At 38.0% G+C, this 72,089-nt stretch overlaps 1 protein-coding gene across 3 annotated transcripts; it reads right to left on the bottom strand.

Moving 5' to 3' along the window:
• Positions 1 to 23,761: 23,761 nt before the first annotated feature.
• On the bottom strand, positions 23,762 to 55,416 carry LOC114319475 (D-aminoacid aminotransferase-like PLP-dependent enzymes superfamily protein). Of its 3 annotated transcripts, XM_028266497.2 has the most exons (9): positions 55,130 to 55,416; positions 54,577 to 55,057; positions 52,903 to 53,020; positions 39,720 to 39,850; positions 31,750 to 31,835; positions 25,690 to 25,799; positions 25,568 to 25,600; positions 24,247 to 24,337; positions 23,762 to 23,981 (listed from the first exon to the last, which is right to left on the bottom strand). In XM_028266497.2, the coding sequence occupies exons 1-8, from the start codon at positions 55,356 to 55,358 to the stop codon at positions 24,290 to 24,292; spliced, it is 1,236 nt and encodes a 411-aa protein (XP_028122298.2). In that variant the 5' UTR covers positions 55,359 to 55,416; the 3' UTR covers positions 23,762 to 23,981; positions 24,247 to 24,289. The 3 variants fall into 3 exon arrangements, with proteins under 3 accessions (XP_028122298.2, XP_028122297.2, XP_028122301.2); XM_028266496.2 differs by having other exon boundaries at positions 23,762 to 24,337; XM_028266500.2 differs by lacking the exons at positions 23,762 to 23,981; positions 24,247 to 24,337; positions 25,568 to 25,600; positions 25,690 to 25,799 and adding an exon at positions 27,707 to 27,886.
• Between the last annotated feature and the right edge of the window lie 16,673 nt (positions 55,417 to 72,089).

Here is a 72,089-nt window from a genome sequence, read left to right as displayed (position 1 = left end):
AGTCATTTAATATGTGAATTCAAGAGGATTATGTAATTGAATACAAGAATTGAGTTAAGATTGTTGAAATCAAAGTCAATTCATACATGCATCCATAGTTTTGTTGAGTTTCATCATTTTTCAGCATGATTTTGACTTCCATGTTGAATTTAGAAGATGAGTTGTACATGCATGCATGAGTCACAAAGTTTTGAAGCTAAGCTGCATGTTTTGTAAACTTTGGAAAGGAATTTGAAGTTAAAGGTGACATGCATGATCAATTAAGTTTGAATTCATGAAGCTTTGAGCTTTAATTTTGCAAATTGGCTTTGTTTTCATGTTCTTGGAAGAGTTTTTAAGTGTTTTCAAGGTTTTGACCAAGCCATGCAAGCTTTTGATTTGAAAAACACATGTTTTGAAGTTCAACTCTATTCTGGAAATTACAGAATTCTGCCTCGCTGCTCGAGCAAACATTCTGTCGCTCGAGCATGCAATTCATGCATCTAGAAGTTTTGTAGAGAATTATAGTTGGCTCAAGCGATCAAGTCATCGCTCGAGCGACCGCCTTTTTGTTTTGCACCTTGGCCTGAGTGAACATTAAGCCTAGGTTCGGACCATCCAGTACTTTTGCAGATTAAGTGGTTCGTTCGAGCAACCAACTTTGCACTCAAGTGAAGTGCTATGTTTCTAGAAATTTGGGAAAAACATACTCTGTTAACGTATGCATCCTCGTTCCCTTCTGAGCATTCTTAGGCATGAATTGAACATCCTAAATGAATTAAAGAGTTAGGAAGAAGCCTAAGAGAATTGAATAAGTTAAAGAACAATCCGGTTAAGCAATGTGATTCAATGTGTGTATGTTTATGAATTGTGTAGGACCATCCGCGAGGACGTGTCAGTAACTGAATTACTGTGTGTAATATCTTAGTAAAGATATTTTCTTAGTTACTCTATTTTCTATATATCCTACTGTGGTATGCTTTCCGAACTTATGATTTTGCAAGTGTGAATGAGTTTTTATCTATCTGATCAACATGAGATTTGTAAATGTGATTGATGTGGCATGAATATGTATAATGGACCTAAGGTCATTCTGTATATCTGAAATGGACCTAAGGTCGTTCCATATATTTGACAAAATGGACCCAAGGTCGTTTCGATTATTTAATAAGTTTGAATATCTGTTATCTGTTGACCCAATGGCCATTATACAACTGTAATTGATTGGACCTGAGGTCATTTTGATAAGTAAGATCTATTTCTGTCCTGAATCTCGGTTTATATTAGACCCAAGGTTGTTTTGTCATGTATTGGACCCAAGGTCGTTCCGTTATGATACGAAATTTTTATGAGAATGATTTTATTCAAGTATGAGAACTTATTCATATAACCTCCTTACTCTGACGTTATTCATTAGGCTTTCGTTCACTCTGTTTATGTATACGTATGTAGGCCAACAGCAGGATGTCCAACCCCAGCCCTAGTGAACCTGTGAAGGAATACTAAGTTTTTGTGGAGTTAGCTAAGAATACCTCATACGCGAGGCTTTTGTCTTTTGATTTTCTGTTTTCTTTTGTTCGTCATGCTTGACCGCATCTGTATATGAGTTTGGTATTTGTATGTTAATGACATATATATGATCTTGGTCATGTGAGACTTCTTAGGAATGAATGAATGTGAGTTATTAATATCGATGAGATGTCATTGACATGCCATGTATGCACAACACATCGGACAAATTTTACATTCCTACTTCCGCTTCTGGCCTCATATAACTGAATATGAATTGACTTCTGTCTAAGGCCATAGGTAATCTCATGATTACTGGCTGATTATGATCCAAACCTCTAAGGGTGGGTTCGGGTCATGATAGAAGGGATCGCTCGAGCGGACTGGTCCTTTTCAGCTTCCACTTGATTTCCTTCTTTTCTTTGGATAGTTTTAGGTATGTTTTGACATCTAGGCCCAACGATAACATAAGTAGAAACCCATTTAAAGCATATTTAAATAGAAAAGAAAATTAAAGTTTAACAGCATGACTAATTGATATAGGAAGATAAGAATTATTCAAATGTTTCAATGTTTTGTTCTTGTTTTGTATAGGTCAAGGTTGAGGAGGTTAAACCCTTATTGAAAGAGCTCATTGTGAGTAGTAATTTAGTAAAACTATGTTTGACAATTTATGTTTTCAATGCCAAACTTAATTTTGTTTACATGCTTATAATATTTTTCTATGAATAAACATTCTATACTTTTGTATCATCTACCTAGATGGCATTCTTGGACCCTGACCCACAATTGGGGGCACATCTAATCATGTGTTATGGCCGAGTTCATCATGTTTTGTTTAGCCAGTACCTGGGCTGGTTAAACCCTTATTTTTCTTGAATGCTCATCACTATGTATTTTTTCTGCAAGTCAAGTTATGCTCTGTCTTATACAAGTATATATATATATATATATATTTGTATTATTTTGAAAGAATGTTTGAAAAGCTTGCAATGTTCATTCATTTATCGTCTTACTTTATTACTCTATTCACTGGGCAATAGCTCACCCCTCTCCCTTATATGTATCTAGGTAAAGATGTGGACCAAGGACACGAAGATGAGTCGCACTAGAATATTTTCCTTTATTTTGTCTTTCAGAGAGTTTGTAGCTTGGAACTAGAGTGTTGTCTTTATAATTTGGTCTTTGTAAGAATGGCTTTTGTAGTTGTATTTTTCTTTTTTGTAGTTTGGACATGTAAATATCAAGTAACTAAATAAAATGTATGCTTGTTTTATTCTCATCCTACTTATGCAGTTGCTCTGAATGGATATCAATTAATATAATGAACAAGTTATTTTGCCTAAGCCCTAAGATTATAGTCCAGTCTCGCCTTGTCTTGTCAGGCCTTTGGTAGTCAAACACTACTGGTCGGTCATAACTACTATCCTGTTTGGGGTGGAATGGGGTCATGACTAGAGTGGTATAAGAGCACAAGATTGCACACACACACACACACACACACACTTATCCTTTAGAGAATAGGATTCCCTAGAAAAGCTTTAGGAATGCATTCATGATGAGTGCTTGTGATGAGATGTGCATTTTACATATTAGTTAAAGCATCACATGCATATCTATAAAGGTTTAATTCATGTTCCATGTGCATAACATTATGGTTAGGAAAAGAGGAGAATCCTTTGCTAGCCGGCTAGACCGTCTAGAACAATTAATGAAGAGTGTTGCAGAGGATATGAGACAGAGAGATCAAAGAGAACAACAACAACAAGAAGGACGACAACAACAACAACAACAACAACAATAACAACCACAGCAGCAATCGTCGAAATCGTAACCACCACAATAGTAGCAACAACTACCGCGACAACAAACTCCATTGCAAATGGATTTTCCTGATCAAGGAACAATGGCCTTAATTCGAAACTATAAGAAAATGAAACCAACCCAATTTGAAGGAAACATAGATCCATTGAAGGCATAGGCTTGGTTATTAGACACTGAGAAATTTTTTGAAGTTTTTCCTTGTACTAAGATGCAAAAGGTAGCACTTGCTACATTGACTTTAGCAGAAGAGGCATACGAGTGGTTGCTGTTAGTGAAGGGTCAATATGAAGGTACTACTTGGAATCGTTTTCTGGCAGTTTTCTACAACAAGTATTTTCCTCAATCTGTCATGGATAGAAAAGCTATTGAGTTCCAAGCATTAAAGCAATGAAAAGGTACTATTTCGGATTATGATGCAAAGTTTACAGAATTGGCAAGGTTCACTCCACACATGGTGAATAAAGACTACAACAAAACCAAAAAGTTTGAGGAAAGATTGAGAGAACCAATCAGAGATAAGGTGAACCTATTTCAATTGCCAACATACGTAGAAGTTCTAGATAAAGCACTGATAGTTGAACAAAATGCCAAAGACAAACAACAATCGAAGGAATGGTTCCACAATAAATAAGGTTTTGGTGTTAAGAAAGGGCCAAGAAATCCACCAACTAAAAGGTCAAACACGAGAAGTACTAGCAATTCAAATAAGGATAATCAAACTATACCAACATGCCAAGAATACGGTAAGAATCATTCTGGGGTATGCCGTCGAGCTATGGGAGCTTGTTTTTATGTGGACAAATGTGACACCAAGTCAAAGACTGCCCTAAGGCCAAGCAAAAGGGTGCAAGCAGTTCATCTGGGTCAGTTAAGAAACCAAATACAAAGGCTACTACCGAAAAGGAACCAATGACACAAGGCAGAGTTTTTGTGCTTATCCCAGGTGAAGCTCGGAATACTGAAACAGTGGTGTCGGGTACACTCTCAATTTGTACTCGAGATGCTTATGCTCTGATAGATTCGGGTTCTACACATTCATTTATATCTAGGAAGTTTGTGAATAAACTGGATAAGAAGCTAGAACCTTTGGAATATTTGTTGTTAATGTCTACATCGTCAGGTGAATCCATGATTTGTGCATTTATTTACCAAGATTGTGATATAGTAGTTGGGAGTGCTAGTTTGACTATAGATTTACTACCAATTGATATGGAGCACTTCGATGTAATTTTGCGTATAGATTGACTATCAACAAATTATGCTACTATTGATTGCGTATCAAAGTGTGTCACGTTCCAACCACCAAATCAGGAAGAATTTTCTTTTCAAGGAAATGGAGTAGTACCCCCATCGTATCTTGTTTCATCCTTGAAGGCTAATCGGTTACTCAGGAAAGGGTGTTGAGGATATTTGTGTAGTGTTTTGATAGTTCAAGAATTCAATGTTGGTTTGGATAGCATCCCGGTGGTGCGAGAATTTTCAGATGTATTTCTTGAAGAATTGGCAGGCAATTTAATTGATAAAAAGATGAGTTCACTATTGATGTGATACTAGAAACGCAACCTATCTCCAAGGCTCCTTATAGAATGTTACCCACATAATTAAAGGAATTGGAAATTCAATTGCAAGACTTACTAGATAAAGGTTTTATCAGACCCAGCACGTCGCCATGGAGTGCACCAATGTTGTTTGTCAAAAAGAAGGATGGGACACTACGTCTATGTATTGATTACAGGGAGCTAAATAAAGTGACTATCAAGAATAAATACCCACTGCCCAGGATTGATAACTTATTTGATCAATTACAAGGGTCACAAGTCTTTTCCAAGATAGATCTTAGATTGGGCTACCATCAGCTCAAGGTCAAGGTAGAAGATATAGAGAAGACAACTTTCAGAATAAGGTATAGCTACTACAAATTCTTAGTTATGCCTTTCGGAGTTACCAATGCATCTGTGACATTTATGGATTTAATGAACAAGTTTTTAAGCCTTATTTGGATGCATTTGTTGTACTCTTTATTGATGATATTCTTATTTACTCTAAAAGTATAGAGGAACATGAACAACACTTGAGATTGACCCTTCAAATTCTTAGAGACAAAAGGTTGTATAGAAAGTTGAAGAAGTGTGAGTTTTGACTGCCTAGTGTAACATTTTTGGGACATGTGATTAATAAGGGGGGAATTTTAGTTGATCCACAAAAGATTGAAGCAATAATGAATTGGCCAAGACCGACAACTATAACAGAGGTTCGCAGTTTCCTTAGTTTGGCAGGTTACTATAGAAGGTTTGTTAAGGATTTTTCGAAGATAGCAGTGCCATTTACTCAATTAACATGAAAAGAGGTGCCATTTGAGTGGATAGAAGAAAGAGATTCAATATACCTAGAGCTCAAGACTAGATTGATTTCGGCACCAGGTCTTGTATTGCCAACCAGTACAAAAGGGTTTGTGATCTACAGTGATGTGTCACATAGAGAATTAGGTTGTGTTCTGATGCAGAACAATAGGGTCATTGCCTATGCTTCATGCCAGCTGAAGCCACATGAGAAGAATTACCCAATGCATGATCTAGAATTGGTAGCCGTTGTCTTTGCATTGAAAATATGGCGTCATTATTTGTACAGGGCTTCATATGAGATATTTACTGATCACAAAAGTTTGAAATATTTGTTTACACAAAAAGAACTCAATATGAGACATAGGAGGTGGCTTGAGTTGATGAAAGATTATGATTTACAAATTTAATATCATCATGGCAAAACAAACACTGTAGCAGATGCTCTTAGTTGGAAATCCATGGAGAATTTGACATGTCTACTTACCAAGCAAGAAGATATCTTACGCGACTTGTATAAGTTAGAGGTGGAGTTAGTAACCAAGTCTATGTTTGGGTCATTGTTGGCAGACTGACCAAGTCTACTCATTTCTTGTCTGTGAAATCTTTTTATAACACAGACAAACTTGCTACTTTGTACATAAACGAGATTATTAGACTTCATGGTGTGCCTGTTTCCATTATATCGGATAGATATTCCAAGTTTGTATCCAGATTTTGGCAAAGTTTGCAAAAAGCAATGGGAACAGAATTGAAAATTAGCATTGCTTTCCATCTACAAACAGATGGACAGTCGGAAAGAACTATACAAACTCTAAAGAATATGCTTTGTTTGTGTGTCTTGGATTTCAAGGGAAATTGGGAAATTCATTTGCCATTGGTGGAATTCGCCTACAACAACAGTTTTCAAGCAAGCATTGGCATGGCACCTTATGAGGCATTACATGGAAGGAAACGTACCCATTTGTTGGACAGAGGTAGGAGATCAAGCAATATTGGGGCCCGAGATTATTCAACTTACTACTAAAAAGATCAAGGTTATCCAACAATGAATTAAAACTGCCTAGAGTCACCAAAAGAGCTATGCAAATGCAAGAAGGAGAAATGTGGAATTCGAAGTTAGGTACCATGTATTTTTGAAAGTTACTCCAATAAAGGGCCAAACACGATTTGGAAAGAAATGAAAATTAGCTCCACATTATATTAGACCGTTTGAAATTTTGGAGAAAATCAGCTTAGTGGCTTACCGGATTGCATTACCACCAAAAAAAGAACAAGTGCACAATGTGTTTCATATTTCGATACTATGAGATTATACCCAGGATCCTACCCATGTGATTGATTACCAAAGACTGGTCATTGATGAAAATTTAGAGTATAAAGAACAACCCATTCAAATCATTGATCGTCAAGTAAAGCAACTTTGAAACAAAGTAATACCGATGGTAAAGGTCGAATGACAGGAACATTATGGGAGGGATACTACATGGAAAAAGAAGATGAAATGAGAATGAGATACCAATTTGTTTTCGAGCTCAAGTAAGACAAGTTTGGAGGACCAAACTTCCTAAGGGGGGAAGAGTGTGACACCCAAGACTTCATACATAGGCATATCATGACATTCATGCATGTTAATCTCATGTTTAGTGTTTATTTGCTTGAACTAGAAGTTAATGGAAGTATAAGAGAATGAGAAGTTAGTTTAGAGACCTAAACTTAGAAATATTGCTTGTTATATGCTTGAAGTTAGGGGATGGTTTAGATTGGCATTTGAGAATCATATGATATCCCTAGGCTAAAATAACATGAGATTAATTAGGATAAGATTGGATTATTTAGTTTTAAACTTGGTCAACTAGGCTAAAATAAGGAAACTAGCCAATTAAGAGAATCTATCACTTTTGCCCCATCTACACCATATAAAACCTCTTGCCTCTATCCAAATAAGTAAGATACTTACTGAATAATTCGGGAACAATTGAGAGAAAATGAGAGGAAGGAGAAGAAAAAAGAGAAAAAAGAGAAAAAAGAGAAAAGGGGAAGGAAATTCAAAAGAGCTAAAGATTCAAGTTTAGAAATTCCAAGAAAATCACTACAAGGTAAGAAGCTCAACTCTCTTCCATATTCTTATATCAAAACATAACCAAAAATTGATTAGGAATATGTTTTGGAAGATTGAAATAGGAAGAAATTAGGAAAATTTGGAAACTAGGAAAGAGTTTGAGGAAATCAAAGGAAACCGATGTTTTGAACTAGTTTCATGTAAGATTTGAGTAAGACAGGTATTATGATATGAACCTACACCTTGCATTCATGATTTAGAAGTTTTAGAACTTAGTTTTGAAGGATTGAAGTTGTTGAATAAAAGAAAAGAATTTAAAAGGTGGAGAAACTTGAACTAAATTATCTATTACTTGTTAAATCCTTAAATTCATGTATAATAATAAGTTCTTATTATTCTTTCATCATATATATGATTATTACAATGTTATAGATCAAGATTTGGGATTTGAAAGCCTGAAAAGTGGGTTTGGAAGTCCTAGAACAACTTGGAACATAATAGGTTGCGAACTGCAGAGTCTACTCTGCAGCTCACCGCTCGAGTGGACTGCCTTGAAACTTGGCTAAGTCAGTTAACCGCTTAAGCGGTTGAAGGGTGGCTCAAGCGCAATTTTACAGACCTGAAATGCTGTGAAGGTTCATTCACTGCTCAAGCGGTGAAGGGACCGCTCGAGCAATTGGTCCTTTTCAGCATGGTTTTTGCATCTTGTTCCACTTGATTTCCTTCTTTTCTTTGGACACTTTTAGGTATGTTTTGACATCTAAGCCCAATGATAACCTAAGTAGAAATCCACTTAGGGCATATTTAAATAGAAAAGAAAATTAAAGTTTAACAGCATGACCAATTGATATAGAAAGATAAGGATTCTTCAAATGTTTCAATGTTTTGTTCTTGTTTTGTATAGGTCAAGCTTAAGGAGGTTAAACCCTTATTCACGGAGCTCATTCTGAGTAGTAATTTAGTAACGCTATGTTTGACAAATTATATTTTCAATGACAAACTTAATTATGTTTACAAGCTTATTATATTTTTCTATGAATGAACATTCTATACTTTTGTATCATCTACCTAGATGGCATTCTTGGACCCTGACCCACAATTGGAGGTGTATCCAATCATGTGTTATTGAGCTCATTATGTGTTTATTTAGACAATACCCGGGCCGGTTAAACCCCTATTTTTCTTGAATGCTCATCACTATTTATTTTGTCTACAAGTCAAGCTATGCTTTGTCTCGTACAAGTATATATATATATATATATTGTTTTGAAAGAATGTTAATCTTGCAGTGTTCATTCATTTACCGCCTTACTTTATTACTATTCATTGAGCAATAGCTCACCCCTCTCCTTTATGTGTATGTAGGTGAAGATGTGGACCAAGGACATGAAGATGAGTCGCACTAGAATCTTTTCCTTTATTTTGTCTTTTGGAGAGTTTGTAGCTTGGAACTAGAGTGTTGTCTTTATGGTGTGGTCTTTGTAAGAATGACTTTTGTAGTTGTATCTTTTCCTTTTTGTAGTGTGGACATGTAAATATCAAGTAATTAAATAAAATGTATGCTTGTTTTATTCTCATCCTACTTATGCACCTATTCTAAGTGGATATCAATTAATATAATGAACATGTTATTCTGCATAAGCCCCAAGATTATAGTCTCGTCTTATCAAGTCTTTGGTAGTCGAACACTACTGGCCGGTCATGACTACTATCCTGTTTAGGGCAGGATGAGGTCGTGACACATTAGTACCACTTCCCGCCTTCACTAGCCAATGTCACCCTTTCCCTACCCTTCTTAGTTGCCATTAGTATTGTTCCCTTCTTTTCCAGCCCCTCTCTTGTTCTTCTTTTAAACCATATTTTCCCAACCTAGTCCTATTTTCTACCACCCTACAACCTTCTTCCTTCTCTACTCTCTGTTACTCACCATTAATTCCCTCTCCCATTATACCACCACAATACCTAGTCACCATCGTGACACACAACTATCATTATTGTCGTGAGCAAATTGCTACACCCTAACCAGTAAGGGAGGCACAAAGTAGGAGTGTGGTTGCAAAACGTGGCAAAGGCGTAGCCGAAGGTTGGGAGGGTGAATGGAGAGCATAATTAGAGAATGTAGGAGGGGAGTTAGAGACGAGGAAAGGATGAGAAAGGGAGATTGACGACTAGGAAGTGTAGTGAAAGGGTGATCTTGACGATTAGGAAGTGTGGTGAAAGGGTGATCTTGAGGAAATAGATAAGGGATCATTGGTTAAAGAAGGAGAAATGAGTTGCAATAGGTGGAAAATGTGAAAATTGAGGGGAGGGGTGGCTGAGAAGTGTGAGAAAGGGGTGGCTGATAGTTGGGAATGGTTGCAGAAGGGTGACTATAGAAGGTGGATGAGGTAAAAGGAATAAATAAGCGATAGAGAGATAAAAGAAGAGTAAAAATATAAGTTTACACCTCTTGAGATTTGCTTAAAACACAAATTACCCTTGATAATTCGAAAAATTACAAATACCCCATTGTCTTCATTTTTTATTTAACATAATTAATTGAAAAAAATAAAATTCATAATGTAATAGCCCGACCCTCGTGCATGACCCTGGTATCTTTTCAGCCCTCTATTCTATGTTTTTGGATGCATATTATGAAATTCTATGTGAAAGTACATTGAATTACATGAAACTTAGCCATATGGATTCCTATCTATTGAATAAGGAAATTATCTGTCACTATAGACTATTTGAATTTGAAATTGGGTGCCTTAGAGGCTTAATTTTCAGAAATTGATTTGATATTTGGAATCTGCATAATTTTTAAACTCTAATGGGATTTTCTGTGAAATTTCAATTTAGGATGCTTAAACGATTAATTTTTGTCTTATTATAAACATAAATATCTATATCAAGCTTTAAGATGTCTTTGACTTGAAAATACCTCCTGTGTGCAACCTAGAAGAGGGAATTTCGTGAGAGTTGGAGAGAAGGCCTTCAAGTGAAGGATTTGGGGAATTTTGTGAAGATTGCTTAGATTAAACTCAAGGTATGAAAATTTACTTTATCTAGCTACTCTCTCCCTTGATTATGGTTGGGAATTCTCTTTGTGTTTGGCAAGTTAAGGTAGATGTTGAGGGTTTATGTGGTAATCTATATTAAAGAATCAAATTGAGTTATGGGGGGGGGGGGGGGAAATCTACATCTTATTTCCTTGTTATTTCATGAGAATATTCAATTATGAGTTTGAATGAGAAATAATTATGTAAACCCAAAATAATGAGAATTTTGGGAAGGTTATAATGGATGTTTATGTTTGATTCATGTATGATGCATGTTTGATTTATGAGGGTTTCTCATCAATTGGTTACTTTGACACTTTATTTGGGTGTTGTGTGAAATTATACTTCAACCTTTGGTTTTATATCATCATCCCATGGAATTATGTTAGTATCATGTGTTATGTTTTCTTTGAACATGAAGAACTTGAATATAAGAATGGAATTTGAGAAAGGGATGGCTTGGTGAAGCTTCTAATCTAGTTTAATTTGTTATGTTCAAGGTGGAATCTATGTTATGGTGATGTTAGGTTGAAATATTGCATTAATCTAACCTTGGATTGCATGTAAAATAAGGTGTTGTTGCTAAATTTCGAGTTGAAGTCGAGCTGTCCCAAATCTGGGCCATGACCGCTCGAGCGGAGGACATGACCGCTTGAGCGGGAAAATCGACCTCCCAGCAGTTTTGTGACTTGTACAGTCCGCTTGAGCGGCCAAAGTGGCGCTCGAGCGGGGGACTTATTTTAAAAAAAAATGTGTTTGTTCAGTTTTGCGTGCTTGACTCTCTGGCGTTTTTAGAATATTTTTCTGATGATTTTAAAATGGTTATAAATTCATGTGAAGTGTAATGACACAGGGAATAGTTCCTCAATGATTTAAGAAGAAAGCGAACTAATTTACAAGTTATGATTGTGTGCAGGGCACACTCCGGAAGGAACTAGCACGCCATCACAACGCTGTGAGTAATAGTACATTGAACGTACATTTATTTATCGCTAATGTCTGTTAATAACTTTCTGTTTTCCGTCAGCTACGACATTTTCTTTTGTATTGATTAGAACTCAATGGAAATGAAATGTTGAAAAGATATACGTACATATTTGTATGTTCTGGGCCGAAAGGCTGTTCTGATAATTCTGGGCCAACAGGCCGTTCTGAAAGTAAAACCATATCAGACTCGCTTTTGTATTATGCATTGTGGCAAAATTGGTTATTAAACTACTCAAGTATTATTATGCACTGAGCTTGTCTCACTCTGTAATTATATTTGATTCTGTAGGAAATCAGCTTGGAGGTCAGTCCTTACATCATCATCATCTATCTTTTGTCAGCTTAAGGACAACCAGGCACTTGGAGAAGCCCTTTGCATGCTAGGGCAGTTTTGCTAGTCTTAGTCATTTTGTACCCATATTTTGTTGGCCACAGTTGTTTGTATCTAATATTTTGTATGCCCAAACTCTGGATTGGACTTGTAAATGTGTATGTAACTTAATCTCGGGCGCATATCCACTTTATGTTTAATTTCGAGACGTGGTCCTGGCATTTTGGTAGTCGCTCAATGGATGTGTCTGCATGTTATTTTCTTATAAACGCTTCTATTCAGGCTCCGAATATCATTTATAGCAGGTTAAGTGCCTGTTTTTGATTAGGTCATGCCCAAAACCTTTAAGGGCGGGTTAGGGGCGTGACAAGTGGTATCAGAGCACGAGTTGCTATCTCACACACGGATCCATTGAGCTTTAGGATGTCTAGAAATTTATAGGCATCATGTAGTAAAGGAAGATTGATAGCAACGTTAAATGTTTTCTGCTAATGTTAATGATGATGACCAATGTCTATTGCATTCTTTTGTGTATGTTGCACTTGATTGTTGTGTAGATCATGGTGAGAACACGGACAGAGGAGCAGGAAGGTGCTACGGTTGCCCGGTTGGACAGGATGGAGAGAATGATTATGGAAATGGCAGAGACCTTACGTCGACAACAGCAACAGCAATAACCACAACGGCAACAACAACCACAAGAACAACCACCACCGCCACCACCAGCAATACCTCCCCCAGCAGTACAAGAGTTCCATGTTGAAGATAGAATCATTACACTTACAAAGGAATTTAAAAAGATGAAACCGCCAGTGTTTAAAGGCGGAATCGAACCGATGAAAGTTGAGGCATGGGTATTGGGAATAGAAAAGTTGTTCGAAGTTTTCCCTTGTACTAAAATCCAAAAGGTGCAGCTTGCTGCTTTTACTCTTGAAGATGAGGCGCGAAGGTGGTGGATGCTCACAAGAACAATGTATCAGGGGCTGACATGGGACAGATTTTTAGAGCTATTTTATGATAAATATTTTCCCCAGAGTATGCGGGACAAGAAGGTGACCGAATTCGAAACATTGAGACAAGGAAATAAAACTGTTGCCGAATATGAAGCTCAATTCGTAGAACTAGCCCGGTTTGCACCTTACATGGTAGATACAGAATACAAGAAGGCGCGAAAATTTGAGGGAGGATTGCGGAGTACTATTCTGGACCGAGTTAATGTGTTAAAGTTACCTACCTATGTTGATGTGTTAGAAAGGGCTGTTATAGCAGAAGGAAATATTGCTGCTCAGACTTGGATTTCTGAATGGAAAGGAAAAAGGTAGAACAACCAATGGTTCAAGGGGTCAACTACTCCACCAAATAAGAAGCAAAATTCAGGGACCTCCAACACTACTACTTCTCCTCAAAATTCAGCTCCTGTGTGTCCAGAATGTGGATGGAGGCATCGAGGGATTTGTCACCGATTGTCTGGGGCATGTTTTCGATGTGGCAAAACGGGGCATTTGATAAAGGACTGTCCGCAAAAGAATCAACAAACTGGTAATAAGGCCGCCACAAGCTCAGCAGGGTCTACACCGGTTCCTAATGCCAAGTCAGCTGCTAAACCTGCTAACAATAAGGATACTACGAGGCAAGGTAGGGTATTTGCATTGGTTCCGGGAGATGTACAGAATGCAACAACAGTGGTGTCAGGTACATTTATGGTTCATGGTCATTCTGCTTACGTCTTATTTGATTCTGGCTCTACCTGTTCCTTTGTGTCAAAATTACTTGCGAAAAACCTAGATAAACCTGAAGAAGAATTGACGTATGTGTTGTGTGTATCTTCACCTATGGGAAATTCCATGATCTGTACTTCTGTCTATTCTGCTTGTGAACTCCTCATTGGAGATGTCCGTGTATATGCTAATTTATTACCACTTGATATGACTTCTTTTGATATTATTCTGGGGATGGATTGGTTGGGTGAATATAGTGTCACTATTGACTGTCTGACAAAGCAAATCAAATTCCAACCTCCAGGACAATCAGAATCTACTTTTCAGGGGCAAGGAGTGACTTCTCCACCGTATGTGATTTCTGTGGCTAGGGCTTGTAAATTAATTCAGAAAGGGTGTCAAGGGTACTTATGTAGTGTTTTGGAAGGGCCAACAATGAATGAGAATATTGGTGCGATTCCAGTTGTCTGTGAATTTCCGGACGTCTTTCCAGAAGAATTGTCAGGAGAATTAGTGGACCGTGAAATCGAATTCACGATTGAAGTGCTACCGGGAGTCCAACCCATCTCTAAAACCCCGTATCGAATGACGCCAGCTGAAATGAGGGAATTGAAGATTCAATTGCAAGATTTATTGATAAAGGGTTTATCCGCCCGAGTGTTTCTCCATGGGGTGCACCAGTCCTGTTTGTGAAAAAGAAAGATGGAACACTCCGATTATGTATAGATTACCGGGAGCTTAATAAAGTATCCCTTACCACGGATCGACGATTTATTTGATCAATTACAAGGATCACAGGTCTTTTCTAAGATTGACTTATGGTCCGGATACCATCAATTGAAAGTTAAAGCTGATGATGTTGAGAAGACAGCTTTCCGAACCTGGTACGGTCATTATGAATTTTTGGTTATGCCCTTTGGAGTTACAAACGCACCAGCGGCATTTATGGATCTGATGAACCGTGTCTTCAAACCTTATCTGGATGAGTTTGTAGTGGTCTTTATTGACGACATCCTTATTTACTCAAAGAATGCAGAGGTCCATGAAAATCATCTTCGCTTAATCCTTCAAACCCTCCGAGAAAAGAAGTTGTATGCGAAGCTAAAAAAGTGTGAATTTTGGCTACATGAAGTGACATTTCTGGGGCATGTTATAACTAAGGAAGGAGTCTCTGTTGATCCAAACAAGATTGAGGCGATTGTAAACTGGCCGACCCCGACTAATGTGACTGAAGTGCGTAGTTTCATGGGATTAGCCGGCTATTATCGGAGATTTGTTCAGGATTTTTCTAAGATTGTTGTACCACTCACACAGTTGACTAAAAAGGGAGTTGCATTTGAATGGACGGAACTGTGGAAATCTGCCTTCCAAGAATTAAAAATGAAGTTGACTACAGCCCCGGTCCTTGCCCTACCGTCTGGTACTGAGGGATTTGTGATTTACAGCGATGCATCACATAAAGGACTTGGTTGTGTGCTTATGCAAAGTGGAAGAGTTATTGCTTATGCTTCTCGCAAGCTTAAATCCCATGAGAAGGGCTACCCCACGCATGATCTTGAGCTAGCTGCAGTCGTTTTTGCTTTAAAGATTTGGCGGCATTATATGTATGGAACTACTTGCGACATTTATACTGACCATAAAAGTCTCAAATACATTTTTACCCAAAAGGAGTTGAATATGCGTCAGCGGCGATGGTTGGAGCTTATTAAAGATTATGATTTACAGATCCACTATCATCCCGGTAAAGCCAACACGGTGGCAGACGCACTTAGCCGGAGAAATATGGGGGATTTGGCAAGTTTATTGACAGGGGAAAAGGAGTTGATGAATGAGCTGAATAAGATGGGGGTCGACTTGGCGATGCATGGTCAAGGGGAAACAATGGAAACAATCATGGCTCAACCGACATTACTTGAGGAGATTAAAATACGCCAAATGGAGGATGGAGCTTTAAAGAAGATACGTGATGAAATGGAGACAAAACCGAAACTAGGATTCACTTTGACAGATTCTGTGCTTAAATTTCGAAACCGAATATGTGTTCCTAATGTGTTAAAACTTAAACGAAAATTGATGGAAGAAGCACATGCCTCAAAAGTTTCAATGCATCCAGGAAGTACTAAAATGTACCGGGATTTGAAGAGGAATTTTTGGTGGCCAAGTATGAAGAAAGAAATCGCAGAGTCTGTTTCTAAGTGTTTGCAATGTCAGCAGGTAAAAGCAGAGCATCAGAGACCCGCAGGATTATTACAACCCCTTCCAATTCCGGAGTGGAAATGGGAACATCTGACCATGGATTTTGTTGCAGGCTTACCACGAACACCCCGAGGGATGAATTCTATATGGGTCATTGTCGACCGATTAACAAAGTCCGCCCACTTCCTGCCTGTGAAGACCCAGTATAATGCCGATAAACTTGCCGTGATCTATGTGAATGAAATTGTAAGGCTTCACGGTGTTCCGGTTTCAATTGTGTCAGATAGAGATCCCAAATTTGTTTCGAGGTTCTGGCAAGGTCTACAGAATGCAATGGGTACGGAATTAAAGTTTAGCACAACTTTCCACCCTCAAACAGATGGACAATCCGAGAGGACAATTCAAACGCTAGAATATATGCTTCGAATGTGTGTTTTGGATTTTCAGGAAAGTTGGGAAACTCATCTGCCGTTGGTTGAGTTTGCATATAATAACAGTTACCACTCGAGTATTGAAATGGCACCCTATGAAGCCCTGTATGGAAGACCGTGTCGTTCTCCCGTGTGTTGGGCTGAGGTTGGAGATAGGCCCTTGTTAGGGCCAGAGATTGTCCAGTTGACAACTGAAAAGTTTAGAATTATTCGAGAAAGATTGAAAACTGCTCAGAGTAGACAGAAGAGTTATGCGGATAACCGGCGCAGAAATTTGGAGTTTGACGTGGACAGTCATGTTTTCGTGAAAGTTACCCCAATGAAAGGACACCCAAGATTTGGAAAAAGGGGTAAGCTGACACCCCGATATGTTGGTCCCTTTCAGATCTTAGAAAAAGTGGGTCCAGTAGCCTACCGAGTTGCCCTTCCGCCACATATGAGCCAAATTCATAATGTGTTTCACGTTTCTATGCTCTGAGGATACCTCCCGGATCCATCACATATTATCGATTATCACCAAATTATGCTGACTAATAAGTTAACATATGAGGAAAAACCAATTCGAATTCTGGACCGTTAGGTAAAATAGTTACGGAACCGGGAAATTCCAATGGTGAAAGTGGAGTGGCAAGAGCACTACGGAACCGAGGCAACGTGGGAAAAGGAAGAGGAAATGCAACACCAATATCCGCATCTGTTTTCGTCCTAAGGTAAAACAAGTTTGGAGGACCAAACTTAATTAAGGGGGGAGAGTGTAATAGCCCGACCCTCATGCATGACCCTGGTATCTTTTTAGCCCTCTATTCTATGTTTTTGAATGCATATTATGAAATTCTATGTGAAAGTACATTGAATTACATGAAACTTAGCCATATGGATTCCTACCTATTGAATAAGGAAATTATCTGTCACTATAGACTATTTGAATCTGAAATTGGGTGCCTTAGAGACTTAATTTTCAGAAATTGATTTGATATTTGGAATCTGCATAATTTTTAAACTCTAATGGGATTTTCTGTGAAATTTCAATTTAGGATGCTTAAATGATTAATTTTTGTCTTATTATAAACATAAATATCTATATCAAGCTTTAAGATGTCTTTGACTTGAAAATACCTCCTGTGTGCAACCTAGAAGAGGGAATTTCGTGAGAGTTGGAGAGAAGGCCTTCAAGTGAAGGATTTGGGGAATTTTGTGAAGATTGCTTAGATTAAACTCAAGGTATGAAAATTTACTTTATCTAGCTACTCTCTCTCTTGATTATGGTTGGGAATTCTCTTTGTGTTTGGCAAGTTAAGGTAGATGTTGAGGGTTTATGTGGTAATCTATATTAAAGAATCAAATTGAGTTATGGGGGGGGGGGAATCTACATCTTATTTCCTTGTTATTTCATGAGAATATTCAATTATGAGTTTGAATGAGAAATAATTATGTAAACCCAAAATAATGAGAATTTTGGGAAGGTTATAATGGATGTTTATGTTTGATTCATGTATGATGCATGTTTGATTTATGAGGGTTTCTCATCAATTGGTTACTTTGACACTTTATTTGGGTGTTGTGTGAAATTATACTTCAACCTTTGGTTTTATATCATCATCCCATGGAATTATGTTAGTATCATGTGTTATGTTTTCTTTGAACATGAAGAACTTGAATATAAGAATGGAATTTGAGAAATGGATGGCTTGGTGAAGCTTCTAATCTAGTTTAATTTGTTATGTTCAAGGTGGAATCTATGTTATGGTGATGTTAGGTTGAAATATTGCATTAATCTAACCTTGGATTGCATGTAAAATAAGGTGTTGTTGCTAAATTTCGAGTTGAAATATTGGTTACTTTGACACTTTATTTGGATGTTGTGTGAAATTATACTTCAACCTTTGGTTTTATATCATCATCCCATGGAATTATGTTAGTATCATGTGTTATGTTTTCTTTGAACATGAAGAACTTGAATATAAGAATGGAATTTGAGAAATGGATGGCTTGGTGAAGCTTCTAATCTAGTTTAATTTGTTATGTTAAAGGTGGAATCTATGTTATGGTGATGTTAGGTTGAAATATTGCATTAATCTAACCTTGGATTGTATGTAAAATAAGGTGTTGTTGCTAAATTTCGAGTTGAAGTCGAGCTGTCCCAAATCTGGGCCATGACCGCTCGAACGGAGGACATGACCGCTCGAGCGGGAAAATCGACCTCCCAGCAGTTTTGTGACTTGTACAGTCCGCTCGAGCGGCCAAAGTGGCGCTCGAGCGGGGGACTTATTTAAAAAAAAATGTGTTTGTTCAGTTTTGCGTGCTTGACTCTCTGGCGTTTTTAGAATATTTTTCTGATGATTTTAAAATGGTTATAAATTCATGTGAAGTGTAATGACATAGGGAATAGTTCCTCAATGATTTAAGAAGAAAGAGAACTAATTTACAAGTTATGATTGTGTGCAGGGCACACTCCGGAAGGAACTAGCACGCCATCACAACGCTGTGAGTAATAGTACATTGAACGTACATTTATTTATCGCTAATGTCTGTTAATAACTTTCTGTTTTCCGTCAGCTACGACATTTTCTTTTGTATTGATTAGAACTCAATGGAAATGAAATGTTGAAAAGATATACGTACATATTTGTATGTTCTGGGCTGAAAGGCTATTCTGGGCCGAAAGGCTGTTCTGATAATTCTGGGCCAACAGGCCGTTCTGATAATTCTGGGCCAACAGGTCGTTCTGAAAGTAAAACCATATCAGACTCGCTTTTGTATTATGCATTGTGGTAAAATTGGTTATTAAACTACTCAAGTATTATTATTCACTGAGCTTGTCTTACTCTGTAATTATATTTGATTCTGTAGAAAATCAGCTTGGAGGTCAGTCCTTACATCATCATCATCTATCTTTTGTCAGCTTAAGGACAACCAGGCACTTGGAGAAGCCCTTTGCATGCTAGGGCAATTTTGCTAGTCTTAGTCATTTTGTACCCATATTTTGTTGGCCACAGTTGCTTGTATCTAATATTTTGTATGTCCAAACTCTGGATTGGACTTGTAAATGTGTATGTAACTTAATCCCGGGCGCATATCCACTTTATGTTTAATTTCGAGACGTGGTCCTGGCATTTTGGTAGTCGCTCAATGGATGTGTCTGCATGTTATTTTCTTATAAACGCTTCCATTCAGGCTCCGAATATCATTTATAGCAGGTTAAGTGCCTGTTTCTGATTAGGTCATGCCCAAAACCTTTAGGGGCGGGTTAGGGGCGTGACACATAACTACTTTATTATATAATAATAAAATTACCCAAATTATTAAACAGAATATATTTCTGACATCATTAAAAATTATTAATTGACTTGATGATTTATTAATAAAATGGGTAATTTATTATGAAATTATAAATTTCAAGGGGCAAAATGTAATTTTCATAACCACAAGTGGCCATTTGTATTTTAAGTAAATTTCAGGAGGTGTATTTGTATTTTAATTAGCTTTTAAGCTCCATCTAGGGTGGCTCTATTTGCACCTGAAAAGATTGGTTCGATACCCCAATACTTTGTACACCCTATTATAAAATTTAAAATTTATTGTATTATTTTGGATATCCCAAATAATACCTATTATATCCTCAAGAACCCTAGAGAGATACTTAACACACCCCAAAAACCAAATTGGTCTCTAGAGAAATACTTCTCACACCGAGAAACCTCTCACCCATCATCAAAGCCACCCTTGTCGAAACCGACTTGTCGAAACCCGTTGATATGCCGAGGTATCTTGCAAATCCTTCTTTTTCTACCACTTTTACTCAATTCCAAACATCATAAATGGTTTTGAATAGTCAGTGTCAAACATCTTCTTCTGAATACTCAGTGCCGAACAAATGAAATATATACAGCTACTCAATTCCAAAAATAATAAATGATTTCGGATACTTAGTTCCATACAATTGAAATATAGAAGGGTATTCAGTTCTGAACATAATAAAAGAATCTCCATCCGAATACTCAATGCCGAAAAAATAAGTGTCAAAAAATTTGTAAATCCCACCACCGAAAATATAGAAGATGAAGATAAAACACATCTCCTCTATAAAAATAAAAAAATAAAGCTAGGAAATGTTTTCTTTATTGTCTATTATTGATTTGAATATGAAATAGAATATAAGAATGATTTATTCAAAAAAAACAAGGTTGAATACAAAAATGCAAGGTGAAAACTGAGATTGATTATAATATGGGGGTATCCAAAACACTATTTGCATTTTTTTCAATATCAAATACTTTTTGATCATTTCAAATAAAGACATAATAGTAATAAAAAAAATTCATTAAATTGAGATGTTCAACCAATCTTTTGGAGGTGCAAATAGAGCCACCCTTCCATCTATCTTGCAATTGCTTTTATTCTTCCACATTTTCATAAATTTTTCAACTTGTTTCCATTTTTCTACAATTTTCCAGCTTTTTATAGGTAACCAAATGAAATTGATTTTTTTTTTTAATAGAATTCAATTCGATTTATTTTTATTTCTTAGCCCATTTCGAATGTCCAATATATTTTATTTAAATAAAAATAAATAAATGACTCAAGCTTAACTCATATTTGACTATTAAAAATTTGTGTGAAATTAGACAAATAAAAAATAAAGTCATTTAGAAGTTTAAAGTTTCACTCAAAATGTAAACAAATCTAGTTTTGCACTTTAATATTCATTAATATACTAAGTTTGACTCAATTAAAAATTGTTTTAAATTAACTTAAAAAATCAAATTTAAATACATTTTAAAACTCATTAAATTTTCAAATTAAATTAAATAGCTCACCACTCAGATCATACTCTATTCAACTTGTTTATAATCCTAACTGTCAAGCCTACACCTGATAAGATCCAATAGAAGTAAATGAGGCTAGAAGACGGACCGAAAGTGTTAACCAATAGTATACATTTTATTAAGGGCCGTGCTACATCCCTAATTTGGGGAGCCCTAATCCCCCGAAAATTGAGACCAAGGCAAAAAAAAAAAAAAAAAAAAAAAAAAAAATATTCCCAAAACGACGTCGTTTTGGGGATTAGGGAGATTAGGGGGGACTTTTTTAGGGCTCCAAATCATTTCCCTTTTATTAAAAGGAGTGTACTACACAGACTCTATCATCTAACACAATCACAACATTTCCTAATATACATCACAATATGTCATAATTTTTCTAATCAAAATAGTTCATAACATTTCTCACCACAAGTGATTTGTAACATTTACCTCATACCAACTACAATAATTCGTAACTTTCCCTTTAAGAGTATACACCATTTGTTATTCGTAACTTCTATCACAAAATGACAAAATACATCACAAATATTTGTGACTTTCATTACAAAAATTCTTATTATGATTCTTAGAACCCAAAAGACTAATAAATAAGAACTAAAATCCATGTTACAGAAGAATGAATAGACAAAAAAGAGGGCCAACAAAACCAGCAAGACAACTTGCACGAAATTACAGCAACTGGGAGCCTGTTATTAGCTTCATTTGGTCATGAGAAAACAAAGGAAACAAGAATCTGAGTAGGAATCTTACAACTCTTTGCGGCTAGAATGCTTATTAAATGATCTCAACATTTACATTTTACTGGTTTTTAAACAACCCAATGTCCAAAAACACATCAAAATCATTGAAAAAATGGTAAATTACCTAAAAATTCTATTTAAAAACAGATAAGTCTATTTAGTCTCACAACATATTGAATACTCTCAAAAATCCACTATCTATTTTTCTTCTTCATTCTTCTTTCTTCCTGTGTATTCGTTCTTCCCTCCCTCTTTCTCTTCTTGATTTCCGATGACCACCGACCATTCCTTACTTCTTCTCTTTCTCTTTCTAATATGTAGTCACCGATGACCATCATTATTTATAATTCACCGACAACCACAGATCATTGACTCCAAACTTCACCCTCACTGACGGCAGAAGAGACAAGTTTTCGGCGAAGAAGATCTACATCAAATCTGAGTAAATCTGCATGAAATCCGACTAGATCTAAACTAAAAATAGTTGCCGGAGCACAATATTTTCTCCATATCTGTTTCTTTTCTTCGACTTCTCAATTTTTTTACATTTTCTCTACCATACACTTCTATTTTCCTGTTTTAATGGAGACAATTTTTAAATTTTTAACAAGTTGTCTTAAAATTTTAGTTATAGGCGATGAAAACTGTAAAATTTTACAGTTTCATTTTTTTTTATACTGAAATAAATCTTACTTTAAAACTGTAAGATTTTAAAGTTTCATAACATTATTTAGAACTGTAAAATTTTAAAATTTCATAACATGTTTTCCAGTTTGATTAATAAGAATAAATGTTTAATAAAATCGTGCGTTGAAACTGTAACATTTTACAATTTTAGAGCTTACTTTTCAATTTGATCAATATTGGAGATTATTTATTTAAATCCTACAAAAATTTAAAAATAATATATCCTTTTTTCATTGTTGTTTGCTGTTTTTTTTTTTTTTTTTTTTTTTCCCTTCAGTTTATCAATATTTAACACATTTTGTTATATTTTTTCACCATAATTTTTTCATTTATTCTTTTTTTTTTAATTTTCTAATAATATTCTAAACAATCCGGTGAGTCTTCGATGATGTTCAATGAACATTTTGGACAACTTCCAGTGATGTTCGGAACACCGGTGATATTTCAACGAACTTCCGGTGATACTTCGACGACTTCTCGGTGATGTTGAATATTTCGACGAGTCTCGAATGACTGTCTGACGAAAGTCCGACAGCGGTGGAACGTAGCAGCGTTTTTAAAGTTTAAAAAAAATAATAAATATTTTTTTATAACAATTAAAAATATATAGAATTAATTGGTGCAAGCGTTTTGTATTAAAATTAGATGGATTTTAAACTTTGTATATATGACTTACTGGTAAGTGGCCCTTGAAATAATAAGGAACATATATATCCAATAACAAAATTACAAATCTAGAAAAGTATCCAAAATGACATATATGGATCACTTCATCCCGAGACACTACCAAATTTAAATGAATAAAGCTATACATACCAATTAATATACCAATAAGTGTACTAATAGATGATGTGACATAATTTTAGAGATTTTGGATCTTCGTAATTTATATAATGAGTGGAGTCCATAATTTTGAAATGATAATATTATAACATATATTGGTACACTAATTAATATACCAATCATTGCATGTAACACCACAGAATTTATATCTATACCATACATCCAAATTTGGGATTTTTTTTTTTTTTTTTTTTTTTGGTGGGGGGTATTTTTTCTGGGTATATTACAATTATGTTTCACCAATCACCAAATATCTTAATTGCTAACAATTTCATAGGCAAAAGATGACAATCTGTACCAGTACATAAAACAAACCAAACACCTCACGAGAGTAATACCATACGAGTAGAAGAGTTGCATAGAATTCATACGGAATGATTGGTTGATGTTGTCCTAAAACTGCAAACCAAAACTCCCCTCAAGGTGTACTATCTCAACAATATCATTGTCACATCATTTTAAATTGAAATTCTGCATAAAATTTTGTTATGTCAGATTTTTTCCATAAGAAACAGACAATTCAATGTAAAACAGAAACCTTTTGATCCACCAGAATGGTGAAAAATTATAGTGTGCTCCTAAAGCATTGCTCCGACGCCCTAGGAGCCACACAATCACGTGGACCTCCTGCATTTAGGTGCGGAACATGCATAATAGTGTGGCTCTGAGTGGTCTCGGGAGAACTTATTCAATGCCCCAAGAGCATGGAACAACTTCTCCAGAACGTTTGCATTACCTTGTCAACAAAGACAATAAAGTTGAAAGAGCCCCATCAGCCTTTAAGCAATTGCATACCCTTCAACACCAACTTTCTTCATGATCTCCTTCTGCATAAGACACAGAACAGAAAACATTCACTACTTTAAGTCTCCATATGTTTCATGAAAGTTAAGATTAACCAGAAGAAGGGTGCATACAGGTTGGGAGACGAGGTTCATATTGATAGTTATGTTTTGTTGATAAAATATCTTAGTTGCACCAAAACAAATGCTTTTATATTTGATGCAAACACTACACCTCCCACAGTTAATAATACGAGTAAATTGCACTAACCTCCCTTCAATTTATGGAGTTCACTACCCCTTTGTTTAAAAAAATAACAAGTCCCGTTAAGAATATTACATTATCATTGGGTTGATTCAATAAAATGACTATAACTACACATACATGCCCTTTTGCATTGTATCTTTAAAAATTAAATACGTAAAATATTTTATATAAATTAAATATATACTACTTTACAAAAATTAAACATGATAGTGATAGTTTTTTTCGACTATTATATTTTTATATTCTTTCTACACACTTATTTTATGTTAAATTATTATAATAAAAAGTGAAGCATCATTATTATATATTTAATTTGTTAGAACATATAAAGTATTAAAAATTAATTTACATAAAATGTTTTACCATATTAACCTTTAATCATATGGTGGTAATGCAAAATTGTATATAAATAGTCATTTTATTGAGCTAAAATAGCCAATAACAGAAAATTCTAAATGAATCCTAATGGTAGGAGAGGTCCCTGCCTATTTTTCAAAGAAAGGAGGTCTTGGTGCATGGTTCTGAAACCTCATGGGAGGTTAGTGCAATTTACACTCATAATATTTCCTTTCATAGTTAGGAGACTGAAAAATGCGACCATAATATGATTGCCAATAGTTGTGTTGCCTAAAATACAATTTCCAGGAGAACTCTCTCTCTCTGATAAATAAATCCAACATATATATATATATATATTCAAAAACCTGCAAAGAAGGAGAACAAACCTTTGTACACCAGGTGCATACAAAAATCTATAGATCCTTATCAAAGGAAACCTCTTCCAAAAAAATCAATAAGAGCAAAAGAAGATTCACAAAGACTTCCTTTCATCCAAAAAAAAAGATTCACTTTTCTGTCTGATTTGAAAAGTCATAGACCATTTTTATAACATGAATCAGACACACCCTCACTTTTCTGCAGAGAATTCGCTAATGCACTCGTCTTATACACATACACACACACACACCATGTTCACACATAATCTTGTCACAATACACATCAATTACCTGGATAAATGATGTGATCCTCCCAGGGGCCTCCTGATATTAAATAGAGAGCAATATCAAAAAAAATGTGTCATATGGCAGGTCAAAGTCCAAACTCTTGTTACCACTAGAGGTTAAAGTACCTTGAACTGTTTCTCCTCCCATGTTACATCCTTCCATGATTTTGATTCCAACAATTTCCATGAACTAGGAGCTTGAATCGTCTCCACATGCTGCAAAAGCCTCAAACTACCTGCAACAGAGTTTAACTTAAATTTCCCAAAGTAGCAGTAATGAGAAATATACTAAAATTTAGCATGCCTAGTGATCAATATATGTTATATTTTCTCAAATTCCATCCAAAGTTAACCTTAACCACCAAGTTTTTAAATTGTAGAGCCTAGGTGTGAATGGGCAGCAGACATGCCCAGTATGATTTGGTGGACGGCAACCCAGCATGGCTTGGCTTGCTTACGGGTACACCCATGAGCATTGCATCAGCCAATAGTATGTGGCATGTTTGGATGGTGCTTACAGATGGGAGATTGGTGCAACAAAACTTTTGAAAAATGGGAAAGTGTAGCCATTTTCCATAAACAGGTTTGTATTCCTCTTACATGGTGTTGATGTTTCCTCCTGCCATATTGGAAACAGGTTAGAGTGTTACGACAAGTGGGTACCACCCTAGGTATGACGTCATGCCAACATCCCAGCAAGAATTCATATGGATTTCATGTCCCAAAGGACCCTTAGTTGTGGCTATATAGTTGCTAGAGAGTACTAGACAAGTGCCAGGCAATTGGTAGGATGGTGTGAATAAAGTAGTCTTGGACATGTCTAAGTTTCTTGTTGGTGACTTCATTATTAAGGCATGGGGAGATGCCAAGCACATATATGGCTTGTAAGAAGACCCTTGCTTGTGTACACTGGTGATTCAACCCTATGTCTGGCTACAAACACAGGTGGCATAGACAGTCGGCAAAAGCTCTTGGCATTCCATGGCTTTGTCTGATTGGTTAAGACAGATGAGTTACAGGCAGTTGTGCAAGGGTGAGTCGTCAAATGGTGGTGGTAGGAGGGGGTGGGGGGAGACAAACATATAAAACTTGATTCGGCCTCACAACAGCAAAAGAAAGGTTCCAAGTTCCACATGCAGATCCTAACCACACAATTCATTAGGTTGCAATATTAGACAGCTAATTGTTCAAACACACTAAACTTTGAGATGAGTAGAGGTATTTCAATAGGGTTGCAGGGTTTACAAGTGACCCACAATTCGAATTATTAAAAATAAAATAAAAACAAAAGATGACCCAACGTGCACAAGGCTCCCGCTAAAGCATGATGTGACGAGGGCAAGATGGACACAACTTTACACTCATTTCTGGAGAGGGAGAGCTTCTATTTACACACAATATACACTTTCTACACATCCCCCCTCACTACACTTTTTACACACTCCCTTCATTAAGTGTGTGTATAAAGGGGGTTTAGTGTGTGTAAATAGAAGCTCCCCTGGAGAGGTGGTTTTTGTGACTCGAACCTGTGCCACTAGGGACGTTAATGGCAAGTCTTACCATCGGGCCAACCTGTCCTTTTAATGCTCAACGAAATTAAGTTACACAGGGACCAGAGAGGAATCAAACAGTCAGATCGCAGTTATTGAGCAATACAGTTGACCAAATTGCTGCATTTAGCGGAGGCCCAATGAAGCTAGCGCTTACTATGTAGTCCTTACCACCAGTGGATTCAGAAGTTGTTCCTTCACAGGATGAAATCTCTTCAAAATTATTTTGCGTATATAAAGTTATGTAATGAAATTAATAATATGTATCTAACAGAAGTTAGACACTTAGATATATGAATATGCTACCATAATCATGCTTACCTATAGTTTGAAACTGTAATTATGCATAGAAATTTATGAACTGTCTGTTGTGTCTACTACGGCATAGAAATTACTATGACAAAAGAGAAATAATAAAATAATAATTGCTTTTGATAAATAATACAATCTCATTAAATATGGCATTAAGGGAATGCCAAACAAAAGAGAAACAAAAAAGGCAAAAACTCTACAAACTCTAAGAATTGGTCAAGAGAAGGGTTAATATACAAATGTACTCTTAAGCCTATACAAAGGAACTTTTATGCCACCAAAAGATCTATGATTCTGCTTCCCCCAAATAATCCACTTAATGCATGAGGAAACTAAACAGCACAGCTTCTTCCTCATCTTTCCCACACTAGCCCCCAGCCAACAATGTAGAAGCTCCACCACACCATTGGGAAAAACCACTCAATACCAGAAAAGAACTGAAGTCCAAAGCTTTCTTGTTACTTGGCAATGAATAAGAAGAATGTAAAGTAATTATTAGATTCTGTACTTTTCACATAAAGATATGCTATAGACATTGTTTAATTATATAACTGAATTGTTGGTAGCTGTTCCATTTATGGGAGAACTCAATCAAGCACATTGAAAGGGTAGCTGAATATTATTTTTTGGGTAGGGTTCACATATTTGTTGATAAATAAAAGTTCATTAACAAATGCAAAAAAGGAGATGAACCCTAGTCACTCAAAAGCCGAAATCCAATAAACTATACATCCACGGGCATGTATCAATCTTTAATAAGTTCAATAAAAGACAAAATAGAGAACCAACAACCGTCTCTCATTCAAAAGTTCTGCTACCGCATTCCAAATAGTCCACAAAACACCCAATGTTGCTGCTTCCCACACCTTGTCACCTTCTTCTCCCTCTTCTTTGGGCATCCGAAGATTCGACATGAAAGCATATCCCCACATATGTTGGCATTACTCATTCCATACCAAACACTGAAAAAATAAGACTCTAACTCACTAGCCATTGAACAATTAAGCAAAAGATGATTCACTCTTTCCACTATCCTCTTACACATCCAGCACCAATCAATGAACACATTTCACCTTTTTCCTAAGGTTATCAATGATAACGATGGCCTCAAGACCCGTAGTTCACCAAAAAAAATAAAAATAAATGAAACAATCCTCATCAAGGAACCCTAAATATCCAAATACCTTTCCAAGGATGGGAAAAGCATCCCCCCACTACACAAATCTTGATAGAAAGAACGAACAAAAACACCTCTTCTTCGAAGTATGCCAAGCCAAAGAATTATGACCAATCCCTTGGAAGCTCAGAACCCGAAATCATTAACCACCCAAAAAAAGAGTCCTTAGAATGAATCTCCCAAAGCTTTCCTAAACTGCGAATTCCAAATTACAGTATTATCAAACACCACCAAACAATCTTGCAGAGAATTTTTTTTGTCATATACCAAGGGAAATAAATCCAAAAACACCTCCTTCAACAGTCTACGACCACACCATGAATCAAACTAAAACTTAATCCTACCCACGGTACCCACCTTATACAAAAATATTTTTGTCAATTCTTCCCAAACTCTCCTAATATCCTTCCAAAATCCCACCCATAAGGTCTCGCCACTCTACTAATGGTCAGTTACCCTACATACTTCCATATTTCCCTTCCACTACCTCTCTCCACAACCCCTCATCTCTATAGTAGACCTCTATAACAACTCCAATTTATGAATCCCCAAACCTCTCTTACTATGAAGCACAAACACTTCATTTTAATCCCCATAGTAGTGCCCAATGTGTGTTGGATACACACATATGCACCATAAAGTGTTTAGTGGTTTAATTTTTTTGCTAGATATAGTGGGTGACATGTCAAGGACACAAGTGCCTAGTGTCCAGACATGCCACATTGTCGTTTTATCTACTTCCATTTATGTTGGTTATATAGAATTTTTGGTGCAGAAAAAATGTTAAAACCATATTATTACTTCTTAAACAAAATAGTGGGGATTTATGTCATTTTGATAGATTATCTAACCAATATTGAACTTAAATAGTTTTGACATTTGTGATGTAATGGTTCCATGTCTGCACCTATGTTTATGCCTGTGCCTCTTAGCTCCCTTATGTATGGGAACTCCTCCCCTTGTCCCCTCCTTTAATAAACTTTTTTGCAACCTCTCAGACCTGTTAATCATAGCTCCCTTATGTATTGGCCAGCAAACCGAATCCTAATTCACCAAGTGATACTTAAAACTCCTTCCCTTGTCCACACACAAGAAACCTTTTTGCAACCTTTCCAACCTGCTAATCATTGAGTTAGGAATAGATAGAACAACCATTATAAAGGTAGGCAAGTTAATGAGATCAATTGTTTTTCAATCAGGGTCAACCTACCACTCATGAATATCTACTCTCTTCCAAGAAGCCAGCTTCCTTTTAAATCTCTCCACCACCATATCCCACTAACTTAGCATTAAATGAGAACCTAAAAGGCAAACCCAAATAAGTAGGTAACCCATTCACACGACAACACAAAATTTGAGCCACATAATCCATATTAGCCCCCTACCCCACCTTGGTAATCGCTCATAGCCAAGTTAATGTGAAACCCAAAACTGCTTCAAAACACAAAGGACACACCTTATCCACCTCAACTCCTCCTTGGCTTTGCAAAACATAAAGGTATATCGGCTAGAAAGCATAGACACGGACACGCCGACACGTCAACTTTCAAAAAATGCAAGACACGACACGTGAGGGACATGCACAAAATATGTAATTTTATATATTTATTATATGTCTCATATAAAAATATATCATTCAAAGATAATAAATAGATTAAAAAAAAAAAAAAAACGTGTCCTCCAAGTGTCCAAAGGGTGTCCAAGTTCAAAAAAACTTTTAAAAAAGTAGAACATGTTTTGATGAGTGTCGGACACGTGTCGGAAAGTGTCCAGTGAGTGTCGGTGTCTGACATAGACACGATACAGATACACCACCTTCTTAGAAGTGTCCATGCTTCTTGGTATATCGGCAAATATCAAATGTCACTCTAAAATTTGAGAGCCACCCTTATCCCCTACTTCATACACATGAATAGAATTATTTCTTTTCTTTTCTTTTCTTTCTTTTTTGCCCTTGCCATCATCCAAGAGCCTCTACGACAATATTGAAAAAAAAATGGAGAAAGGGAATTCCCGGTCTTAATCTCTTAGACACCCTTCAACAAAATTAAAAAGATCACAATAAAAGCCCCAAAAAATACATCTAAGCAAATTACTCCATCAACCACCAAAGTCTATCTTCTGCATTGCATGGAAGAGAAACTCCCAACATCCCACAAAGTTGAGGTTTTTTTATTTTTTATTTTTTATTTTTAAATATGGAAAATTGGTAGGCATTTAAAAAGTATAGAAGGTTTAATATGGGGCTTATTTTAGAAATACAGGAACTTTGATGTGAGTTTATTATGAAAATAAGCCAAGTTACAGGCAAGGTACATTTTGTTATTATATAAGTTCATGGGGGTGGTCATGAAACTATGAAAAAATTGAGTAGAAGATGAACCAATATTAGAAATTTTTCTTTCAATTTTTTTCTTTTTTTTTTTTGGGTGGAAGGAGGTGACCATGAGACAACATTAGTTCATAAGCCCCACAAATAGTTTCTGAAGAATTTTATTACTATTCATATTTTTTGGGGGGGATCTACTAGTGCTTCTAACAACATGAATGCCAAAATGATGTAGAACAAGTGGCTGCAGATTTCTTAAGGCAATTTGACAAACACAAGTCAAGGAAATCAAATTATTGACCAAGGGGTAAATGATATTTTTGGACAATTTTTACTTGGCTATCCAGAATTTTTATTAAAGAATATAATTTTCTTGATGACCAAGGAATTTCCTGACTAGTTTCTTTCTTATATTATTATATGGTCTCCAAGTATACTTGGTGTCCAAGACTAGTACCATCCTAGTTAATTAGTTTATTATATTAATTGGTCTCCTTTTTTTTGGGTGAATAACTACTTAATCTCCATGTATGCTAAGTGACCAAGACATTATCTAGTATAAATAGTCATGTAAGCCTAGAGGCAAAGGCATTCTCAATCAATATAATTTTCAAGTTATTCTATTTTCCTTACGGATTCAAGGGTTTCTTTCTTGTGGATTCAAGAGTTTTCGTCTACTAGAACGATATATAGTTTTGTGCGTATTCCGCTGCATCACAAAAGGCCCAAACTCGCCACATGTGAAAGACAAGGCTCCCTTGCTATACGTAACCACATATCTTTGAAATATATTGGGGGGGGGGGGGGGGGGGAATTACTTGTAATGAATGCCTCTTCCCAACTTTCATGCTTTGACCATGATGGTGCAACTTCTCGAAGTGGTATTCCATTGCTCAAGCATATGCTGGCCAAAATGAAAATCATTAGCACATACTAAATGAATTTGATTTTGAACATACGAAAACTAGTCAGTTTGCCCGGTTTAGTGCAATATGAACTTTATGTTCTAGGAAAGATTTGATAGATTACACACCCAATAGAGGTAAAAATGAGTAGTGGCAAATTGTAACTTAATACTCAGAAAACATTTCTAATTCCAAAGCATGTAACAATTGGCAACTCTAATTTCCATGAACTTTTGTTTGTCTTCAAGTTGATTTACTAAAATTTGTGAATGAATTTAAATACAACAAGATTTAGTTAAAAATGTACTACCTGTTGTCGTTTGTTTTAAATAGATGTAGACACCCCTAAGACTGGGCAAATCCAAAGGAACCCCTCGATGATGAAATAAAGATGGACCTTGATTACTTTCAAGCGCAAGTCTTCAAATGGAAGAAGTCCCCAACCTTAAACCCTTTTTAGCCAAAAAACATTTTCAAGCCTTAAAAATGTTTCTGAAAAGAGTTTTCAAGGATTAAGATGTCATTTCGAGCATTCAACTAAGTCTGATTTACCTTTTCAAAACCAAAACCTTGTTTCTTTCAAAAGTGAGCAAAGAAGAAGTCAAATTGCGCAAAAGGAGAAAAAACACTCAAGAAGCCTTCAACCTGCAAGTAATCATGAATTTCCTTAGGTTTTATGAACCTGCGAACAGAGTAGGAACATGCGGAGAAGAAAAAGGTGCAGCCGCCATTAGGAAAACAACAGTTGCAGGTTGTACCAGCAACCACAGAAAATATTGCGGCCGCAGGTCTCAGATAGTTTCTTGAGAGTGGTCCTCGCAGCATCTTGGAATATCCTATATGCATGTATATCGAATATATATATATATATATATATATATGCATATAGAATGACCCAGAGGCTGATCCTCGGCCTATATATAAGGCACATTTTGGGTAGAGAACAAAGAAAAAGTTCTCTCCCTTAAACACTCTCTCTCCTCCATTGAAGATTGTTAAGTTATGTGCTTGAGGGTAATAGTGTCATTGTACTTATTCCCTTAATATTATAAATACATGTGTTTAAAGAGGTAAAAAACCTAATTAGGTTTTGTGCATTCTCTCCCAATAAATCTCTAGTTCTGCTCTCTCTCTCTCTCTCTCTCTCTCTCTCTCTCTCTCTCTCTCTCTCTCAATTATTGTGTTTCATTTTTAACTTGGTATCACAGCAAAGAAAAAAAAATTCTTCCTCCATTCTTTTATTTTTTATTCCTTTGTTCTTCCTGATAATGTAAAATAATAATAATAAATTAATTATAAATAAATAAATAAAATTGCCACCATGAACGACTAGGGTAGAGGGTTCCCTCGAAAAAGATTCAAATTTTTTTGATTTTTGATTTTTGATTTTTGATTTTTGATTGCCTATTTTTTCATTTCTCTTTATTTTTTTGGGAAAATTGGTCCTATTTTTTTGATTTCTTCATTCTGTTAGTTTTGTGGTCGATTCATCACTTAGGTCCATACCTATGGAAGCCGACCAGAGTCTCTAGGCTGATCCTTGGCCTCGGTTGCTGGTTTTGGATTTTTTTGATTATTTTCTAGCTTCCCAGAACTATCTGCTTGTTCTATAGTCTGCGTATTGCTCCTTTCCTCAGCCATTGGGTCGTTCTGGCCCTTTTTAATGCTATTGGGTTGTTTCAGTTTTATTTTGATAGTTTTCTGCGGTTGTCTTGTTTATTGGGTGTGCTAGCACTATTCTAGGCCATGGCAGATGATAGTAAGACACCTATAGTCAGTGAAGTGAAAGAATCTGGTTACAATGTCTCTCTTAGTGATAATTTCTCTCTTTAGCTTGCTTCAGTCAAGTTGGATGGTACCAATTATCTGGTTTAGTTGCGTTCCTTTCAATTGGCTATTACTGCTCCTGGCATGTCTGGTTACAAGGGAGTTACTAAGGGTGTGTTTGGTTTGTGTTTTGAGATAACTTTTCAAAAAAAAATTTGGAGAGAGAGTTTAGAAATTTTTTTGGTTTGTTTGGTTGTATATTTTGAAAATAGTTTAGGAGTTTTGGAGTTTGGGATGATTTGATATTTTGTTGTAGTTGAGTAGATATGTGTGAGAGAAAAAGTGATTGAGAAGGAGAGAGAAAAAGTGATTGATTGACGTGTAGGAGAGAGTGATTTTGGAAAAAAAATTCAAAAAATTTGAACCAAACAAAATTTTGAAAGTTTTTCTCAAAAATTGTATCTTAAGATACAAACCAAACAAGCCCTAAGGCTCCCAAGGAGGATGAACCAGCTCGAGATAAATGGCAAAAAGAGAATGTCCTTGTCATGCCTTGGCTTATCAACTCTATCCACTCTAGTATTAGCCGCTCCTTTGTTATGATGGATACCGCTCATGAGATTTGGATTGTTGTTGCTCGGATGTATTCTCAGCGTGGTAATGATGCCCAGGCTTATGAGTTGCGGAAGAAAATACAGGGGTTTGATCAGAAGGATAGGTCCCTTGCTGAGTACTATGCCAAGTTGAGAAAATACTAGCTCTTGCCACAAACTACTTTAGTACACCCCTCTATTTCTGTTTTAGAAAAACTTTTTCCTACTTTAGTAAAGGTTTGTCATACGAATAATTTTTATTGTGATGCTTGTGAGTTTGCTAAACATAAACGTTCTTGTTATCCTCCCATTAATAAAAGAAGTCTTTTTCCTTTTATGGTTATTCATTCTAATGTTTAGGGTCCATCTCATGTTATACCTGTATCTAGTTATCAGTGGTTTGTCACTTTTATTGATTACTATTCTCGTGTGACTTAGGTTTACTTGCTCCGGGCCAAAAATGAAATTTTTTCATGTTTTTAAATATTTCATAAGATGGTACTTACTCAATTTGCTACCCCTACTAAAGTCCTCCGCAGTGACAATGGCACTGAATATATTGATGGTGCATTTCGAGCCTATATTGAAGCCCATGGCATTCTTTATCAAACCAGTTGTGTTGGTACCCCTGAACAAAATAGTGTTGCCAAGCAGAAGAACTGTCATCTTACTGAGGTTGCTCATGCTCTAATGTTCACAATGCATGTACCTAAACCATATTGGGGTGATGCAGTCCTTACTGCTACATATCTTATTAACTGCATGCCTTCAAGTGTCCTCTTTCAACACCCTCTTGACCTTCTTCTTCGGACATTTGTTCACCCTGTTTCCCTTCCACCTAAGGTCTTCAGTTGTGTCTGCTTTGTCCATTCCCCTTGTTCCATTCACAACAAATTTGATCCCAAGGCCTTGAGGTGTATTTTTCTTGGTTATTCCTCTACTCAAATAGGTTATAGGTGCTATGACCCTCACACTCGCAAGCTGTATGTTTCTATGGACGTTATGTTCTGTGAGTCTGAGCCATCTTCCAGGGATCATCTCTTCATAGGAAGGTTTCTATTCTAGAAGAAGAGAATGGTTTTCCGAATTCTATGGTTTCTCCTTCTAGTGGTTGTGAGAGGGAGGGTGAGCCATGTAATGAGGGGGAGGTAATTCCTCAGTTGGATAGATCAGATCTCAAAACTTACTCTCAGCGACAGAAAGAACCCGTGCCTGATGTGCTGCCATGCCAATCATCTTCATCTCCAGTTTCAGGTAAAGAGTCATTAGCTATTAATTCTCTTATCGCTGCTAGTGATATTTATGAAGTTAATGACTCAAATCTTCCTATTGCTATTAGGAAAGGAGTTAGATCTCGTACCCAACATCCTATATCACATTTTGTGTCATATGACTCATTATCTCCATCGTACCGTGCTTTTGTTTCGTCTTTATCTTCTATTTCTATTCCATAGGGTTAAAAGGAAGCTCTTAATGATTCTAAGTGGAAATACGTTATGGCAAAGGAAATGAGAGCACTAAGTAAGAATGGCACTTATGAGTTAGTTTCTTTACCAAGGCGAGGCTAGTTGCCAAAGGGTTCATTCAGATTTATGGCATTGACTACCAAGAGACCTTTGCACCAGTGGCCAAGATGAATTCCATCCGTGTTCTTCTTTCCTGTGCAGCAACTCTGGGATGGCTGTTTCAATAGTTGGATGTGTAGAATGCATTTCTTCAATGGGATCTAGAAGAAGAAGTGTATATGGATATTCCTCAAGGTTTTTCTTCTCCAGCCACTGAGGGGCAGGTTTGCAGGTTAAAGAAAGCTTTGTATGGGTTGAAACAATCTCCCAGAGCTTGGTTCGACAGATTCCTTAAGGTGATGCTTATATTTGGGTATAAGCAAAGCCATGCATATTATACTTTGTTCATCAAACAGTGTGGGGATAAGATCGCAGTACTTAATGTTTATGTGGATGACATTGAGGTGACAGGCAATGATGAAGAAGAAATGTCCAAAGTCAAAGCTTAACTTTTTAGGGAGTTTGAAATTAAAGATCTCGAACCCTTATGGTACTTTCTTGGAATTGAGATTGCTAGATCAGATAAGGGCATCTTTATTTCTCAAAGAAAGTACATATTGGACTTGCTTGAGGAGGTAGACATGTTGGGATGTAGGCCTGCTAACTCTCCTATTGAGGCTAATCACAGGCTCAATAGTAGTGACAGAGAACACGTGGACAAGGGAAGGTATCAAAGGCTTGTGGACGACTGATATACCTTTCTCATACCAAGCCAGATATTGCATATGTTGTTGGTGTTGTTAGCCAATACATGCATGATCCTCGAGCGGGGCATTTGGATGCAGTTCATCAAATCTTAAGGTATCTCAAATCAAAACCTGGAAAAGGCATCTTGTTCTCCAATCAATGTCATTTAAGGTTAGAGGCCTTCACTAATGCAGATTGCGTTGGTGCTATTGATGATAAGAGATTTACCGCATGTCATTGTACATTTGTAGGAGGAAATTTGATGACTTGGAGGAGTGAGAAGCAATCAGTTGTTACGAGATCAAATGCAGAAGCGGAGTATCGAGCCATGGCACATGGCATTTGTGAGTTGATGTGGCTAAAAGTTTTATTGACTGGCCTAGGATTGTTGAGAGGAGGTCCCATGTGACTATACTATAATAATAAGGCTAGTATTAACATTGATCATAATCCGATTCAACATGATAGGACTAAGCACATCAAGATTGATCGACATTTTATCAAGGAGAAATTGAATAGTGGCATCATTTGTTTGTCTTTTGTTACATCTTCTAAACATCAGTTGAGAGATATCTATACACCAACTTGAGAGGAAGTGTCAAGTTATGTGCTTGAGAGTAATAGTGTCATTGTACATATTCCTTTATTATTATAAATACATGTGTTTAGAGAGGTAAAAAACCTAATTTGGTTTTGTGCCTTCTCTCCCAATAAATCTTTGGCTCTCTTCACTCTCTCAATTCTTGTGTTTCATTTTTAACTAAGACCAAGCTTGAAGGTTTTTGAACTTCAATTGAAGCTTGAGAGGGGATTTTGGAGTTGCTTTGCTCTCATCATCTAGCTTGAGGCTTAGGAGGAGGTATAATCACACTTCCATTTCTTTTATTTTCCTTTGTTTTCTCTCTATCTAAACACCTTTGTTTTATTATACTCGTATAGTTCTATTGGGTAGCGATTGAATATTGGGCTTGGGTAGTTGAGATCCTAGTCAGATCTCTAAATTATTGTAGCTTTTTGCTTTCTTTTTCATTTTTTTGCACTTTCTCATTAGCCAAACATGGGTTCTCTTTGAGAATGGTTGAGTCTACCCCCTCAAGCCTATTTCCATGGATTTGAGCCTTTGTCTTGTCTTTGAACAAGGTTTATCCCATTTCCATGATTAGGAGGTAGATTGTAGCCATTATCTTCCCTTTTTTTGTGTTGTTTACCTTCTTTTCTAGTATTTACTTCATGCTCTTAGCTTAGCTCTATGGTAATGATTGAATCTACTCCTCATGAATTATTTCATGGATTGAGGCCTTTGCCTTGCCTTTAGGCGAGACTCACTCCCCTTTCTATGTAGTTGGAAGTAGGGATCATTATCTATCTCTACCTCTCCTTCATTTTTTATTTTTACATTCATTTTCATATTTTTGGGGGTAGATCTAGGTCATCATCTATTTTCATTCCACTATTGTTTGGTACACTTTGCACGTTTATCATGCTTCTAGTATAATTCTTGCATCTAGGCCCTGGTAATCGCATTTTATAGATATTGTTGCTATCTTGTTATGTTGATGATTAGTGGCAACCGGGCCTACAGGATACATTTTATGAGTTTTTCTTACATTCAGTAGAATCTTGCATCTAGGATCATGCTCGTTTTCTAACCCTTTTTTGCATTTAACTTGGTTGGTGTAGGTCCTCGTCTTTGCATCTTGCTTGTCTTTGCTTTCCTTACTATGTTTAACATGCTACCATAAAGCTATTTGCTTACTTGAGATATATCTATGTTTGCTTATTAATATTGGAGGGCATCTTGCCTAAGTTGGAAACACTCCTATCCTTCCCTCGAGAGCTTTCTTCCTTTTTCTTTGAGAAACTCTTGCCAAAACACTTTTCATCAGAAAGAGGATAAGAACTTTTTAAAATAGGTGATTTGCTCTATATTTGTTTGCTTCACACAGTAAAGCTAGAATTAATAATCTAAACATTAACATATTTTGGCAAAGAGTCTCATATCAAGAATTAACAGAAACCGATCTTTGATCGGGTGAGCAGAGAATGCTCAATTGATGACCTTTCCCTCTCCTAAACTCCCGGACCAAGCTTTCTGGCTGCAACGGACAATGGCCTATATTGGTAGGAGTTAGGGTTTTCTAATTTCCTCAAAAAAGATTAGATAGAGACTACAAGTCTAGTGATACGATCTTTCTTTGGCATTACATTGTATAAGTGGATTTTCCATGTATTTGTTGGACATAGACCCTCACGCGATTCACACTACATTTTGTGAACAAGATGGGGGTGAATTGTCGGGCGCACAAATACCCTCCAGAGATCCCACAATAGGTCAAAGTCAAATGTTGCAATTGGCAAGGTAAAGGCTTTCCACATTTAATCTAATTTTGTTTTGCAGTTGGTTGAGTGTAAATTTTATTTCAAAGAGGCTGCATTGAGCATCAAACCATAGGCATTCTGAGGGTTGATTTGAGTACTATATTTGGTTCACTGCAGAGCATTAAATAGCCCGATGAGTGGTGAAAGAATATCTTCCTCCCTTCAACAAATTCTGCTTCTCCAACTTGTGAGTCTCCTCCCAAATCTCTCTGCCACTTTGTCTCAAATTACTAACTTTGAAATCCCAGCTGACTAAATGACCTAAACAAGGCATAGGAAGGAAGCCCACCTTGCACCCCAAATTGAATTATAATCTTTTGAAAATTTTTTTTAAAAAAATGGACGTAAAAATCTATGCGATTCTCAGGACTTGGAGAGGCGACAGTTTCAAGCTCCCAAATTCCAAAAGGTAAGAGTATAAGAAAATATCCTCACTTCTACAGCCATACAAGTAATTGCAAAGTCACCACATGACTAATGAATTTTTATTTTTTATTTTTGACTAGTACACATGAGTAATGGAGTAATAGAGATCTCCACATCCAATTTAAACTCTAGAAGAAGATCCAAGCCACATGCGATGACTTCTAGATGCTCCACCCTTCTAAATGTTGAATGGTGGATGCAGCTCGTCAAGGAACATCTCTACAAGATCTATGGGCTTTTGTCAATGTTATAGAACCTTTCCATGCTAAAGAAGAAAGGAAGATAAACATGCATGTTTGTTGACTTAAATGTGAATAAAAAAATAACAAACTTTGTTGCTATCTAATGCTACAATATAGCCCCAAACAGAAATTAAAAATAAAAATAAAAATAAAAATAATAGATTTAAACATTTAAAAATAAAAAATAAAATTCCTTTGGGTTCCAAAGAGTGGAAAGGACTTACTCAATGATTACTTGGCGTATGACCCCTGGAAGGACACCATCCCTGATGGGAGCTGTTTGTATTTCGAAAGGATATGTACTATAATCATGCATGCCTCTTCTCCTAGCATCATCACTATTATCATTGTGCTCCTGTGCACAGATTTCATAGGCGCATTCAACAACTATACAATCGCTAGTAGAAGAAATGTAAACTACACACACATGAACACAACACAAGAAATTCAAACAATTAGAAGGGTTCCATAAGCTGTCTTATTTAAAGACTCTGCAACTTCGAAAATGACATCAACTAAAAGGCCAAGCCACTCTGTCAATTGAACTTGATTGGATAATCTTTGAAAGTAGGTGGGTCACTTGTTAAAGTGTCATCGCTGTAAAACATATTTAGAGCCAAAATAGCCGCATAGATAACATAGAGACAAGAAGTATTTGAAAGTAATAATTGTTATCAAAATTGAATTAAAATAACAATACTATAATATGATTGTTTTAACTTTAACATGTGTGTGTGTGTGTGTGTCTAAATCATAATCACTGTGACTTTTCCCCTCCCTCTCTTTGAAAGTCATATGTCATCTTCAATATTTGGGAATTGTCTTTGACAAGAAAATTAACCAACCAAATCAAGCCTTAAGTCCCATCAAATAGGGTTGACTACAAGAATCATTTTTATCTACTCGACTCTATCAAAGGCCATTTGGTTAGTCAAATGTCTATGACAAGAAAATTATTATGTTTAAAATGTATGTATCAGTATTTATTGAAAAAGTTGTTATCATTAGTTCAATAAATTTAGAAGTGCAAGTATTAGATCATAAAACATAAAAAATATTATTATGGTTAGCTAGCAAAGCTAGTACAATTTTTTGGTAGTTGTACACTAATACAAAAGATTTGAAATTGTATCTTGTCTTCATTTGGGTTGAAAAGCTTCAGACACAGGTAACCCATCCAAAAAGAAACGAGAGAGAGAGAGAGTCAAAGTTGCAAGTATTATTTAAAAGGGCATACTATTAACCACTTCAGGTTGGTTAACGGTTTACTGTTACATGAAAAAGACTAAAATAGTCCCCTTGTTCTGTTTAAATTCATACATTAGAGTACTTCATTTTCTTCTCCATTCTTTTCGTTCAACGAGAAAGTCTCCCCTCTCCCTTTCCATCCTCAACTCTGCTCCTATTCAACAAACTTTGAAGCAGCCCACAGACGAATGGTCCAAGAGGTACACCATGCGTCTCGATGGATTAAAATAAAAAAAAAATTCTTTGATCAGCAGCATATGGAATTTTATTGAAGAAAAATAAATGTAACAAAAAAAGGACAAGGAGTCCTCAAAGATCAAACACAAAGGATTGAGATTAAAATCAAACAAAACTAAGCAAAGACAAGAAACTACGTGTCGCAAACAGCTATCCAATCTCTAGATATCAAAAACAGTGGATCCCACATAGAATCCAAGTTCCCAAATTTGTCTTAAAAAGTCCTTGCATTTCAATCGCAATTATGAGGAGAAACAACACCACCTCTGCTCGAATCACGTCTCAGTCTCCAAGTTCTTAGCTTAGTTCTTTTGCTAGAATCCATTGAGATTGATGCAGCACAAACCTTCAAACTTGAGGAAAGTGACCGCTTACTGACCTCTCAATTAGAAACCAAATAGTATATTGACAGGAAAAAGATACAAGAAAATGTGGTAAAATCTATAAAGCAAGAGAGAAAAAGAGGATCTGAGGAATTTCATCTCTCTAGAGTAAGAAGAATCACTCTTCTCAGTCAAGTTTTCTTACCGCAACCAATAGGCTATAAATTTGTTTTAGTTCTCTGAAAAGGTTACCAAAGAGATTCTCTTGATGAGGTTACAAAGCTAACTAGCTAAAGAACTTACTCATGAATAACTAGGTGACTACTTATGCTAACCAAGTAGATAACAAGCAAGCAAGTGCCAATCAAGGGATGACTAAGGAAATTACCTCAGACTCAAAAGTATGCATCTTCTAGAACTAGGAAACCATACTTCTAAAAATAATCCCCATAGCCGTAACTTTTAAAATCAAAGAAGAAACCTTCATGCCCGTGATGAAGTTTAAAGCTAATAGAGCTTCTAATGACTTCCACCTTTAAATCAAATGACTCTCCAAATTTCTCTTTTCTTTAATTTTTCTCTTTCTTGCATCTCTAATGGTTCATCAAATATGTTGAGTAAAATGGTAAGAAACAACGGCACTTACTTTCCATTAAAATATGTATATATATATATCATATGTTTTTGATAAATAAAGATTGTTTTGAACTGTATTACTAGAACAAAAAAACCTCCAAAGGCGTAGCCATGTACAAAAGTTTTAAAAGCTCAACAGAGAGCTCAGCTATAAAGTCTACAAGGAGTGAGGATTCACAAAAATTTCTTTTGCACCAAAATTTATAAATATAAATAAAAAATAAAAAATAAAAAAGGCAAAAGACTTCTCTTAAGCTTTTGTATTCCTTAGATGGACTTTCCTATACTATTCTATAAAGGGAACACTCACCTGGAGTCTTCAAGCCCGGAGCACTTGAATTCCAAAAATAACCTTAAGGTCAAACAATAATAACAGGCCTTGATACACTCTTTTAAATTGGCCACAAGGATAAAGCAAGAAAATAAATAAAAAGCCACCTTTAACAGCATACAGATGGTAAGGTAAAAAGAAATGGAAAAGGAAGAGAAAGGAAGAGGTCGATGAGATGATGATGGGAAAGGAAATACGGCCGCTTGCTCATTGCACATGCAGAATGGGAAGAAAATTGGATTACCTCTCTGTCCCTATTTGTATGCTTTAAAGATAAGGGCACCAGTTGATCATTTTATATAATATAACACATAGCTAACCTACTGGACGGCAGTTCGATTAACAGTCTACATTTTAGATAATTCATACACAAAAAAAGTTTAACATTTTTGGTATGTTAGGCTTCAACCATTTTACAGTTTTGATGTTGGCTAATGTAAAGAATTCAAAAATGAAGAATAATTTATGCAGCAAAAATGTGCCAAACCATTCACTTTTTTTGATAAGCAAATGTATTATAAAAAGTGCTAACCACACCATATCCCAAGCCTTCTTATTAACACTCCTTGGGCATCCTCTATACGAACAAGCCCAAAGGCCTTTGACCATCCTAAGTATCACCCAAACTATACCAAACTAAGAAGCATGACTATTTCCAATACCATATCTTTATTGCCCAACCTCTTATAGACTCCACAATGCTGCTAGAGAACGACCTTTTCTTACTGTTCCACACCATCAATAAGAATCCTACAAATATGATTACCTCTATTATGTGCAATAGCCATCCCATGGAAGAAAGCCATAAAGACAAATTAGGCACAATGGTTCCCCTCAGCCATACTTCCAAACAACCTCCTTCCCTCCTATTTTATTACTACAAAGTTTCCCAGATTTCTAATATTTCTTCTTGTTCTCAAGCTTGAGCTAAACTCAGTCCTCTTCACCTACTTCCTATGCTGGATCTCCATCTCTTTTCTATATCCCCAAAAAACCTTTTTTTTTGGTTAAAATCCTTCATCCACTCTATCTCCCTCCTAGGAAGCACAAACAATTTAAGAAGGTAATGCGTCGTGCCCAACACTATATTGAATATCAACACGACACTCGTCGGACACTTCCCAACACTAAGATCACATTACAAGTTTGAATAAAATGACTTCAAATCCAACAATAAAACAAAAATAATGTAAATATATCTATTTTCCTCCTTTAGACTTCAAATATTATATTATATTTGACTTATATATTCATATATATAACATAAAATAATTATTTATCTTTACATATAACATATAATAAATATATAAATTATATATTTTGCACATGTCCCTCATGTGTCGTGTCATACATTTTTTTTGAAAATTTCAATGTCGGGCATGTCAGTATTGTGTCCATGTCCATGCTTCTTAGTCTCCCTCTTCTTGATTTGAAACACATTACAAAACCTTGCCCCCCACCCCGCAATTCAACCTAGAAGAGAGCACTCCACTAGAATCATCTCATTGTCTTCCTCCGAAAGAAGTCCTTATCTCAGTGACCCGCTCTAAATATCTTTCCTCATCTTCCTCCGTATTATTGGTCATTGGATATCACCTCTTGATGTTGGGCTCCTTTACTTTCTTTTCATTCCCGACCAATAGACCCCGATTACTACCTGAGGGTATGTATAAAACCAATTCATCTAACTTGTCCGCAGCAACAATCTAATTGTGACGATCCTTGACTTCCTTTGCCTTAGCTATTGTCAAAGGTCCACCCTTTGCAAGCATCCAAACATCATTGTAGGAGCATTGTTTCCCTGCCTCCCTATCACATTCCCCTCAATGTCTTCCCTTGTCCTCCTACCTCAACTGTCCCACACCACACCTTTGCCTAAGCCTCTGGAACCCTATATGCAACTTCTACGTGTGCCCACCCTCAACTCTTAAACACCTTTATAGAAGGGCTTTTAGAGTGAAGCCCAAGAGAAGTAAATTCCCAAGGCCCCAATCCCTATATACAAAGTTTATAAACTTGCCTAGCCTAGTTACCATCTCTTTTTTATTGTAGCCCAGTGATCTCACAACCTCCAGCCCATAGGCCATGCTTTGTCCGTCTTCTGATATGAGCTGTAGGTGGTTGGTCCACATGCAAGCCATGTGCTTTTTAACTAGAATATATGTAGTAGGTCTATGTGGAAGACATGCTTGCAATACCATTTAATCAATGTGTTAGGGTTTTTCCTTTATAAATAATTTCTCAATTCCACAGCAGCAACACTAGCTTTCTTTTGCCAAAGGCCATTGTGAATGACTTTCCTGCTCTTGCTCCTCTTGTTATATTCTCTTTTTATCTCCTAATTCATTTTTATTTTGTTCAAATGCTTCTTGCCATATTTTAAGTAACTAGTATCTAATTTTTTGAAATTTTCATTGGATCGATGCAGAACTTGGTGGATAAAAAATTTTGAATACAATTATTTGATGAGAGGGTTTTGGAGAACTGTTTTTAAGTTCAGGATAGGGAAAAAAATGGTACCCATCATGGCTATCAGATTTGTCTGAGATGAGCTTTTTCTTTACAAGTGTGAGGTTGGGACGGGTCGATAGGCCCCAGTTCCAATCCAATCCTTTTATCATCCATATTTGGAATGTTAGTGTATCTTTCCTCACATCATTTCATTATATATATTGTTAGAATTTCCCATCTTTATCTTCACCTACTCCACTACACACTCCACTTCACCTACCTCCACTTCACCACACACTCCACTTCACCTAACCCACTATCACCTCCACTACACACTCCACTTCACACTCCACTTCACCTACCTCCACTTCACCACACACTCCACTTCACCTAACCCACTATCACCTCCACTACACCTACTACCACATTTTCTTCTATATCTAGATTGTATAGGAATTGTAATTCAATCAATCTTGTAATACATCAATCAATAATACATAAATTCTTACATGGTATCAGAGCAGGTTTAAAATCTAATAATTTCGTTTCACTGGCGGGCGGTAACCTCGTCTTGGCCGCCCGCCGGACCTCTACACGTACCTTCACTCCGCTGCCAGAAAGTCATAGCTGAACTCTTCTCTGCCTCACACATATTTGTTCATCAATGGCGACATCGAGCCACCATCGTTTCCTCCTTGCCTTCTACGCCGGCGCCACTGCCGCCTGGGCACAACAAGTCCGCCAGTCCGCCACTTGCTGGTTTTCTAACCTCCTCATTTCTTCCTCTGACAGTGTCTGTGTAAGAGAGTTTTCGGATAATAAATTCAGGCTCAGTTCGGCAAAGGAAGTCTGGTTTTCCTGAACATGCTCCTCATGTTGAGCAGCCCTTGTTTCAGCCGCATCTCCACTAAATTCATTGCGCTGGACATCAGGTGACCCATCATGAAAAACATGACTGACATCTTCAGTTACAGCTTTCGCCTTCTCAAAACCAAATACATCATCCTGAACATCAGGATGATGTTGACTCTCCACAATCTGTTCCTATGAGTAGCTCAGACCGCTCAGCTTCGAGGAGAATTGGTGCATTTCCAAGTAATAAAGCTCCAGCATTTTCCAAGAAGCCAACTAAAACAATGCTATCGAGTTCACTGCAGCATATTTTCATCCATGAACTGATCTGGGTTTTTCCCTTTCTCTTCATCCAACTGTCCACCACCTTTTGTCCCCCCACTTTTCCTTTCTTTTATTTTCTTATTGTCCACCTACTCTTCTTTTCTTTAAACCCAATGCCTCTCACATGTTTTCATCCACCAGCTTTCACCTCTCATCATGTTCCCCCTTTTCACTTTCCAATCTCCCGAGACACCTGTTTTTTTTTATTAATCTATTCTTATTATTATTATTAAACAACAACAACAAAAAAAAAAAAAAAAAAAAAAAAAAAAATCTATATATATATATATCCCAAACCCATTACAGGTTTTCACAACACCGTTATTTTCTTTTATTTCTTTATTTATTATTATTATTATTATTCTTATTATTATTATTATTTTTTCCTTATACAACCACAAAAATAAAATAAAAATAAAAATAAAAAAAAAAAAACAAAAAAAAACAAAAAAACAAAAACAAAAACAAAACAAAACAAAGCAGCAGAAGAACTGCACACCACTCTTCTTTTATTCATGCCGGGGATCAATCCCAATCACAATTTTACACAAAAAAAAAAAAAAAAAAAAAAAAAAAAAAAAACACCAACACAGACAAACAAACAACCAACCACATCCACAACCACCACCCACAGGCGGAATTTTTTTTTTCTCCCTTCTCTACTCTGCCGCCGGTCTCTTCTTTTTGCCTCCGTCCTGGGCGGCCCTTGCCGGTGTTGCCTCCGTATTTCCCACTCCACTGGGCATGATCACTACTCCCTGCTCCTCCACTGCCGCATATGGCGGCCCTCCAAATCGGAACATCACGGTGGCCTTCCGCTTCAGCTCCTTGTTTTCTGCCCTTAGCACGCTTATCTCTGCTCGCGCATCCTTATACATGCGTTGGAGCAGAGCCAGCTGGGAGTTCACATGCTGCACCTCATTTGTCCTACTCTGCAGCCGGTTCGACAAATTTGTGACCGCCGTCATGCTTTCCACACATGCCTTCAAAGTATACTGATTGGCCTCCACATCCGACTGCACCGCCATTTTTTGCTCCACCGACCGCATCGGAAAGTTCAACGGAGCAAACATAGAGGTGTTTGGTTGCGGTTCACTGGTCTCCGCACCAGTTCTCTCTCTTGTTGACTCGTTCAGTTCGGGAAAGAGAGTAAGCAGACCACGGGAAGAAGAGGAAGAAGAGGCCATTGTCTGGGCAACTGAGTGTTACAGACTCTCTCTCTCAGCACAACGAAGAGTTTTTCAGACTCTCTCTCTCAGCACAACGAAGTTTTTTTCAGAGGTTTTTCGCAGTTTTTCTCTGCCTCTGCCTCAGCCTCAGCCTCCGTCTTATAGCCGAGGCAGCCACGCGCATCGCGCGCCTCTTGCCACCGACCCGACAAACTGGCACGCCTTTTCATGGCACATCTTTTGATAAAGTGAGCACGCCTTTTGATGGCACGCTTTTTGAAAATTTGGGCGCACCTTTTGAGGATGCGATTTTTTAAGGGGTCCGACAAGACTCTGTAAACTGTCCCGACATTTGATTCCGGTTAGCTCCTTTATGGGTCCGACAAGACTCTGTAAACTGTCCCGCCATAGATTCCGGTTAGTTTCTACAAGGGTCCGACAAGACTCTGTAAACTGTCCCGACATTGATTCCGGTTAGTTTCTACAAGGGTCCAGCAAGACTCCGTAAACTGTCTTCTACAACGGTCCGACATGACCCCATAAACTGTCTTCTACAAACGGTCCGACATGACCCCATAAACTGTTTTTCTACAACGGTCCGACATGACCCCATAAACTGTCTTCTACAGCGGTCTGCCACCGCCATCCAGTGTCCTCTACACCATTATGACATCACCATACCGTGTCCTCTACAACGTTATGACACCCCCATACAGTGTCCTCTACAACGTTATGACACCACCATTCAGTGTCTTCACCAACGGTCTGACACGACCATACAGTGTCTCCTATCCTTTTTTATTTTTATGTATTTTCTTGTTTTGTTACTCTCTCCAAACTCAAGTTGGTTAGTTTCTCTCCTCCTTGAGTTTGCGGGGGGCTGTTAGAATTTCCCATCTTTATCTTCACCTACTCCACTACACACTCCACTTCACCTACCTCCACTTCACCACACACTCCACTTCACCTAACCCACTATCACCTCCACTACACACTCCACTTCACACTCCACTTCACCTACCTCCACTTCACCACACACTCCACTTCACCTAACCCACTATCACCTCCACTACACCTACTACCACATTTTCTTCTATATATAGATTGTATAGGAATTGTAATTCAATCAATCTTGTAATACATCAATCAATAATACATAAATTCTTACATATATATATATATCTTCAGTGAGAGTTTGATAGGTAGCAAGATTTAGTTCCTCACTTGGTCCAATAATAATATAATCTTTTTAAGAAAAATGGCAAAGGTAGAATTTTTTGACCGTATAAAGAAGTTAATAACATTAATTGTACCAAAGGTTCAACTTCGATAATTAAAAATGGTCAAATATGACTAGTGTACTGGAAGAATCTTCAAAAGCTTTATGGAAGAGAATAATTTTTCAAACTGAACGGCTTGCTTTTAATTTCAAGGTGTTCTCCAATTTTGATTAGAACCAGGTGTAAGTTGATCATAACTATCAAAATATAGAGACAATCTGAATTATCCAGCGCTAACAGTATAAGCTTCTTCAGACTTAACCCAAGAAGAAAAAAAAAAGGTGCAAGCTTCACAAGTCATTGAATGCGATTAGAGATATAAAGAAAACTCTGGTTTTGTAAATCAATGTTATATTGAGTCATTGACAAAATTTTCAGAATAAGTTATGCTGATTTTTGTTAAAATTCAATGTATAAAGAGAAATAGAGAAATTGATGTATTATTGATTGATGATATTGTTATATATTACAAATGGTGAGGGGCTCCTTATATAGGAGATGTAGTGGAGTAGGTGGTAGTAGGTGGTAGTGGTAGGTGTGTAGTAGGTGGTAGTAGGTGGTGGTAGGTGTAGTAGGTGGAGTAGGTGATGGTAGGTTTTAACAGCCCCCCGCAAACTCAAGGGGGATAGGAACTAACCAACTTGAGTTTGGAGAGAGTAACAAAACAAGAAAATAATCTGAAAAATAAAAAATGGATAGGAGACACTGTATGGTCGTGTCAGACCGTTGTAGAAGACAGTTTATGGGGTCATGTCGGACCAGTGTAGCAGACAATGTTGTGACAGTTGTTGCGACAGTTTACGGAGTCTTGCTAGACCCTTGTAGAAACTAACCGGAATCAATGTCGGGACAGTTTACAGAGTCTTGTCGGACCCATGAAGGAGCTAACCGGAATCAATGTCGGGACAGTTTACAGAGTCTTGTCGGACCCTTGTAAAAGTCGCACCCTCAAAAGGTGTGCCGAATTTTTCAAAAGGCGTGCCATCAAAAGGCGTGCCTAATCCATCAAAAGACGTGTCATCAAAAGGCGCGCCCATGTTGTCGGCGAGCACCGAGAGGCGCATGATGCGCGTGTCTGCCTCTTCATCATGGTCTTTATAAACCGAAGCGGAGGCTGAGGCTTGGAAGCATAACAAACCAGTTGAAACCTCTTCATTCTCTGAGAGCTTGTCGCTAAGAGCTGCAAATCTTGAAACACTCTGTAACCAACCCTTCTCTGAAACACTCAGCAACCCATAACATGGCCTCTTCTTCCCGTCCAGCTACCCAGAACATGGCATCCTCTTCCCGTGGTCTGCTCACGCTCTTTCCAGAACTGAACGAGTCCACAAGAGAAATAACTGGGGCGGTGGCCAGTGAACCTCAACCAAACACCTCTGGTTTTGCTCCGTTGAACTTTCCAATGCGGTCTGTGGAGCAAAAAATGGCGGTGCAAACGGATATTGAGGCCAATCAGTATACTTTGAAGTCATGCGTGGAGACCATGACTGCGGTCACAAACTTGTCGTACCGGCTTCAGAGTAGGACAAAAGAGGTGCAGCAGTTAAACGCCCAACTGGCTCTGCTCCAGCGCATGTATAAGGATGCGCGAGCAGAGATAAGTGTGCTAAAGGTGGAAAATAAGGAGCTGAAGCGGAAGGCCACCGTGATGTTCCGATTTGGAGGACCGCCATATGCCGCAGTGGAGGAGCAGGGAGTAGTGATCGTGCCCAGTGGAGTGGGAAACACGGAGGCAACACCGTCAAGGGCCGCCCAGGACGGAGGCAAGAAGAAGAGACCGGCGGCAGAGTAGAGAAGAAAAATCCCGCCTGTGGATGTAGTTGTTGTGTTTGTTTTGTTTTGTTTGTTTGCTTGTTTTTTTTTTTTTTTGGTGTAAAATTCGGATCGGGGTTGATCCCCGGCATGAAGAAATGACAAGTTTGTGGAATGTTTTTGTTTTGGTGTTATTTTGTGTTGTTGTTTTGTTGAAGAATAAAAATAAAATAAAAAATAGATAAAAAAAAAATATTTTTGGATGAGTTATTTGAGAAAGATCGGTGTGAGGTGGATGATGGATGTTTCAAAATAAAGTTGGGGGTAGTGACCCTGCAAAAGATATATTATTATAGAGTGGGTATTTGAAAGAGATTAAAAGTGTTGTGGAGAAAATAAATAAAAAGAAGTGATTTTGAAATCAAGCGGAGGAGAGAGAGGGGACAAGCCCATGTGATAAAGTGGAGAGAGAGGGTGTTATGGTATAATAAAAAAAAAAGATATATATATATATATAATAAAGAAAGTTGGAGAGAGTGGGAAGCATAATAATGAGTCATGAGTCTGAGTTCAACAAGGGGCAGTGCTTTATAATAAGAAAAATAAAGGTGAGGTAGTGGATGTGTTTGGGAACTGCGTGTGAAAGAGTGTTCAGTCTGGGGCAGTCAATGGTCAAAACCCAGAATGTGTGTGCACGGTGTTGTGTGTAGGTAGTATCCATGCATGCTGGGTCTGTGTATGATCAGAGAGAGAGTGCCGTGGGTGTGTGTAGCTCCAAGCATTTTTGCTTTCTGCAGTTTATCGTCTTGTACATCAACAGCTATGATCTCAGAGGCACCAAATGCCCGTGCTATCTGCAAACAACTAGAACCAACACCCCCAATGCCAGTCACAGCAACGGTATCCCCAGGACGAACCTCAGCTGCATGAGCCATAGCACCATATGCGGTAAAAACTGCACATCCCAAAATAGCAGATTCTGTATACGGCAATGTGTCGGGTAGAATGCACAAACCATGTGCTGGCACGACACAAAAATCAGCAAGGCCACCCATGCACACAACACACCTAGCACAAACACACATAGTCACACGGGTTAGGGGGGAGAAGACACACACCCTCATAACAAATACAACAGCAATTGCTCGGACTCGGAACGCAATCTGGTATGCTACAACAATCTAAGGTTCCGATGCAGCAACAAACCCAGCAGAGTTCTACAATTTTATTGCCAACCCGAGGTCAATAGTCACAACTAGAACAACCAGCAGCAGCAGCATCAATAGGTGGTGTCGGACATCTCTGATGAAATGTTGCCGCCGTTGATGGCGAAGAACTCGAAGCTATGTGTAGAAAATTCCAGCGGGCAGCGAAGGCAAAGTTGCCGGTCGGCTGCCCGCCGGTGAGAAAACAAATACAGGCCTAAATCTTATAGCTCTGATACCATGTTAAAATTCAATGTATAAAGAGAAATAGAGAAATTGATGTATTATTGATTAATGATATTGTTATATATTACAAATGGTGAGGGGCTCCTTATATAGGAGATGTAGTGGAGTAGGTGGTAGTAGGTGGTAGTGGTAGGTGTGTAGTAGGTGGTAGTAGTAGGTGGTTGGTAGGTGGTAGTAGGTGGTGGTAGGTGTAGTAGGTGGAGTAGGTGATGGTAGGTTTTAACAATTTTGCATGTGAATAAAGCAAGTTAAAGCCATATTACAAAATATAAAAACTTAACAAAAGGCATAGCTTGAAAGGGCTCTTGACTTCTATTTTCCTTTCCACCCATAGGCATGTTAACAAATGATGTGAATCCTCACAAGGTAGAGGAAAAGAACGGTGTTCATTGCATTTCACATAAAGATGATTCATCATCAATCCTACAAGGTAAAAAGTAAATGCACTAACTTGACCTGAAATATCTCGTTTGTTGGAATTATTCTTATTCTTTAGTATATGCATTTTTTGGTTAACTATGTACTAAAATCTTCTAGATTGAGCAAATTTTATGTCACAATATTCGATTTTACGACATGATAAATAATGCATTCATCATTCAGCCGTGGGGATCTGTTTGAACCAAAATTTAATATCTCTGCGATGATGCATTCTTCTGTCAAAATACTCTGTCGAATTTGCAATGTTGCAGTATATTTGGAGGGATGATGGTGCATAATTGTTTCTAGAAGGCTTGAGCTAAAGACATATCATTTCAAGAGAGAATTAATTGGCGGTTAGCGGAAGTTACTTGCAGGACAAATGGCACTTCAAGAGGAGATCAAGAGGAAGTTGTTAGTAGACCACATGTCATTGTAGGAAGGTGGTAGTTTTTGAGGTGGTCATTGGTAATTATTGTAGGATTTTTATCTATAAATATGTAATTTGCATTCATTTGTATGGACTTCAATATTTTCGTCACTCCTACAAGAATTAAATCTTAGGAGCAGTTTATAATCTTTAGGAGTAGAATAACACTAGTTTGTAACCAAAAACAAAATTATGTTCATTGCCAGAATTTTTGTTCTCTTTGAAGATTAATGAAATTATCTTTTATTAGTCTTTAGTTTCTTATTTCACTTCCATCATTTGTTTCTTTTGAACCACTTGTTGGAACGTATATGTGTTGTTGGCAAAGTTTGTAGCCAAATCTTCTATTGATTGTGGCTTTGACAAAATTTTGTTAACAGGATCCTACATAGGTCTTGCAATATTTTGACAAGTTTAATGACAAAATCTCATTCAGAAGTGAAAAAATGAATACTCCTAAAAGCAACCAATGAAGTCAAACATTATAATTATAAACCTCTCACCTTGCGGCAGACAACAAAAACATTTGTCACACAACCTTCTAGAATCTGATCCCCATTATTTGACAATAAGAGCTCAGTAGCTGAAGGTGGCCTCAACTTCTCGAGAGACTTCCTAAGCCTACCCAAAAAAACAAATTGGAAAGGGTAAATTACATTGACCACCTGACTAATACATATTACTCCTTGAGGTTTTAGATATTACACTAACTTCCCCTATCAGTGCTTTTCAGTTAATGGTGGCAATGGAAGAGGTGAAATAACCTTACTACCCTCACTTGCTTCATTTTCTCTCTCCCATCCACCCCCACACCAATCGCAGCCTAATAAGCTTGGACACAGATACGGGACAATCAATTTTGAAAAATTCAAGATATGCACAAGGCAGAGATACTGCCCAAAAATAAATAAATATTAATTTAGGGCACATACGTGGTTATGTATGTTTTTTCTTCACTTTCCCTCCCTCGTCATATATTATAGTTCGACTCCAAATCAGCTTTCTAAAAAACAAAACACACACACGCACACACACAAAGGTGTCTTCAGGTGTCCAAACACAAGACACAAGCCCGTGAAGCATCCCCAAAGTGTCTTGCAAAAAAATTATAATTAAAAAATTGACATGCCATATGGTGCATCCGACACTTGGACATGACACCCATTTTGAAGTGTCTATGCTCTCTCTCTCTCTCTCTCTCTCTCTCTCTCTCTCATCGTAGCTCTTCTCACCTATCTCCACCACAACTGTCTCCCTCTCCCTTTCGCACTTCCCACTCCCACAGCAGTATTGGCTCTTCCCCTTCATCCTTCACCCTCTCTCATGTTCCCTCTTTCTTTCCTAATTGACCCACAAAACCACAATCCATTGCCACCACAATCCTCCTCTCCATCTCTCATTGCCAACCCACATAGCTACTTGCACCGTCATCCACCACCACTTCCACCATATAATCAAGCCCTCTCTTCCTCTTTTCTTCACACCCTTACTCTCACCTTTTCAACTCAAAGCTTTCACTCTCTACCCCTTAATCCATGGCACTGTTTCCCCAAAGCTGACTTTTGGAGTCATATTTGTTCATTTTCTGTCGCATTGTTAAAACCACCACAATTGGTCCTGTTGTGCTAACAACCAACTCCAGCAAACCCTTACCCATAAATTCATCAACAACCTCTCATCAAAAAATTGTTTATAAGGACATTGATCACCACCAAACCTCAAATTTCGAAGTAAAAACCCTGCTCCCTTTTTCTTTCTCTGAAGCTATGTTTCTCTCTCTAGAAATACAAAAAACAATAGATAAAGGAATGCATCCTAGTATATCCAAAGCGCTCTTCATGGTTGGGAGCATTTTCTGGGTTTTAGGAGTAAAAAATAAAAAATAAAAATAAAAATAAAAAAGCCGGTTTCTCTATAACAACCAAGATATTTGTTCTTGTTCTTGACATTTCCAGTCCTTGATGTCACTTAATGGGTGGGAGCAATATGTAATGCAACTATAAACCTTGGGGAGGGAGGTAATTTCCACAACCTTGGTGATATACTAATGTATTAGCCAACAATTTGAAGGAGGTCAATATAATTTACCCAATTGCAGGACATGTTGCAAAAAATCACCATAACAATAAGTCAGTAACACAAGTATACACACACAGCCCCAACAAGCAAATAATTACCTAACCCAATCTGTATACTTTGCATTAGCAACATCCCTACCACGACCCACCACGGCCAAATGGGCACCATTTTCTCGAATACCAAACAGACGAGGCACATACATCCCCACATGTACATACACATCAAAAACCCTAGAAATCATTTCTTCTTCTTCATCTCCATCCTCAATTTCGCTCACTTTCTCCCAATTGCCACTCACAAGAGATGTAATTGACAATTCCTCACCACTTTTCCTCTCTTTCAATGCCACTGGCAATACTTTTCGCATCGAATCGTTGACGAGAGACTGAATCACCGATTCCCATCTTGAAGATCGCGTGAATGGCGATGAAAACGAGTCCATAGAATTTCCGGGTTTGAACAAAAGCTTGGGGTTGGAATCGAATAGAATTGTAGCGGAATTGGAGAGTCTTCGGAGATGCCTTTCCCAGAACAAGATGAGTGAAGCATTGTTGTGAGTGCGAGTGGTGGTGTAAGCGCCTGAAATTGTTTCGAAATTGAATCTTGTGTGTTTCCACAGAAAATTGAAAGTAGAATAGTTTCGAAGAGTACCTGGGTGGGATTCGAGGAAGGTGGATACGGATGGAGTGTCGGAGGATGGTGAGACGACTCCATTGATGAACAGAAACCTGTTACTCGACATTTTTGTTTTCGCCTCCCCGAATCTGAACGTTTCTGTTGGTAACCAACCAACAACCAAGTGGTCAGTCCTAAGCCACGCTCGTCCACTTTTGTCTTTTGTCAACCTTTGTATGTGCAGGCCTGAGATAAAGCCACTCATATTTTTGTGAAGTTTTGGCAAACTTTTGGCATTACACTCTAATTATTGGCCTAAGATTGAAATGTGTAACAATTTCTTTCACAATATATATATATATATTTTTTTATTGTTATACGCCCAATCATAGGGTTGGATTTATAGCCCTGTATATATATATATATATATATATAATTGATGCTCAGGTGTATGTTTTGGATTTTATTTGCCTATTATGATGTTTATGATCATGGCATAGTAGTAATAGCTCAATGTAGTTTGTTCCTATTATTTTATGATATTTAATGCTTCTGTTAAGGGCTTGTACGCTATGTATATCAAGTTAAATGTCCGTTTCTGAATAGGTCATGCCCAAACTTTTAGGGGCGAGTTTGGCGCGTGACAGATGCTGTCGACCAGTTGTTGGCATTGGAGACCACCTGCCGACAACTTTCTGTGTTGAAAACCAGAAAAAGTGGTCGGCCAGCTAGTAATACTGGTCGGCTGACCAGTTGCTGCTGCCAGGCTCCACTTTGCTGCAACAGAGAGCAAGAAAGGGCATCGCAAAGTATTTGCAACATATATGTGCACAACCACCCTCCCTATCATGTCATGAACTCAAGGGAGTGTGGTTCTCGACCCTCGAGCCACCAATCGTGCATTTCAATACATGATGGCCGAGAGGCGAAGTTGCACAATTCAATTATGAAAATGAATGCACAAGTAAACACATAAGGCCTAGTACTCTATCATGTAGAATCAAGAGCGCCAGCGACCGAGAATTGAGGCACGTTTCATCATTTGAAGTATGAAATGTTCCTCGTTTCCCGCGTTTGGACTAACACCTATTCCAAACAACAATGCAACACATGTAACATGGCAAACGTGCAATGTAACTTAAGCATGCAAACATGCAACTACATGGCATACACAATTCAAGGGACAAGCATGCAACAACTAGCATACACAATGCAAGTACCAATTAGCATGCACAATGCAACAATGGCATACTCAATGCAATGTGACGTAAGCATACACAACGCAAAGGACAAGGCATACACAATGCAATGGACAACATAGCATGCGAACAACATGCAATCAATCATGCTCAATGGACTTAAACTAAAATGGGCAGACCTCAGTCATGCCCAAATGGAGGCCATTGGTGATAAAATAAAGGCATGGAAGCAAGAGAAATGCATGCACGTGTATTGGCTCAACAATTAGGCATAAGAACGCAACTCTCAAAAGGCGTTGAAAGGATGAAACATGGAGTACAATGGCATATGTTCCAGCACTGAAATGTCATGCTAAATGACTTCAAATCATGCAAACAACTCATGTAATGCATGTTGCAAGGCTTAAGCATTAAAGCTAGTGAAGTGTATTACACTAGAGGTATGCAAGACAATACTCAAACGGCCAAACCAGCCCTAAACAGACCTTATACAGGCCAAAACAGTAGCCAAAATGGACTGAGATGATGGCTTGAAAGGCAACAAAATGAGGCTCATGCAATGGCTCACAAACAAGGCATAAAGGTACAACTCTTAAACACATTGAAGGAGTGATAAACATGAGAGTATGGCAAAGATATAAACTCTGAAATATCATTTAAAATGATGCCAAGGCATGCAAAGATCACAAGTATAGCATGGTAGAGGCCTCAAAACTCAAGACTAGTCAAGGCATTTGCACTATAGCTATGCAATGCATGAAGCATATGGCCAATACAACCCAAAACAGTCCTAGAGCATGCCAAAACAATGACAAAACATGCATGGAGTAAAGCCAAAACATGCATAGAGTAAAGCCAAAACAAGCTAGCATGAAGGGTCAAAACATGGAGTATGTAAGGCCAATAAGGAGGTTTACACTACACCTACCAAAGCCAAGCGTGTGATGACTTAACTAACAAAAATTAGAGTTATGGCACATCAAACTAACACCAAAATGGGCTAATACCAAGTCAACACATGCTAGAATAACAAGCTCACTCATTAGGCATGCAAGACTAGTAAAGAGGACTTGAACTACAAGTGTAAGAAGCAAATGAGGGATGCCCTTACCAACCAAAAACAGAGTTATGACATGTCAAATGATGGCCAAAAACCTACTAAAATGGAGCCAATACATGCTAGAAAGACATGCTACTTTGCAAGGTTACAAGTAGGTTTACACTACAAGTATAAGAAGCATGCAAGAGGTGACCAAGACAGACCAAAACAGAGTTATGGCAGGTCTGGAAAGTCACAAAAATGATCCTAAACAAAGCCTCCAAGAAGTAGAAACACATGCTTTTTAGGAAGGCCATCAACACCAACACACAAGAGAAGATGAGGGGAGACAACCCCCTCCCATTTGGGGCCTCAAAATCAAGTTTTCACCACTGAAATTCCTCTGAGTGTCAGTGGTGGGAAGGCCAAACAAAGGTAATTACAAAGGCCTAAAGTAATGGCTCAAAACAAGCCCAAACAAGGCACAAAAGGGGGTAGAACACCCCCCAACACCCAAGGAGCCTCAAACAAACATGTTAAATACTAAAAAATAAAACTTTTTGCAGTTGAAAGTTAATCCATAAGAAGCATGTAAATAAGGCTAAGTACTTAAGCAAAACAAAGCTTAAAAAAGGATTTGAGCCTCACCCTTGAAGAAACACAGCAAATCAGCAACTCCTGAGGCAAAAACCAAGCCTTGAGCTTCAAACAAACCCCCAAAAATCTCAACTCGAGAATGAAGGTGTTTCACTATGTGTTTATGTGCAAAAGTGTGAAGAAAATGGCACTTTAGGACATAAAACAATGCAAATATAGAGAGAAGAAACAATATAGAAATAGAATGATATATCTATAGCTCTTAGCAAATTTTTCAACCCCAGATAAGAGGGAGGAGGTTCCCTCTTATAGAAAACCAAGCACCACGCTTGTTGAAGAAGTTTGAAGCTAGATGTAATCCCTCTATACACGTGTATGGAGGATGCAATCTGTGTACTCCAGCTGGCTGTAGACACCCCATTTTTGACCGTCCTCAAGACTTGGACGTCATCGTTGGAGCACTAGATGATCATCCATGATCGTGTTCGTTTTGAGTTCCCGAATGACTCGGCTGCGCGCTTTGCCTTAGGATCTCTCAACTTGACTGTTTTGTCCTTGGTTGTGGACCAAGGGCTTGTGGTTTCTTTTTTTTCTTCTGATGGTAGGTAGTGGCTTGTTAGCCATCCCTGAAATCCATTGGCTAAGGCATGATGCCACCGGCCATGTTTTCTTTCCATCAGCCAAATATTTGGCCGATCGGCACTATCTTCGGTCGGTCGGCACTTTGTTTTGGGAAATCGGCCATTTCTCCCAGCTGACCCTTTCTCTTTGTGTCTGTGGAGCTTGTGCTTGCCAGCTGGAGAGCAGAGACTGGCTCCTCCATACACGTGTATGGAGGGATTTCATCCTTGTGCAAGCTTCTCCAAGAAGCTTTGCATTTGGATTTCTATAAAGAGGGAGCTATTCCTCCCTTCTCGAGGGTTGAAGGAACTGAGATAGAAGATATATATCACACTCTCTCTATATTTCTCTCTCTCTATATATTTGTGTGTTATAGTGCTCTAAAGGGTGTATTTGTTCTTATTTTTACACTAAAGCGCCTAGTAATACACCATCCTTTAGTTACAGAGGTGCTAAAGAGTTGATTTTAGAGTTTTTGAGTTGGTTTTGATCAGAAGGAGGTGTTGGAGTGGTGTTCTTGAAGAGGTTCTTCAAGGGTGAGAAACTATCCTCTTTATTCTCCATTCTTGCATAAGCTTTTAGCCTATCTTGCATGTTGTTTTGAGCTTAACTTATAACTGATAAAATTTCTGTTTTTGCATGCTTTTAATCTTTGTTTAAGGTCACTTTTGTGTTTGGGGTTGTCTCCCCCCTCTTAGGCCTTGTTTGGCCTTATTTTTGTGCCTCTTTTGTGAGCTTCGGGACCACCTTGTTTTGGCCTTCTCACTACTGAAATCCAGAGGGATTTCAGTGGTGGGGACGATGTTTTAAGGCCCCGAGAAAAAGAGGGACACCCCCTTCTCCTTGTGTCTCATATGCTTGTGTTAATGGCTTGGTATGATAGCATGTATGCTTAGTTTGTTTTAGCACCATTTCAGTAGGTATTTAGTGTTATTTTGTCATTTTATACCTCTGTTTTGAGTTGGTTTAGTGGTCTCTTGCATGCATCATATACTTGTCTTGTAATCTCATTATTTGTCTTCAAATGTATCTAGCATTTATACTACCATGCTTGCATGTTTTGGCTTAACTTCATGAAGCTTTTAGCCATGTTGTGACATGCTTAAGCTTTGATTTTGGTCCCCTCAGCCCTATGGGGCTTGCCTCATGTGGCCATGGTTTGAACCCCCTTGGCTAGTCTCAAGTTTTGGGCTTTATTGCATGCCCTACTTGCATGGTTTATTTGTTTTGGCATCATCCCTTACAATGTTTTCAGAGCTTAACATGTTGATCTAATGTCCATGTTTGTCTTTTTTTGAGTGTTCTTGAAAGTTGCCTTTTATGCCTTAGTCTTTAGGCCTATTGGCATGCATGTTTGTATGTGCATTTGTCCTCATTTCCATTGCATCTTGGCCACTGATTTGGGCTTATTTGAGAGCTATCCATTTTGGTTTAAGACCACTCCCTCATGTTGTTGCATGCTTGCCTTGCATGTTGTCGCATGTTTATCATTGGTATTGTTGTTGCATGCCTATTGCATTGTATGCTTGCATGCTTATGTCACTTTGTTAAGTTCGTCATGCATATATTACATTGGTTTAAATATGCTTGCTTCACATGTTGTTACATGCCTTGCATATTTACATGCTTAAGGGGCATTTTGCATGCTTGTTAGCTTGCATTTTGTCATGTGCTTGATATGTTGTCACATATTCTTGCATGTTTGGATGCATGTTAGGTTACATCGCATTGCATTGGACATGCTCATGCTACATTGACTTAACTTGCATGCTTAGGTTGATTACATTGGGTTGCATTGCACATGTTGCATTACATTGGTTGCATGCTTTGCATTGTATTTTGTACACTTGCATAGCATTGTGTTTGGCATGGGGTGTCAAACCAAACACAAGGATCGAGGGACGTTTCGTACTTGAAGTGATGAAACGTGCTTCAATCCTTGGTCGCCGACGCTCTTGATCCAACATGATAGAGTGTGAGGCAGTCATGTGTTTTGTGCATTCATTATACATTAATTTGCACACATGACTCCTTTGGCCATCATGCATTGAAATGCATGATTGTGGCCCGAGGGTCGAGAACCATACTCCTTTGAGTTTTAAACATGATAAGGAGGGTGATGGTGCAAACATTGCCTTGAAAATGCATTGCCATGCTTTGTCTGTCCTCTATTGCAGCAAGAACAGGATTCTGCAGGAAGAGATGGTCGGTCGACCATCTTCAGTGCCAGCCGGCTATGAATTGTTGGCCGAGATCCCCACAAATGGTTGATCACCAATTCCACTTGGCCGATGGCCTTTCCTTTTGGCCGGTGACATCCCACAGTGCTCAGGGAGTGGTTCAGGAGCATCCTTGAGACTTGTGCAATCTTTAGAGGTGCAGAGTAGTGCAAACAGAGGCAATAGAAGCATAGCAATAGATTTCCGAGCAGAGTCGAGCATGCATGCATTTGTCTCTCTCCCCGAGGCCTCTTCACTACCTTAGTAGCTTAATTGATTCGTTTAATTAGTTAAAGTGGTTTTGTAATTAATTAGCTTGCGAGTTAGTTAGTTAGGTGATTTGTATTATTCTTTCAGACCCTCCGTCGAGAGGGCCAATTTTGTAATAAGTGTGTGTGAGTGTGTGTATGTCTTCCAACCCCACGTCTTTCTCCCTTTTATTTACTAGCTTTTGATGGTTAATTTTAGGGCACGTTTCAATTGGCATACTTACGCTCGCATGTTTGCATTCATTCATTCGTCTTGCATGCACGGGGCTCGGCGCATCATACTAATTATATCGTATTTCAATTCCTATTTGAATACATGTATCGACTGTTACATCTCATATGCCATCTTAGAATAGCCAAGCTCATCTTGTGGCATTTTGCATGTGTTGCATTAGGCATTTCAGCATAGTTAAGATTCATGCATGATTTCTAATTAGTTTTTTTCTTTGGCTTGGAGTACACTGTAAGTGTTTATACTTTAGCATCCTTGCATGCGTGTGAGTGACTGCCATGATAGCATGCTTGCCATGAGGCTATTTGCTTATGTGATATAACTGCCTGAATGCCGGTGGATGAAGGTTGGATTACTTGAATTGGAACGACTCATCAAATTCTAGTTTTAAGCCCACTTGAGAGTGGCAAAATCATGTTTTTCTAAGCCCACCTGAGGGTGGCAAATTCACGTCTTAGCCTACTTGTGAGTAGCACATTCAAACCATTTTCAAATAAACAAATATGAGATGTTTTGTTCCAATTTGGGCGATCTAGTCTATACTTGTATACTGTGCGCGTCACGTAGTAAATTCTATGCTAATAACCGGAATAAGAGCACATGTGTTTTCAAAAATAAGATATCATGCTTAGTACAGGCCGATCTTTGATCGGGCGAGCAGGGGTGCTCATAGATGACCTTCCCCAATCATACCTAAGTTCCCGAGCCGAGGTAACTTTGGTGACAATGGACACATGGCCTTAGGCACGAGTCAGGATTTCCTAAATTTTTCCAAAATAAAATATTTAGGTGGCGACTCTGTATCTGGAAAAGCAGTCCATGTTTGGCACTTCTTTCTTAAAAATCAGTTTTTCAAAATGATTTGTCGGATTTGGACTCTTTGGTGATTTATCGATCTCGCATTGCACTTTGCAGGATTAGATTCAGAACCGTGACATTTGAGTCCGAACTGTAGAATGAAGCCCAAGGGCGCGTCTACACTGGCACAATTGGCATCCACAACACTTGTAGAATATGTAGGAAAGCTGCCGACCAGTTGAAGTGGTCGGCCAGCCACTTTTTCTAGTTTTCTGGAAGAGAAAGTGGTCGGCCAATGGCTGCCAAGGCCAAAAAGTGGTCAACTAGTGTCCAAAATGAAGCCCCAGAAGTCAGCTTTCCAATGGCACCGGCCTTGCATCAAAATTCCAACTGTACAAAAAGTTAGGCCTGTTTCGGTGAAGCCACACAGTTTTGGTCCAACCGGATCGATGCCCTACTTCAACCAACCATATCTCCCCCGTCCGGATTTGGCTTTAGGAGATTCTTGAGTGCAAAATGAAGCCCCGGAAGTGAGCTTTCCAACGGTGGTGGCCTCATAGCTGAAATCCAAGTATGCAAATGAATAGGCCCGATTCAGCGAGGGCTGCTCGACTCTCTCTTAACGGTTCATGCCCATTTTCTCCCCCAACTGGGTTTCTTCCCTCTTGTCTTCTTTTCTTCAACTCTGAACCCCTAAACAAGGTGTTTTGAAGGATTTTTCAAAGATTTCATCTCTCTTTCATTCATTTCCACTTTGTCCTTGCTCGGTTTACCCAAAAAACGCGGCATTTAACAAAATGCGAGCGTCGGAACATCGTAGAAACTTCCTTTTCAAAAATGTTTTGAAAGAGAAGGTTTTAAGGTCTAAAAACCATCCAAAATAGCTTTGGTCCAAAATGGGGTGTGAGGTTAGGATTTGACTCTCCTCTTGCCGAAGAAATCGAACCTTTGCCTTGCACATCTCTCATCACCAAGTAAACCATCAGTAACGCCCAAGTCTTAAGGGCGATCAAAAATGAGGTGTCTACAGCCCCCGTATTAGTTTATTCATTTGGACTCTCCTTCGTGAGAGCGTAATATAATAATATGTATGTCTTCTAACCCCACTTCTTTCTCCCTTTTATTTACTAGCTTACGATGGTTAATTTAGGAGTATCACATTTCGATTAGCACATAGCATGCTTGCATCCATTCATCTTGTATTGCATGCACTGAGGCTCGATTCATCATTCTAATTGCATTGTCGTTTAAATGCTTCTTTGAATACGTGCTTATACCGCATGTTATCAAATTGATTCACATGCCATATTAGTAGTTGAGCCTATTAGTCACATATTGTATGTGTTGCATTAGACATTTAGCATAGTTAAATATCATGCATATTTGTCTAACTTTGTTTTTTTGACTTGGAGTACTAGGTGAGTTTTAGCGCTTTAGCATACTTGCATGAGTGTGGGTAATTGCTATGTCTAGCATGCTTGCCATGAGGCTAAATGCTTACTTGTTGAATTGTTTGAATGCTTGTGGATGAAGGCTTGTTGTTTGAATTGGAAAGGATTCAATAAATGTACTTTTAAGCCCACTATGTCTAGTGGCAAATTCATAAACTTTAAGCCCACTTTGTTGATTGGCAAAATCAAATTCGTTTTGAAAAACAAACATGAAGTTAAATTGTTCTAATTCGGGCAAATTAGTCTATACTTGTTTGTGCGCATCACATAGTAATGCTAGCCTTATAAATCAGAACAAGAGCATATAATGTTGATAAAAATCATATCATGATTAGTACAGGCCGATCCTTGATCGGGCGGGCGGGGGTGCTCAATTCATGACCTTTCCCTCTTTTACCTAAGTTCCCGAGCCGAGGTAACTTGGTGATGACAGACATGTGGTCTTTGGAACGAGTCATGGATTTCCTAAATTTCTCAAAAATATTTAGGTGATGAATCTGTATTTGGCAAAGCAGTCCATTTTTGGCATTTTTGATTCAAAATAAAATTTTCAAAAGATTTGCCGGATTTGAACTCTTTGGTGTTTATCAATTTCACATTGCACTTGTGAGATTAGATTCAGAACCGCAAGAGTCCGAACTGTAGGGCTTCTTTCAAACCTCCGAAAGGGGGCGCGGAAAAGTTGAGCTACAATGATGCTTATGATCATGAAGCTCATGAAAATTATGCATACATGTATGATTTGATGCCATATTCTTCATGTTCCAACAATCATCTTCTAAATACAAACATGAGTCCTTAGAATTGAGTTTCATACCATGATAATTCTTACATGCTTGTGTATGTTGACTTCGAATTCATCATATATAACTTAAACCTTATTCTTGATTACCAATTCTCTTTGAATTCATATAATTACGAACTCAAACTCATGAATTAAGGGTTGGTTACCCACCTAGAAGCTCCAATCCTTCCAAAATTAGCTAATTTCTTGAGTCTGGCTTCCAAATTCCCAAGCTTTAAGCCAAAATCCACAATTTGTGCCTTCTTCTCTCTCTAGAATCGCTCATCTCTCTCTCTCTCTCTCTCTCTCTCTAGAGTGTATTTCAGATTTTGAGCTCAAATAGGGTGCTTAAGTATAAATAGACCGATATATATGCTTGCCTAATCAACCTTGATTAAGGCTAATTAATTGTGCCTATATCAATCAATTAAATCTAATTGATTTGGCCCGAATCAATTCTTAATTAAATTTCACCATAGGCTCTAAAAATCATGCTAAGCACAAAAATATGGTCAATTTCAGTTTCTGTCATCTCTACGACCCTTAATTAAATTTTATAGTAGAAAATCAAATAGATTTTCCTACGGTGACCAGATAGAAATTCAAAAACATATCTAATCATATAAATGGCACTCAAAATGATATTAAGCACATAATTACGATCATAAGTAAGATTAATTAATATAACACAGGACAAGGTTATCACAAGTTTGCCTGCATCTAACTCACTTGGACCAGCAATGGCACACAATACAGAACAATTTGCCGCCATGATGGCAACTTTCTAGAGAACCATGAATACTGTGAACCAAAGGATGGTTGCACAGGATGAAATCATCGCTGATCTACGGTGCATGTCTAGGGCATCCGCATCAACTGTACATCCAATCCCAACTGCTCAGCTGAACCCAAATCCACTTCTACCAGTGAAAAATCCCTAAATCCCAGATCCTCAGGAAATGTTTCCCCCGGTCTCGGCTTATAGGCCTTTGGCTCAACCCCCTTAGAATTCTTCCCTTCGATATCAATGAAATTGATCTAGCTCTCATTAAGATTGCCAGGCTAGAGAAAGCGTTGAAAAAGTCCCAAGGCTTCAACTTCATCTTGAACATTGAAGACGGCTACACTGAGGCTTCGGTCAGATTACCAGAGAAATTTAAAATGCCCCACGTCGACAGATTCGATGGAAGTGAGGATCCGATTGTGCAAGTCCGTTTATTTTCAGATGTGCTAAGGCCAATAGGTTTGTCTCAAGCGCAAAAACTATCATTGTTCGGGAGAACTCTGTCGGATATAGCGGCTATCTGGTATGCTAAGTTGGAGGACTCTATAAAGTGGAATTGAGAGGAGCTATCTGAGGCGTTTGTTAACCAGTACTCATATAACATTTAGATAGAGGTAACCATCAGTGAACTGGAGGCCACTACCCAGAACCCCAAAGAATCTTTTATCGACTTTGTTGCTAGGTGGAGGGCCAAGGCAGCCTGGATAACAAATAGACCTTCCAAAAGAGAACAAGTTCGGCTGGTGGTCCAGAACCTTGAGCCAGACATGCTGCAGAGAATGATAGTGGTGCCGTTATCCACCTTTGCTTCCCTACACGAGTTAGGAGTCTAGATTGAGAGTGCTTTCAAAAAGGGCATTATTCACAAAACAAGTGAACTTGCAAAAAGGCCATTCTCTCGGGGTACCAATGCTAGTAATAACACTATTCCGCAGCCTGCAGATGTCAGTACAGTTGTTATAACGGCCAAGATAGCTGATCCCTTTACTACTGCCACAACCTTGCAACCTCCACAAAACATCGGCCCACCCCGAAATCAAAGAGTCTTTACTCCCCTCCATATGAGCCTAACCCATGCCCTCAAATTGTTAATGGAAAAGGGGCATCTCAAGCCTCTCGATCCTCAACCACTTCTTGACCCATTACCACCCAAGCATGACCCTACCCAGTATTGCATCTTCTACCAGCAACATGACCATCCTACAGATCTGTGCTACCTCTTACGTCATAAGATCTAGGATCTCATTGACAACAAAGTCATCGCTTCACCCTCCAAACCAAACATAACTACCAACCCACTTCCTACATATAACTAAGTCCCCCCACCTAGAAATATTAACCAAACTCATACACTATCACCCACCTATAATCCCAAAGCATATATTACCCCATCTCACCTACCCAAGCCAGAGGTGATTATTCCAGAAGGCACGGACATGTGCATGATATATTTAACACCACAAACCCAACCTGAGCTTGTGGCAGCAAAGGCAGAGAAGAAAGAGAGTGTACTAGAGAAGGATTCACCTGATACCCGAGTCATAGAGAAAGGGGCCTCACTTGTAGAGGAATATGAACCTAGCTTATATATTGTGGCCGTTGATCAACCAAAGCCAGTAGTTATACTGCTGGACTTCCTCAGCATCAATGCTATCGGAGAGGATGAATTAAGGGAACATCAACATGAGTGGCCTGAACAAGGCCTTAATGTTTTGGCTGAACTGGAAGAGGACCTGGCCGAGCTGGAAGAGGATCTAGACAACCTTTACTTCTTTGAAGAAGAGGATACAAACAGTGTACAACTGGGTTGGTAGGATCCAAGCTAGCTGGAAACAAGCAATAGGTGGTTGAATGAGGAGGAGTCAGATGTTGAGGAACAAATAGAAGAGACTAGGAAAGAATGGGAAAGAAGAGGAAATTGGTGCTAGTGGCAAGGTTGAGGCGACGCCCCTAACTGAAAATGAACGAATGTTAAAGTTGTTCCAACAGGAAAGAATAGCAGAAATCCAAAGGAAAATAGCCCTAGAGCAGGGAAAAGAAAAAGAAAAAGCAGAGGTCGAACTAACCACAGATGATATTCAGAGCACAGGAAAAACAAAGTGGGAACCCAGTGATAGGAATGGAATGCCGAGAAAGCTTAAGAAGTATTGGAATTCAGAACCAAGAATGTGGTGAAGGAGGAATGGTATGATGACGGGGGGCGTGATGTGAACATGCTTTAGATAGAACCAAATAATGGTCTGATCATGGCTACAGGAGAATGGTGGGAAAACAGTGACCTAAGTCATGCATACACCGACGAAGGGTGGAAGGCTGATACCCTTGATGGCACCTAGTATATTGACGAGATTAACCACATGACCTAAAGTGGCCGATACTTCAAACCTGTGGCCTTAGATCAACCGGAGTCCTCCAACCAAGAGTTTGAAAAATCAAAAGAGAAGGATGTCGAAGAAAACCTAGTCTTGAAACAGCTCAAGAAACTTCAGGCAGACATATCAATCTGGGGGCTAATCATGGTTTCCTAGGTGCATATGCAAGAACTATTTGTCACAACCCGAACCTGCCCCTATAGGTTTAGCGTCTTAACCGGCCAGTAATCCTAGATTACCTTCGGCCTCAAAGACAATTTCAAAATATTTATAATCATATCGGGGCCTAAAGTGGAACCAAAGCAAAAATAAAAATGTCCATTGAGCTTGTACCTGCATGATACAATAATAATTTATATACATATACAAATCTTATATATCTCACACACATATACATTTAAGACTCAACAAAATACAAAACTCTGACAAAGCTAAGGGGCTAATTTTCTTGGCTCTACTTGAGCCTAACTTGCTCAATTCCAGAAGCTCTTCAAAAGGTTGACACGGGTAGACTCCGAGGCTTTCTCTATCCTTGTTGCTTAGTTTGCTCACCCACATACACATATAAATAGTGAGCTAAAGCCTAGTGAGTAATAACAGAATAAAGAGGTTAAATGAATGAAGTTCGATGATAATACAAAAACCCGTCTTATGATTTCGAAACGAATCTTAACTCATTTTCAAAGTAAGGCATTTGCCATATTATATCAAACTTTATAACAAAACATTTTCCATATCAAATCATATATTTCAATTTCCGAATCAATCCATATCAATAGGCAAAACAATTCGATTAGCCATCATATCAATTCTTTGCAACGACAAAAAAAAAAACCATTGTTTGATAGCATTTTCAATACAAGTCTGATTTCAATTCAATTCTCAATGATCCATGTTATCTCAATATCAATACTCATTCAATGACAATTTATGTGGTGCATCCAATAGTGTAACAATGTATCAGGGACCTCAAGGGTCAATCAATGGGACCACAATGGGTCAATCAATATATCATATCCAATGCGACCATTAAGGTCTAACAGCAGAGATCTCTATATTTCAATTATCCAATGGGCCACGGTATTGTTTCCCCTGGGCAAGGGCCAATGGGCCATGGTATTTATTTTTCCCAAGCAAGGGTGTCACGACCCAAACTCGCCCATATAGCTTTATCATTGTAACTGGCCAGTAATCCGAAGATTACCTATGACCTCAAAGATACAATTCAAAATATTTAAGTATAATTGGGGCCTGAAGCGGAAACAAAACAAAAATAATGTTGTCCATCGAGCTGTGCGTACATAATCAACTGTAGTAATTAAAACACTTTTAACACACTTATATATACATGTACAAAGACATATTTTATAACATATCTCACACACTTCATAAAGGACTTTTAACAAAATACAAGACCAACTCAAGCCCGACAAAATAAAATAAAGCCTCTACACAGAGGTACTTCTTGGGAGGTTTGACAAGGAGGCAAACTCTGGGGCAAACTCTAACGTTGATCCTCCAATTGCTCATTTACATATACATATATATATATATATATATATATATATATATATAAAGAGTGGGATAGCGCCCAGTGAATAATACCAAAGTAAAGAGGCTGTATGAATGAGATTCTTAATCAAGTAAATCACATTAATACATATAACATGTAAATCAAATTAGAACGACCCCAGGTCCATTATTTCTATATTCATATCTATGCGTATATTCATATTCATGTTCATGAGCACCTTTTCATTCAAATGACCTTTGGCCTATTACACTCATATTCAAATGGCCTTTGGCCGATCATAATTTTGAAACAGCCTTAGGCCCAATTCATTCACATCAAACGACCTCGGACCCAATCAAATCAAACAGCCTCGGGCCCAATAATATCAAACAGCCTCGGGCCCATTCATATCAAACGGCCTCGGGCCCATTCATATCAAACGCATCAAATGACAAATGGCCTTAGGCCAAATTTAGACATATCAAACGTATCAAATGGCAAATGGCCTTAGGCCCAATTCAGACATATCAAACGTATCAAACGTATCAAACAGCCTCTGCCCCAATTTATACTCTTATCAGATGTATCAAATGGCCTTAGGCCCAATTCATACTCTTATCATATATCAAACGGCCTTAGGCCCAAATCATGTTCTTCACAGAGTCTTATACAAAAAATTAGGCATATAGAATACTCATTCATAATTCAAATCAACAAATCCATAAAGCTTATACAGAAGTAGCATTTGGGAAATAACATACTTGCAAATATTTTTACTAAGATATTACTCCTAGTATTTAAATGCCTGGTTCACCCTTGTAGTTGACCTTACACAATTCATAACACGCATAGAAATTGGGTCATAATACAATTCATTCCGGTCTTTAATCCTTTAATTCTATCAAGCTCTTTCTAACTCTTTAGTTCATTTATAATGCTCAATACATGCCTAAGAGTGCTTAGAAGTGCAAGAGAACGGAAATCGAAGCATGAAACAGCTTTTCAAAATTTTCTTAAACAGGACTCTTCGCTTGAGCGCAACATTAGTCGCTCGAGTAGACCCCTTGGTCTGTAAAAATATTGGTTGCTTGAATTCTACGCTCAAGCGGCAACTTCTTCGCTCGAGTGATGATAACGAATTCTAGGTTTTCCAGAATGTTGTTTCAACTTTAAAACACATTACCAAGGCTCTAAATTCATACATGACTCACTCGAATATGCAAAAACATTCCCAATTACATATTGTAGACACCCCATTTTTGACCGTCCTCAAGACTTGGACGTCACCGTTTGAACACTCGGTGATCATCCATGTTCGTGTTTGTTTTGAGTTCCCGGAGGTCTCGGCTACGTGCCTTGCCTGAGGATCTCTCAACTCGGTTGTCTTGTGCTTGGTTGGACCAAACACTTGTTGGTTTTTGCTTTGGAAGGCAGAGAATGGCTTGTTGGCCATCCCCACACCTTACCGGCCATGGTTTGAGGCCACCGGCCGTGTCTTCTTGCCACCGGCCATTGGTGATGGCTGGTCGGCACTTTGTGTGGTCGGCCGACCATTTATTTGGCCGATGGACTCCTTTTCTGGCCGGTACCACCTTTTTGCCTTTTTCAAGCATTATGCATGCCAGTTGTGCCAGCTGGAGTGCACGGATTTGTCCTCTGTATGGAGGAATTGCACCCTTTGCACCCTTTTGGTCCTAGTTTCCTCAAGAAGCCTGGACCCTTTGCTCAAGCTTCTTGAGGAAGCTTGACCCTTTGTCTTAGCTTCCTTAAGAAGCTTGAACCTTTGGGTTAGCTTCCTTGAGAAGCTTGACCTCCTTGACCCTTTTGTTTAGCTTCCCTTAGAAGCTTCAAGTCTTCATCTTGCTCTATATAAGAGGACCTTCCCCTTCCTTTGAAGAGGTTGAGCAAAATCAGACTTATACATCTGATATATGATATATACAACTTTCTCTCTCTATATCTCCATCTCTCTCTTCATTTGTGTGTGTTAGAGGGCCTAAAAGGGTGTTTTGTTATTAGTTTTGCACTAAAACACCTAGTGTTACACCATACCTTTGTTATTGAGGTGTTGAAAGGTTGTTCTTGGAGCTTTTGAGTTGGTTTTGATCAGAAAAGGGGGCTAGAGTTTTGGTTCTTCAAGTGTTCTTCAAGGGTGAGCATAATTACTTTATATTCCCCATTCTTGCACTAGCTTTTAACCCACTTTGCATGCTGTTTTGAGCTTAGTGTCTAACTGATAAAAACTCTGATTTTTCATGCTTAAGATGTGTCATTAAGGTCACTTTGGTGTTGGGGGTCGACCTCCCCCTCTTTGGCCTTGTTTGGCCTTTTTTGTTGAGCCTTTGTAACTTTCGTGTATTGGCCTTCTTACCACTGAAATCCAGAGGATTTTTAGTGGTAAAGAAGAGGTTTTGAAGTCTTTCATAGGGGAGGGACACCCCTCTTCCTTTATGTCTCATTTGTTCATGTTCTTGGCTCATAAGGGTAGCATGCATGCTTAGTTTTGTTTGGTCTTGTTTCAGAGATTATTTGGAGTTTATTTAGCATGTTTTACCTTTGTCCTATGTTGGTTCATTGACCCCTTGCATGCATAATATACTTGCCTTGTATTACTCCATTTTGCCTTGAAATGCATCTTGCCTTTAGACCTCCATGTGTGCATGTTCTAGCTTGACTTCATGAAGCTTTTAGTCATATTTCATCATGCTTAAGGTCCATTGGGTGCTGATTTGATCATGTTTGCCATGTTTGGTATAGCCTCTTTGCATTTTGGCTTGTGAGCCTTGAGTGTGTGAGTCATTAGCTTGCATTACCTAGGCTATTTCAGTGATTTGGAATCACTTATTATGCCATTTCAGTCCTTGTTTTGTGCTTGCATGCTTGCATTTGCTACCCTTTCAATGCCTTGAAGAGATGTGATCTTATGCTCCATGTTAGGGCCTTGGTGTATGCCTATGTGTTTGAGGCTTTGGGCTGCCAGATCAGTGGGTTTTGGGGTGCATTTTGATGTATTGAAACTCTGTTTTTGGTTGTCTAGTCCATGCCATGTTTGGTTGGGGTGGGTGTAGAGCAATGTTCCCTTTCGTGGCTCTGAATGCCCTTTGTTTTGGGCCCATTT

This window comes from Camellia sinensis, chromosome 8 (assembly GCF_055761805.1).
Source record: "Camellia sinensis isolate YWXY chromosome 8, ASM5576180v1, whole genome shotgun sequence".
In the NCBI taxonomy this organism is placed as follows: Eukaryota; Viridiplantae; Streptophyta; class Magnoliopsida; order Ericales; family Theaceae; genus Camellia; species Camellia sinensis.
Note: the sequence above shows the minus strand (reverse complement) of the source record. Positions and strands in the feature narration are given on the sequence as shown.

Excerpts from the sequence above, each read along its gene's own strand:
- LOC114319475 (XM_028266496.2), bottom strand. The coding sequence starts at position 55,358 with ATGAGTGGCTTTATCTCAGGCCTGCACATACAAAGGTTGACAAAAGAC. Across the intron at positions 39,851-52,902 it reads TTTTTGTTGTCTGCCGCAAG|GAGCACAATGATAATAGTGA; the intron begins GTGAGAGGTTTA and ends ATCTGTGCACAG. Across the intron at positions 25,800-31,749 it reads GGAAGAGGCATTCATTACAA|GTAGTTTGAGGCTTTTGCAG; the intron begins GTAATTCCCCCC and ends ACTCTGTTGCAG.